General features: G+C 42.7%; 1 protein-coding gene across 1 annotated transcript; it reads left to right on the top strand.

Moving 5' to 3' along the window:
* The first annotated feature begins 10,091 nt into the window (after positions 1-10,091).
* Positions 10,092-28,994, top strand: EFHB (EF-hand domain family member B). Its single transcript, XM_028751198.2, has 13 exons — positions 10,092-10,518; positions 11,562-11,618; positions 12,877-13,020; positions 13,974-14,154; positions 15,202-15,312; positions 15,907-16,036; positions 18,857-18,940; positions 20,082-20,149; positions 21,779-21,933; positions 23,143-23,350; positions 24,211-24,414; positions 26,446-26,627; positions 27,922-28,994. Exons 1-13 carry the CDS (start codon positions 10,435-10,437, stop codon positions 28,081-28,083), a joined length of 1,770 nt encoding a protein of 589 aa, XP_028607031.2. The 5' UTR covers positions 10,092-10,434; the 3' UTR covers positions 28,084-28,994.
* The last annotated feature ends 38,244 nt before the right edge of the window (positions 28,995-67,238 follow it).

Below are 67,238 nucleotides of genomic sequence, written 5' to 3'. Positions count from 1 at the left end.
CCGCCGCCGCTTGCCACGTCACCGCGCCCGCCCTCGTATCACTTCCCGCTCTGCGCTGTCACGCGACCCCCGACAGGCCGTTGCTGCCGGAGGGAGGCGCTCCGGGAGGGCTCGCGCTAGGGATTGTGGGAGGAGGGGCGCCCAGAAACCGGCCTCTCTGGCTTCGGATGACGTCACGACGCGGGGCCTGGCGCTTGTTTCGCCAATCTCGTTTCATCAGTTTCCCTGGAGGCCCAGGTCTGCCAGGCACCGCCTTCCTTGCCCCTTGTCTCCTGGGAGTCGAAATAGGAACGGCTGTTATTCTTTGGTGTTTTGAGCTTTGGTTTTTGGTTTTCCTCATCCCTCCCCGTCTCTTTTCCCTTGTGTGCCTTTTAAAAACAACAACATTGTTTGATAGGGGGACTTGCCTTACTTCCATTGTAAGCAGCTCTAGGGGACTTTTTTTTTTGCTGAAGAGCGTGATACAGATGCGCCAAATAAATTGATAAATAAAATATATAGCATCGTGGGGGAAGGGTTGCTATAGTTTGGATAAGAAACTTAACATGTCAAAGTAATAATAATAATAAAAATAATTTATTATTTATACCCTGCCCATCTGGCTGAGTTTCCCCAGCCACTCTGTGCGGCTTCCAGTCAAGTGTTAAAAACAATACAGCACGCTCCATGTTATTTTTTAATGGGTAAGATTTTGGAGCAGGAGGATTCTGGACCTAAATTTTAGGGGGATCCCAGAAAACAATGGGGGGGGAGTTTAATGGATATATTATTTATTTACTTAGACCTTATTTCCACACGCACGCACACTTGTAGCAAAAGAGGACTGATCATCAGTACAAAATATAAAATGAAATGGTTACCTGTTGAATAAAACAACAATAATTTTAAAAGAAAAAAAATACAGAAAACTTGCAATATGTAATGCATAACCATTGAGGTAATTTTTACTGTACAGATAAATGGTGAATTGCCTTTAAAAAAAACAAACCTTAATGTGAAATATGAAAGCTACAGCTTTACTAAGTTACACCATAAGGCTGCCACCTTTGCTGGCAGATGTGCTTCATTTAAAGGTAGAAACTATGTAGGTATAACTTCTTACCAGCAGTCAAAGGGAGAGCTGCACCTGCTGAATTTTGCTTCCCATGGAATTGGGAGAACTCCAAGATGGTGTCAGGAAATGATGGTGTTCTTAAAGATTGCTGACTAAAAGTGCAGTTAAAGAACATGCTCTTACACATAACTCCCAGATCAGCTGAAAGATTATCTACCCTGTGTACATGAGTAGAAAAGCTTTGCTTCATTGAGGCGGTAATGATATAGCTCCTTGTCATTATCCAGGTCATACAGAACACCTACTACATGTATTGCAAAACTCCAAGCAAAAGAAGATAGGCTTTGCAACATTCCTAACTGAATGTAAGATTGCATAAATTGGCAAACTACTTTTAGAAGTGTTGTGCAGCCCTAATTGCATGAGTAATGCTTTGTGTTTATAAATGAGGAATCTATAACTTGATTGATTGTAGGTATTTTTATTTGTTGTTGTTTAGTCATGTCCGACTCTTCGTGACCCCGTGGACCAGAGCACGCCAGGCATTCCTGTCTTCCACTGCATCCCACAGTTTGGTCAAATTCATGTTGGTATCTTTGAGAACACTGTCCAACCATCTTGTCCTCTGTCGTCCCCTTCTCCTTGTGCCCTCAATCTTTCCCAACATCAGGTTCTTTTCCAAGGAGTCTTCTCTTCTCAGGATGTGGGCAAAGTATTGGAGCCTCAGCTTTAGGATCTGTCCTTCCAGTGAGCACTCAGGGCTGATTTCATTCAGAATAGATAGGTTAGATCTTCTTGCAGTCCATGGGACTCTCAAGAGTTTCCTCCAGTCCCCTTCAATCATATCCAGAGTGGTTTACAAGAAAAAAAGAATTAAAATGTAAATACCCCCTGAAACATAATAAACTAAATTAAAAACTATACAGAAATCACAAAACAACAAAAACAGCAACATTAAAATTGTGCAAGTAATGTGTTGCTATATTGTTTTAACTGTATCTTCTTTCTACCATAAGCGCACGAAACGTATTTAGTACCCTCTTTCTGCACTATCAAGTCCCAGGAAAGGTCAGAGCATCTAGACAGACAACACCTTTCAATGACGTTAATCCTGTATATACTGTACATGGAACTCAGTAATACATTTGTGAACACATGAAGAGGATTACAGTGTACATTGTCAGGCTCAGCCCTGTGAAAAGTTCTAGACATCCCATATTTTAGAACAGAACGGATGCGAGCAGGGGCGGAATGATCAAGCACACACAGTAAACCTTTCACACGAGAGAATTGCTGGACGCAGCTAAAATATTGTGGCCACGATTTCAGTGGATTTGGTCTAACATGAAAAAGTTAGAAAGGAAACTGCTAGAAGGACTACTAAGCTGATATCACATAAATAAAATCATTATCTGAGTGGAAAAGGGCAAGAGAGATTACATGTTTCAATAGAGTTTGAACAAGAGAACAAGTTTAAAACAAACTAGGAAAAGTACTTTCTTGACTAGTGGAAATCTCCAACACAATGTCATAACAGCCATATTGTGTTTAGAAAAAGATTAGATAAATCCATGGAAGATTTAAATATCAAGTCATATTGTATAGCACTCACACAAATTATATGCTTTCTGTATTCCCTATCAGTAAAGACAAAAAAATACAGTTAATAGAATATTGGTACCATGTGGTATCAATGCATACTGATTCTAAACATTGTTGAGTCTGATTATGGAGAGCATGCCCTTACTCTGACTTTTGTAAAGCTAACTTTCCTTTGCTTTTGGAAAGTCCCATCATCTTTCCATACTTGGAAGCAAAACACGTGTAAATAACTCTTGAAAGAAGATGGTTTTAGATTTCCCGGAGAAAAAAAAGAATTGTTCAATATAGTGGAATTTCTATTTCCATCCAAAATGCAGTCTTGCATCCAGTCTAATATCTTGAGTGCAAATTCTCTCTAAAAGCATCATTTCCCAGGAAAAGATATCTGAATTGTGCCTCACAAAATATACCCATAGTATCTCAGATAACAAATGAATTCTTGATTTTAAATGTTCAGCCAGCATGCTGGAGTTCTGTAATGTTTAGTTCAAGTCACGATAATGAACATACAAAACTGGCTTCGGAGGAGATGAAGAAATGAAACAAATGTAGTCAACAAGTTACACAATTAAATACTTCCCGTAAGCAGTTAATATTGCCACAGTGACAGCCTTTCTATAACCGAGGTGAATGCACATGCATTAATTCAGACACATCAAGAAGACAGATGGAAGGAAAAGTTAACAAGCACAAGAGATAATGGCTTGAACAATGGACCAGAAACCGGGAAAGGTTGTGGGAGTAGGGCTCTTAAGGGAAACGGGAGCAACCAGCTTGACGTACAGTGACATTTTAAGCACTTTAATATGAATGGAAACAATACAGAGAAGAAACAAACAGGAAGAATCGGATGTCTTCGTACATAAAGAATGCTATGACCAAATTGGCACCACAGTTACTTGATGGGACAATGATGTCCATAAACTTTGGTACTTCAGGATAATATATTATCATTCTTATTTAATATTTATTTGGTACCAATAGCACTTGCCTCCATCATGAGCAAATTCCAACTGCTGGCATCAGAGAGTATTAGTAGGCAGGAACTGCTGATTACTGGGCAGAGGTGGAAGGACAACACCTGGGAAATTATAGGATGAGGGCAAGAAATGTCACCCGAATAATCTTGACACGATTAGAACATAAGAAGCGTCCTGTTGGATCAGACGAAAGGCTCATCTACAGCATCCTGTTCTCACATTGGCCAACGAGATGCCTATGAGAAGGTTGCAAACAGGTCATGAGTGTAATATATGTAGATTTCCTCCCTTCCCTTCAGAGAACCCAGATGAAGATCCACAAAATATGGGGCCAATGTATCAATATACAGTGGTACCTCAGGTTACATACGCTTCAGGTTACAGACTCTGCTAACCCAGAAATATTACCTCAGGTTAAGAACTGTGCTCCGACAGCGTGGGGGCAGCAGGAGGCCCCATTAGCTAAAGTGGTGCTTCAGGTTAAGAACAGTTTCAGGTTAAGAACGGACCTCTGGAACGAATTAAGTAAACCCGAGGTACCACTGTACTCTGATTATCCTAATAGCACAAATTCCATCATGACACCACTATAACCAGCTGGTGACATCAGTTCCAGAATGACCTTGCAATTGTGTGGATCTCTTGTTCCTAGGGTGTGGACCAAGCCACTCCCACGCCTGAACCCTAGCATTTCTCTTCCTGTGAATGTCAGCCGAAGTGGGAATTTTCCATCCTGGTCCATTGGGCCAAAATCAGAGATTCAAAATTACTCCTTGTGATTCCTAGCAACTGATAAGAATGTGTTGACACCATGTTACTTATTTTATCATGTGATTTTTATCAGGATAATCTTTCGTAAACCGTTTTGAGAGCCTCTCGGAGCTGTAAAATGGGATATTTACAATAAATAAAATAAAATACACCAGACTTGTCCCAATGCCAAGGGCAAGACATTGAGAGAGGTTTAGCACTGAGTGGTAAGTACTGGATGAATAAGAAAGTCAGCTGGCAAAGTATGTGGATCAGATTTGAGAAGTATGGTTCTGCTAAACTTCCAGCTCGAGAGGGGAGAAGGAATCAGTTTGACAAACAGAGAAAGGATATTTTAAGCATAGAGACCACAGAAGGAACTGAGGTGAGAGAAAGTGTGCAAATAAGGATGTTTGAAAGAGAAACAACAAAGGTGAGGATGGAGACACAGGTAAGGAAAAAAGGCAGGCAGCTAACTTTAAATGCAAAGACTAGAAGCTTGAGATTCAGGCAGAGCATGGGAGGGAATCCAGTGTAAAGACAACATGGGTGGAGACTGTTCCACTAACAGAGCATAATGAGTAGAGTTCATTTTTAATGTGCGGTTTTCTATTTTGTGGCTTCCACTATTCAAGGCAACTTGCAGCAGCAGCATGAATTGGAAAACAAGGCATTTTTAAATATAAACTTTGCCTCTCCTCCCTGCAAAAAGCCAGAATAGTACTAGCACAAACTATAAAACACTCAAAAATAATAAGGTCGTTGACCAATGGGTACGGTATTTCTGAGGTGTGCCACAAACAAGGCATCACTACATAAAAGACCCCATCTCTTGGTCATGAACTGTGTTACTTCTGAAGGCAAAGCAGGAAATGGTTTGGGATGCTAAGGAAGGGAACATAGGGAGCTGCCTCACATTGAGTCAAACCATTGGCCTGCCTGGATCACTACTGTCAAGACCGGCTGGCAGTGTCTCTCCAGGGTTTCAGATAGAAGAAGAAGAGTTTGGATTTGATATCCCGCCTTTCACTCCCTTTAAGGAGTCTCAAAGCAGCTAACATTCTCCTTTCCCTTCCTCTCCCACAACAAACACTCTGTGAGGTGAGTGGGGCTGAGAGATTTCAAAGAAGTGTGACTGGCCCAAGGTCACCCAGCAGCTGCATGTGGAGGAGCGGAGACACGAACCCGGTTCCCCAGACTACAAGACTACCGCTCTTAACCACTACACCACACTGGCTCTCAGTACATAGTACATTCCCAACTTTACCTGGAGATGCTGAGAATTGAACCTCGTACCATCTGCATGCAAAGCAGATGTTGTGCCAATGAGCTGCAGCAGGGACAGATGTGGCAAGGACACGGACAGCTCTCTCTGATAAAAGCCTTTTTGGTACCACATCAACTGAGTTGATTGATGGAAGGTGTTGCATTGAACTATCCATCGATAGTACCTCCATCTTCCCATATCTCCAGGTTCCCTATTGAAAGAACTTTTTATGCTTTTAGGGCAATATGTGGAAGATAGGCTGTTGCAGAGTAAGAGCCATGTGCAACTGAACAGTACATGTAATCACATTTTTTGTGTTGCTATGACATGCAAGTTGATGCTTTTTAAATTCCATCCTATAAAAGAAATAAATCAGAAGCACCTTCAAGCATAACTGTCTTGTCCAGTTTATTCTCCACAGCCCCAATCAGAACCTTACTTTCAACACTTTGATTTATTTCTGTTTATTTCCGCTTGACAGGTCTGCAGAAAAGGAGGACATCTAGTGGGAAGAATAAGAGCTAAAATAGCAGGCCTGACCTAGAAATTCCAGACTTGGTTCCAGCCCTCTGAACGAGAGACTGCAGTCACAATTTAGACCAGGGATGGGGAAACTGTGGCCCACCAGGTGTAGTTCCTCTCATCAGACTCAGCCAGCAGGCCCAGTGGTCAGAGCTTTAGTCCAACAACATCTGGAAGGCCACAGATTCCCTGTCCTGCATTTAGATCTAGTACATTTAGTTACCTCAGCAGTGTTCCTGAGCATATTCCTTTTAAAAACTCTCATTATTTCCATGTTTATTTCTCATGTATCTGAAGAAGTGTGCATGCACACGAAAGCTTATACCAGAACAAACTTAGCTGGTCTATAAGGTGCTACTGGACATTATTATTATTATTATTATTATTATTATTATTATTATTATTATTTTATTTTTACTGCGTCAGACAAACACGGCTACCTACCTGAATCTAATCTCATCTGTGTGTGAATGATAGATAGTTTTACCCCTATGGCGAAAAGAAAGGAGTTTTGTATGGGCTGCCTAACCACTATACTTTCAAAGCCCTTTCAAAGCACATACCTTCCCTCAAAGAATTCTGGGTACTGTAGTTTGTTAAGGGTTGCTGGGAACCGTAATTCTATGAGAGGTGAACTACAGGACCCAGAATTCTTTGAGGAAAGAATGTGCCTTAAAGGTATAGTGCGTGCCCAGCCATGGATACACCACTGAATTGTGTAAAAACATGTCCCGCACCTCTGCTACTCTGTGCCCAAACAGAAAAGGATGCATGGAAACACATTGTTCTGAATCTAGAGGGATTTGTTGACATGTTAGCCCCATTATCAATGAGATGAGTCAGCTATTACTATCCTGAAAGGCTTAAGACACAGCATTCAGGAAGCTTGCATTGTCTCTCTCCTCGAAGAACAAGAACAACAGGAAATTCCTGACTCTGCCCCATACAACTAAATGACTAAAGATAGAATGATGCTATTCAAACAGTAACTAAGTTGGTTGCAAGGGCGTTAAAGCATGGGTGGGAAACATTTTTTCTACTGAGGGCCATTTTCTCTCAGGGGTATTCTGCCAAGGGCCACGTGCCAATTGTGTGTCAGGACAGCCAGAGGTGGGCAGGGCTAAAGTCAAAAGTGGACAGAGTTATTTCCTTTTTCTATCAATCTTGTTCTGCCTTTTTCTGCAACCTCCTCTCTCCTTCTTCCCACTTCTCAGGGGAAGGACAGATCATTCTGGTCAGAGGTCTGAACTGATCACTTGCAGGCAGTTTCTGAAATTAGGCTGGTCCTAGGCAGTGGTGGCTGATGCCCATTTGGTGGAAGACCAGGGGCTCAAATTGGAGCCAGCTCCAATGACAGATCCTCCAAGTGTCCCTATTTTCCGGGGACAGTCCCAGATTTACAGAAGCCATCCCAGTTTCTGATTTGATCCCAGAATGTCCCACTTATTATTATGGAATAGGATGTCTCTATCACCTTGCCAACAAAGGTCTGTATAGTAAAAGCTATGGTTTTCCCACTAGTGATGTATGGAAGTGAGAGCTGGACCATAAAGAAGGCTGATCGCCAAAGAATTGATGCTTTTGAATTATGGTGCTGGAGGAGACTCTTGAGAATCCCATGGACTGCAAGAAGAACAAACCGATCCATTCTTAAGGAAATCAGCCCTGAGTGCTCACTGGAAGGACAGATCATGAAGCTGAGGCTCCAATACTTTGGCCACCTCATGAGAAGAGAAGACTCCCTGGAAAAGACCCTGATGTTGGGAAAGATGGAGGGCACAAGGAGAAGGGGACGACAGAGGACTAGATGGTTGGATAGTGTCTTCGAAGCTACAAACATGAGTCTGACCAAACTGTGGGAGGCAGTGGAAGACAGAAGTCCCTGGCGTGCTCTGGTCCATGGAGTCACGAAGAGTCGGACACGACTAAACGACTAAACAACAACAACAAAAATTTTCATCAGAGAAATGTTGGAGGGTATGTCCTCTTCTCCCTGGCCTTTGGCTAAGTAAACAATCTATGGCCTTTTAAATATATTGGGGGCTATTGGTTTGTTTTTGTATTTGTTATGAGGTATTTTGTGCTCTCATTTTGTATTTTTTATGAACTGCCCTATGTTCTTCAAATGAAGGGTGGTAATAATAATAATTAATAATAATAATAATAATAATAATAATAATAATAATAATAATAATAATAATATCGTTGAGTAAACTTCTTTACCAAACGTGTCATGGGCTTTGAAGACACTTGAACTCAGGACGAAAGGGAGAAACGTGCTAAGAGGAAGCAACATGTGGCAAACCCTCACCGTGATCAATTCCTGCCCGGAAACCTATGTCCCCACTGTGGAAGGACGTGTGGATCCAGAACTGGCCTCCACAGTCACTTACTGTTAAAACCGTGTTTATGGAAGACAATCTTACTCAGCTACGAGTGATCGCCAAAGAAGAAAAAAGAAGACGTGACAGTGTGGGAAACAAGTTATGGGAAAATGTAGGAAGCTGCTATAATTCCGAGTCTGACCATTGACCCATCTTGCTCAGTATTTGGATCTGTTGACAATGGCTCTCCAGGGTTTCAGCCAGAACATTCCCATCCTTACCTAGATATTCAAGGGATTGAACCTGAGGCTTTCTGCATGCAAAGCAGCTGTTCTACCACTGAGCTATCGTCCTTCCCAAAGGGGCAGCTTCATATAGGAGAAGGCAATCCCAGCCCTACCTGGAGATTAAATTTGGGAGCATTTGACTGCAAAGCTTGTGCTTTACCTGAACTCCAGCCCTTCTCCAAATGAAAGCCCTGCTTATGGCTTTAACGCATAAGACAAGAGACTTTAAATGCTTCACAAAGCAGATGTTGCTTGGTTAAGTTCTCTTGAGATCCATTTCATAAATGAAGATGGAAAGTGTTTGCATCTTTCTTTCTTCCCCATGTGATCAATCATGAGATTTTTGGCATGAGATCAAGAATGTTACAACACACCCCCCCCCCCCATATAAGCCATAACCTTTGCATGGCTTATTCTATTGAACACTTCAGGTGTTCAATATATATAAATGAACATGAGCTGGAGAGATCTTAGCAATGATAGAGTGTAAGTGTTTAGGAGGAGGTCTGTAATAGATATCAACTATTCTCTGGGTGTGCATATAGGAAAAAAACATGCATCTGGACCAGACATCTCTTGCGATTCCTCTGTTCTGTATACCATCTTTCATATGTCACTTTGAATAGTGAGGGTGCAGAAATAAATTTCATTAATGTAGACCAGCTATCCCTGAACATACCTCCCCTTTAAAAAATGAAGTTAGGGTGATTAAACAGTGGGGACAAAGGTAAGATGACGCTTTCGATACATTTTTATTTCTGCATTGTTGAATAGAACCAGGATTGCTGTACAGAACAACATGATCAAAACAAATAAATTACCTTGAAGGAGAGCCTTTGCTATACTCGCCTTTCAGCGGGTGGCGCTGTGGTCTAAACCACTGAGCATCTTGAGCAGTTTGAATCCCCACGACGGGGTGAGTTCCCGTTGCTCTGTCCCAGCTCCTGCCAACCTAGCAGTTCAAAAGAACATCAGTGCAAGTAGATAAATAGGTACTGCTGTGGCGGGAAGGTAGACGGTGCTTCTGTGTGCTCTGGTTTCCATCATGGTGTCCCCTTGCGCCAGAAGTGGTTTAGTCATGCTGGCTACATGACCCAGAAAGAAGGCTGATCGCCGAAGAATTGTTGCTTTTGAATTATGGTACTGGAGGAGACTCTTGAGAGTCCCATGAACTGCAAGAAGATCAAACCTATGCATTCTTAAGGAAATCAGCCCTGAGTGCTCACTGGAAGGACAGATCGTGAAGCTGAGGCTCCAATACTTTGGCCACCTCATGAGAAGAGAAGACTCCCTGGAAAAGACCCTGATGTTGGGAAAGATGAAGGGCACAAGGAGAAGGGGACGACAGAGGACGAGATGGTTGGACAGTGTTCTCAAAGCTACCAACATCAGTTTGACCAATCTGCGGGAAGACAGGAGTGCCTGGCGTGCTCTGGTCCATGGGGTCACGAAGAGTCGGACACGACTAAACGACTAAACAACAAGAGCGAAGAAGAAGCTGCGTTTCACAACTTTGGCCTGTAGGGGGCGGGAATCTAGAGTGGACCATTCCTTCCCCGTTGCTAGGATACGCGAGAAAACATCCCCTTTCCTGCAGCTCCTGAGCTCTCGGCTTTCTTCCTTCGCCAAGCGGATCCCTCCCGCCAGGATGGGGGGAGGGATCCCAGCCAAGGGAGTCCCCAGGCCAGCGTATCCGGGGAGGTTTTTCGACCGCTTTCCCGAGCTCCCCACAGTGAGTTTTCTCTGCCCTTCGCCTTTGCCCTCCTCCTCCCCTCTCCCTTTCTCTTCTCCCCCGCATCTTTATAAAGATGTTTGACTGACACTTGCTCATCTCTTCCGCTCCTGTTTAACGTCACGCCTCTCCTTAAAACAGCTCCTGAGAGCAGCCTGGAGAAGGATGGCACTTTCAAGGGGGTGGGATCTATAAGATGGCCATAATTTGCAGGTGGATGGTGCATCCGCTGGCATCAAAAGACCAGACGATTGCTAGTTAGAGGGCTGGATCCACTCTTAAAAGGCAGATCCACATCATGCGTACAAAGTACACCCAACACTCGTTTAGAGCGCAGAGCTTCAGTCCAAAGCAGCCTTTCTCAACCTGTGGGTCCCCAGATGTTATTGAACTACAACTCCCATCACCCCTAGCTAGCAAGGCCAGGGTTCAGGGATGATGGGAGTTGTAGTCCAACAACATCTGGGGACACACAGGTGAATCCTGGGAATTGTAGTTTTCCCCCTTGCACAGCGGCAGTTCCCAGCACCCTTAACAAACCAGCCCAAGTTACCAGCCTAAGTCCTATTGTTTTCAACGGCTCGAAGCATGGCTAACAGTGCGCTCCTAACATGTCTACTCAAAAGTAAGTCCAACTGAGTTCCATGGAGTTTACTGTGAGGAAAGTGGGGTTAGGACTGCAGTCTAAGGCTGCATCCAGCCTAGAGTTGATAATATCAAGCAAAATGAACCAGCAGTCTAACCTGGTATATATAAGGCTGTGAACACACTGTACTGTTAAAGCACATTCAAAGCACAATCTTTCCCTCAAAGAACTCTGGGCACTGTAGTTTGTTAAGGGATGCTGGGGATTGTAACTCCATAAACGATGAACCCACAGATCATGAAAATTATTTATTTTTTTGCTATAGAGCGAAAAGATATGCACAAATGTGAAATGAATTTTATTCAGACATATACCTTTACAAACATATCAGTTTTGTGAGTGTTTTTGTTATTATGATCTCTTGTCTATGTTGTTTGTCTTTGCTTGCTTTTTTCAGGCTGGAAAGCTGATGTCCATTGGAGAAACAGCTGGCCATTGTCTCACTGACGTCTTTGTAAGCACCCTATTTGACTATTTATTGTCCTATGTACAGACCACTGTGGGTTATTATTTTCTAACTATTCTCCCTCCAGACCATCATAGACTTACTATTTTACATTAACAGCATATTACACATATTGCACAAGAAAAGCTCAAAGGGACTGTAGTGTCCTGTTTGGGGTGAAAACCAAACCAAACCAAACCAAACCAAACCAAACCAAACCACACCTGCTATTGACTGTAGTGGATCCTGAATGTTACTAGTTTTCTCAGTATTCATTACTTGAACTTGTTTAGGGCTGCAATCTTAAACACATTTACTAGGGAATGAGCCCCACTGAACACGGGGCAATTTCCTTCCTTCCAAGCAAACATTCATAAGTTTCAAAAGCTTCAATGGAGTCAATCACAAATGTACAAATAATTTTTCAAATTTATTTAGAAAACTCTTTGTATACCACTATTCATAGAAACATCAAAGCCATTTAGAACCAACATACACACTGTACAATAAAAGCAATTTTGAAAAATTAAAATCAGATGAGTAACCCTACAAAACATTACAATTGAAAATACACAAAATGTGAAGCTTCCATTATTTGTCTTTTCTTTTCTGAGGTTGTCAAGCACACTGCTGTGACTTTTAAAAAACAGAACACAACAACTTATTTCTGGAAGCTTGAGGGCTGACTATAAAAGGAAACCTGATACTCCCATCTAACTGTGCAGGTGTCTAAAATGGCTTACAAGTAATTGGATTGTGTTGACTACAAAGTACTTTCTGTTGATTCTGCTTTTGCTCATATAAAGCCCACTATGCTTGTTGGTGTTTTTTGTTTTTTAGGAAGTTAAATCCACGTGTCCCAGTTAATACTAAAGACAGAACCAGGTCACCATTAGATTTTGTATTTTCAGTTGTCCCAGTAGCCTGGATGCCTTTTAAAATCTGTCTGGTGTCCTGTGAGGCTAACCTAATTATGTCTGCCTACATTTTCCTGCACAACTTCTTAAGACAATTATGAATTGCAGACTTGGGAGCAACAACTGCTTTTCTTAGCTACCTTCTCAGTTTTCCTCAACACTCAGCCTGATGAAGAATTATCGAGAATCCAGACGTTTGTCCATTAATTTGCGACATTCTGATTGGTCCAAATGAAGGTGTTACTTACTTTTCTGGGGGATTCCCTTGTCCTGCCCCACCCAACGGACCAACTCAGCTATCTACAGTATTTGCAGGAATATTCTTAAACTCTTTTCTTCTTGTCTTATAGCCAATTACTCCACCTGTTGTAAAAAAGTTTCGAAACACCAGCAACCCTTCTCCTGGTGCGGAGAGAATATTCTATGGCCGAGCAAACGATCCTGATATTGCATCACATTTGACACATGGCATAAAGTCCGTCAAGTCAATCTCTGTAAGAATTTTAAAATAATATCCTTTTGACTCATGGATGGGAAACACAATCCTGACTGGCCCTGTGCCAGGGGCATTTGATGGACATAAACTGGGATATGCTTGTTCCCTATAAGATTACTGTTTCTATTTATATAATATATATCTGTTGACCTAAGTCTAAACATGGAACCTTGGGGAGCAGTGGGCACTTTGGGGGTTTTAAGAAAATCCTGTGGGCACCAGTCACAAAATGGCGGCTGTGAGGGTGTGGCGTAACACAAAATGGCTGCCTGTGGGCATACCATAATGGCATCAGTGTAGGAGAGACAGAGTCAGGGGTCAGCTGGACTGGGCCATCTCTTTCCTTCACAGCTACTCCCTTACTCATCACTCACCACTTGTTTCCACATGAATCCAGCTCAGCCTGCCCTCCATCAATGGACAGCATGAGTTTTTTATTCTTTTGCCTCCTGTAAGTAGAACAATTCTGGAAACCAGATATAAATCCATTAGATTGTATCCTCTGTGATCTGTTTTTTGTTTAAAGAATTGAAATGCTAGTATTATTGCTTTCACTAGAAGCATTGCAGCAATAGTATGCCAAAGATGTTTCGATTAGTGACATCACTCGGTGGTTGACTTATACATACTAATACATACAAACGTCTGCTGCTGTGCATTCTGAATGATGCCTTTTTAGAAATAACAATTAAGAATGTATATTTGCAATGCTACGTTACACAAAGGTGGTCTTAAATATGAGGTTTAGCATTGTTTGTTTTTTACATGAAATTAGTAGGATTGTAGCATTTGATAGATTTAGAATGCACAGAAATGAAAGTTGTGTGTCCCTTGTATAGGAAGCACATACTTTTTTGTGCATTTTGCAGCGTGCACCAGAAAGCTAATAAACAAATGTAATATGAGATAGTTCAGAAGTGCAGAACTTGATGTGGTGTGAAATCTCTTCAGGTGGCATCGCTGGCAAATCCACCTCCAAAAACATGCTTTGAGCAAAAACTTCAAGAGAAGAATGAATCTGTTTACGCAAGCGTTCGTGAAGCACCTCTTGGGAGATCCCATGATCAGTCGTTACACTTACCCAAAGGCATGGATGTGACTAATACTCTGTTTGGAGGAAAAGTGATCAGAGGTAGAAAAATTAGTACTAAAGCAAATCATTGATGAATGGCTGGCAATTCCATTGCAAGCTCATAGGGTCTTCTTTTATGCATCTCAAAAGCATACGCTGTTTCATATTTTTTTTCAAATATTATGGGCAACATTCAATGATGTCCTCCCACTTGTGCAATAAGAATATACTTGGGCAATGGGACTTTTGTTTCTTTTTTGCCACCTCCAGCACCTCCCTTCCCACAAAAAAAAACCTGCCCTAGAAGGTCCTTCAACCCAATGAGGACACACAAAGGCCATGCTGTGTTGGATCTCATCCTATTTTTGGAATAAGGCACATAGGAGATTGCCATTCAATCCTGCTACTGTCTTATAACAACTTGCAGGTATAATGTATATTTGGGGACGTGGGTGGCGCTGTGGTCTAAACTAAGGTTACCAGATTTTTTTCAATGAATCTGGGGACACTTTTCGACCTCAATGGATTTTGAAAGGGGACTGATTTGTAAATCCGGGGACAGTCCCTGGGAAACGGGGACATCTGGTAACCTTAGTTTAAGCCACTGACCCTCTTGGGCTTGCCGATCAGAAGGTCAGCGGTTCAAATCCCCACGACGGGGTGAGCTCCCATTGCTCTGTCCCAGCTCCTGCCAACCTAGCAGTTTGAAAGCATGCCAGTGCAAGTAGATAAATAGTTACCACTGTGGCAGGAAGGTAAACGGCATTTCCATGTGCTCTGGCACTCCATGCACCAGTAGCAGTTTAGTCTTGGTCCTCCATGCACCAGTAGCGGTTTAGTCAACGCCGGCTCCCTTGGCCTGAAAATGAGATGAGCGCCACAACCCCATAGTTGCCTTTGACTGGACTTGACTGTCCAGGGGTCCTTTACTTTTACCGTTTTACCTTGACTCTGATTTACCCTATGGTCTCTAAACCCTGCATTGCATCTGTTTCTGGAATAAAGTACGTGAATGATCCTTAAATACATGTAGTCTATTATTTGTCAAGAGTTTTAAGATGTTGTTTAGAGCAGGTTATTTCATTACATGTAACGGTTCACTTTCAGAGGGTCCCAGTGGAGACGTTATAAATCCACCAAAGACATTTGACGAAGTCCAGAGGGAAGCAGAAGAAGGACATGATTTGTATGTTGTAACACACAATGATTATTACGTTGGTGAGTAAGAAGGAAAGGAAAAGTCATACATAGATATTTTTAAAAAATGACCATGGATTATTGCCATTTTGCATACATAAAAAAGAAACTTGACACCAGTAAGAAATTACTTTCCAAAGAGCTGCCAACAAATGCAGTAATCTCATGACACTTTTCATGTAAGCTCTGTATTGGAATGGCAATTGTATTATGTTACTAATATAGCATATTCAACAAATGTCATAGGTTGTATCCTGGCAACAAGTCACTCTCTTTCCACATCACTTTGTTATGATCCTAGACATTTCTCATAATGCCCCGGGGCTTGTAGCCAAAATGCTGAGGTTTGTTTTTATTTTATTATTTATTTATTTCATAAAACAGATACATTGCTTGATTGTTAAAAACAACAACCCCAAAACACCCCAAAGCGGTTTACAAAAAGATAAAACAATAAAACTGAGGAAAAAACTCACAACCATATTTTAAAACATACAAAAGTTAAAATGCTAAGCAGATTAACACCACCTCAACTTTCTAAACATCTGGGTTGGGTTTTTGTTCATTTATGGTGTACATAATAAATAAATATACCCCCTTCCCCCCCCCCCACAGGGGAGTCGGTTAATAGAAAATATAACCCATCTACGTTCAATAGATTCAATCTATATGGAAAGGAAACCCCCCACTTCAACGACGGACGAAATGTCGCTAGAACTTTACGCTGGTTCCCTGATCTGCAGATGTAAGTTGCATTATATCAGTTAATGATGCTTGGCTTGCCTCAGTTACAGCTTCCTGGTGACACACGTTTTGAATAAATAGCAGATTATTCTTTATACCTTTTCTGGCACCAGTTATCCTCAGTGATGTTGCCTCATGAGACATAAAGTGTCACCATGTTGAATGCACAAAGTCGTGCATTTCAAGAACATTTCAAGTTGTGAGGCTCCTACTGCTCTGGGGAGATATTTGGAATCTACTTTTGCCTCATCTCCTTTTCACCCCTTTTATGTTGATGTGTTCTCCAAGAGCTAGAGATGTTGGGAAGCGGTGTGATTCATGTCTGCTGATTGATCCCTCTTGACCACCTGATTCCCTGGCTAGAATTTCCTGGCCGGATGATTTTGCCTGCAGTATTGAAGATCTCTTAGTGCCCTCTGACCTGCTCCCTTGGTGGCACACTGTGTGAGATGCCGCCGGGACCACATAACACCGGTCCTGAGAGATCTGCATTGGCTCCCAGTACGTTTCCGAGCACAACTCAAATTGTTGGTGCTGACCTTTAAAGCCCTAAATGGCCTCGGTCCAGTATACCTGAAGGAGCGTCTCCACCCCCATCGTTCAGCCCGGACACTGAGATCCAACGCCGAGGGCCTTCTGGCGGTTCCCTCATTGCGAGAAGTGAGGTTACAGGGAACCAGACAGAGGGCCTTCTCGGTAGTGGTGCCCACCCTGTGGAACACCCTCCCTTCAGATGTGAAGGAAATAAGCAGCTATCCTATATTTAAAAGACATCTGAAGGCAGCCCTGTTTAGGGAAGTTTTTAATATTTAATGCTGTACTGTTTTTAACACTTGATTGGGTGCCGCCCAGAGTGGCTGGGGAAACTCAGCCAGATGGGCGGGGTATAAATAATAAATTATTATTATATATTATTACTAACTCTCAAGGCTCCAGTTTTGCGAGTGGCAGCTCGCTGCCCGGGCTTCCTCTTTAGCCGTGCGCGCCTCTCCAGCCGCGGGAGGCTGCACAAGGCTAAAGAAGCCAACTTTTTAAAAATCTCTTTATCTCTACCTCTTTTTCTTTTTTCGTCCTTTCTCCACCCCCTTATTTTCCTCTGGATCAGTGTTTTTATCTAGATTAACGTTTTAGTTTGGAGGGGCGGGGATATTATAAAAAAGGAAACTTTGCAGCTTTTATTTTAGTATATAATAAAAACAGATTAAACAAAACACAAGAGAAGGAACTAGCATAGAAGAAGAAGAGAAAAGAAAAGAAAAGAAAAGAAAAGGGAAAGAGGGAGGATACAAAGCCATTTACCAGAAGTAGATCTTAACCCTTGCCTCACCTGGGAGCTTCTCTGGGCAGGAAGTCCCTTGGCTTAAGTGGGGTGAGGGAGGGTACCTACCTAGACAGTGAAGCCACATGTCTCTCCAATGAAAATTGGGAGTGGGCATTGTGTGAAGTGGCTGTGGATCTCCTGCCGCAGAAGTGTAGGACTGTATAGAGTTGGGAGGGCCACCCGAGGGTCATCTAGCCCAGCCCCCTCACAATGTAGGAATCACAGCTAAAGTACGCCAGGCAGATGGTCCCCCAACCGCTGCTTAAAAGCCTCCAGTGGTGGAGACCCCCAACAACTTCCGAGGTCACAGAATTGCAGGGTTGGAAGGGAACCCCAGGAGTCATCTAGACCAGCCCCGGTGGACAGCGGGCACGATCCATCCCGTTGTGCAAGGCTAAAGATGCTGCTCAAGGCTAAAGAGGAAGCGCGCAGCCTGTCCGTTGCTCTTTGGGGCTGGGGGGGGGGGGAATAATATTTTTTCCCTTGATTTCCCCCTCTAAAAACTAGGTGCGTCCTGTGGTCCGGTGCGTCCAATAGAGCGAAAAATACGGGTAATTGAGTTGCAATTTCAGCTCCACAGCGCCATCTTGTGTCACAGTGTTATAACATTTTATAACGCTGTATTTTGACTAAAGTAGCTGAGTTCAAGGAACCTGCATAGATAGAAGCAGGCTTCCTATTGTGGACCAACTCACAGTGGCCCCATCCTCCCAGTGAGCTTGAGGCAAGAAAGGGAACAAACTGGACAAGGCCACATTCTGGGATTTAAAAATTGGCCAGTTGCCCTCCAGCTCATGGAAGATGAGAGGGAGCAGAGCTACGATTCTCAATTCCAGTCTCCCCACTTACGTATTGTATTTCAGGATTTGTTTAGTGCCTGAATAGTGCTAAGGTCTTATGATGATGAATGGAGGATCATAGCATTTGGGCTGGCAGTGAATTATAAAGCCCAATGCATTGAAAATTAAGACATATTTTATGCTAATAAGTTCCCGGATCAGATAATGAGTGGGGCACTATTCTCCAATTTACTAAACACAATGGTTGACCGAGTCTTGCGGTTCCCCGTGATGATGATGGTTTATCAACTCAGGCTTTTAGGCCTGTCCTCTAAGAGTATCCTGCCGATGATATTTTAGATCGCTTCTGTTTATCACTACTGGGTGTGGCATGACTCAAAGGGTAAAGAGCCTGAAAATGAACTTTAAACAATTTTCCTAATGAACTTTAAAACACATACCGTTAACCAAACACAACATTACCTGATCCTTACCTGCCTTTTTAGAATTTAGTTTTATGAAAGCGTTTTAGTTTTCTCAGATTAGAATAGACATTGATATGGTGGAGCCACATGTAATGGATGAGGTCCATTTGATTTACTTTTTAATTATGGTTTTAATGTTATATGTTGTAAACCACTCTGGAATTCTAACTGATGATGATGATGATGATAATCTGTTGCAATTCAACTATTTTGCGGTTATCTTTTTTTTTTTTTAGGAAGAAATCAGCACATTTAGTGTCTAAGATAAGTGATGATTTCAAGGAAAAATTTCAGCCTCAGCTTGGAAAAGTCCTTGATCCGTAAGTGAATTAAGAGGGAGTCTTCACAATGCATCCTCCATGAGAAATTAGTTGGTTGTGTGTAATTGGTGTGTGTGTGTCCCGTTCCTTTTCTGCATCTTCCTTTCTGGGGCCTGTGAGTGACATAATACAGTGACATAATACAGATTACTAGCAGACGCAATCATTTAGAGAGCCTCATGGCCTCCTCATATCATCTTGGCTCACATTTTGAGATGTTCTCTCAGGCCGGAAGGGGCTGAGGTGAGAGTTAACTGGCAGAAAACTCTGTGAAGCTTTACCACAAGGTGAGCAATCCAACAATTTCAGATTTCCTCCATGGCTTCTGTGTGATTAATACAATATGCAAGTTTGTCCTAAGAATGCATTCCACCACTGCTACAGTGTCTGCCTGCCAACTTGAGCAGTGATGGTGGCCTGCCCATGTTGGAGAATGTCAAAGGAAGTTGAGTGTAGGATCATGGAATTGGACACCATAGTATTCTTCAGTTAGTCCCCAAAGAGTTTAATGCCTTACAAGCAACATTAAAAAATAAATAAATCCCAAAAAATTGTTTCTCTTCTCCTGGTGATTGTAGAAATGAAGACATGGGTTTAGCCAAGTTGCTCAAACAAAACCATGATCTGAAAACCATTTTACTGAGTATTGCACCTCCAAATTTTTTCTACATCCGATTCTGCTAAGCTGCCATGTGTGCTTAGCGTGCTTTTAAAACCCCTTTTTCTTTTCTGACAGATACATGAAAAAGACTCTATATGCACATCGATATCTGTTAAATAAGAAAACAGCTTATTTAGGCTGCGGGGTCTCTTTTGCTCTCTAAAGAAATGTAAGCATCGCGATCAAAGACATTTATCGCCTGCTGTGCAAATATTTCTGACAGTTATTACTATGTGCTAAAAGGAAAGAATGTGTAAAAGAAAAGGATTCTCAGTCGTGAGTGGCTTTGATTCATGTAGGAAAGCCCAAGTGAAGACATTTCAGGTGAACTCTTACCAAATGTCTTCATCAGTTTTTCATCTTCGCTTACGGCACAAGAGGTGACCTGACAGACAGATCTATCTTTCATGTCTAAAGCAAAGATTACGCTGGGGTGGAAAAAATCAAGCCTTTATCTAACAGATTCTTTTCATTTTTTAGTATAGCAGACACACTCAACGTTCCTCCGGACCATACATTTGGAGTGCTTGTTTGTCCTGAAGAATATGGCAAGTATATATACGGCCTCCCTGCTTATACACAAGGATTTCTTAGGAAATTGTTTGGAAACTCAGTGTTAAGTTGTGGGTGAACATATCAGACAACACAGCGATTCTTCAAACAGCTCTTGTTTATTCACAGGCCAGGCCAGAACTGAACTGAAGGGTTCAGTCAGCCTGCTTATATAGAGCTCCAGTACAACGTTACTGTAACAACTTTCTGAAACTATCCAATCACTGAACGTCACTTTCGATCCCTTATTTGCATAACTATCTACAGTATCCCCCTGCTGGCCCAGGATGAGAACTTCAGTACATAACACTCAGGTTGTCCCATAGCACTCCTGCAAGATTGCTAATGGGGAGTAGTAGATGGAAAGATATCTCACCAGCAGAACTATTGGTTGCAAGTGCTTACCCGTAAAGCCCTGGGTGCTTCTCGAAGGAACACAAACAACACTTTGGACTTCCTCTCATCTTCAGATCATCATTTGAAGGCTCTTTTTATGGAAGCTCTTCAGAGCTAAGGCAGGGTGCAGTCAGGGAGAAGGCCCTTTGAGTAGCGATATCCCCTGGGAGCAGGCCCTCTCAGAGGTTCAGAAAGGCCTAGGCTACATTCAACATTTGAGGCGCCTAGCCATAAAAATAAAAATGACATGTTAACAAAGGCACCCAAAAAGAAAAAAGAGTGCTTTGTTTATACCAGGGGTCAGCAAACTTTTTCAGCAGGGGGCCGGTCCACTGTCCCTCTGACCTTGTGGGGAGCTGGACTATATTTTTTTTTGGGGGGGGGGAATGAACAAATTCCTATGCCCCACAAATAACCCAGAGATGCATTTTAAATAAAAGGACACATTCTACTCAGGTAAAACATGCTGATTCCCGGACTGTCCACAGGCTGTATTGAGAAGGCAATTGGGCTGGATCTGGCCCCCGGGCCTTAGTTTGCATACCCCTGGTTTATATAATCAGCTGATAATCCGAGAGGACACATTCATCATGGTCTTATCTTCTGCCGTCAGAACAAATATATTTTCATTAATATTGGTGAATATTTCACACTTTAATATGACAAAATCTATTATGTAACACAGAGCATACATCTTCTAACAAATCACATTTCTGATTTGCTTAAGCAATCCACATTCCTTTTATAACATATGAAACACATCGCATGATAAAAACCTGTAATTTCATCAGGACAAGTTATTTGTTGTTTACTGTTGTAACAATTGTTTTCTCAAAATTTATCTTCTGTACCATGAAAAATAAATAAAAGCATTTGTTTTTTAAAGAATTCCAGCTGTAGGATGAGGGAGTGTGTCACATTTGGTCTGAAGTGTGTGAAAATGAGTTGAGCTGGAGACCTAGGCCAAATGCATAGGCCTACCCTGTCCTCTCTGAGTGGCCCTGCCTTGGAAGCTTGCCTTACACCTAGTCTGATGTTCTTTCTGCACAGGGTATAAATGCTTAGAATAATGAAATAAAATATGGCTACCTCTAGCAGTCGGAGCCCTCCCTGCCTCTGTTCCCTACAGGGATATGGTGCAGTTGGGATTGAGAAAAGGATTGCTGAAGTATCACACAACAGCTGAAACGTGGTCAAGCCACAGTTTTCATTGACTCTTTTTTCTATAGGTGTCGGGGACCTTCTTCACCAAAGGCTTCCTAGTGAATTCCTTCGTGGAAAAGACAGAGAAAGGGCTGTCTTTGCTGCAATTCGACAGAATCTGAAGAAAGCCAATTACCACAACTTTGACACGTTATTGCAAGCCTTCCGGCATTATGATAAGGTGAGCCTTGTGCCAAGATGTCAAGCTCATGACAAGCGAATGCTGCGGGAAATGCCTATATTCTTGCTGTTAGCATTGTACTTGGAATAATACAAATACTGCAGCGGTAAATAGTTACCAGCACTTGTACTGCCTTTAATCTGACACTGTACCCTGGCCTTTGAGCCATGAGATGTATATGTTCAGGGCCTACCCTATGTTTTGCGATCACAATTTTTGCAATTTTAAGTTTTTAAATAGTGGAAGTAGCATACCAAAACATATTATATTAGGGGAAATTGCTTTGCAGAAATTAGGAAGAATTGCCTGCAAACATGTCTATTAAAGAGAAATTCACACAAAAACATGGATGGATTTTCATTAATATCTTAAATAAATAAATAAATAAAATAATTGCAAACTGATGTGGAAACATGGAGAACTAAACCTAAGAGTAAGGGATGCGGGTGGCGCTGTGGTCTAAACCACTGAGCCTTGGGCTTGTCGATCAAAAGGTCGGCGGTTCGAATCCCCGCGTTGGGGTGAGCTCCCGTTGCTCGGTCCCTGTTCCTGCCAACCTAGCAGTTCGAAAGCACGACAAAAAGTGCAAGTAGATTAATAGGTACCACTCCGACGGGAAAGTAAACGGCGTTTCCGTGTGCTGCTCTGGTGTCGGTGTTCCATTGCACCAGAAGCGGCTTAGTCATGCTGGTCACATGACCCGGAAAAACTGTCTGCGGAGTGGACAAACGTCGGCTCCCTCGGCCAGTAAAGCGAGATGAGCGCCACAACCCCAGAGTAGTTCGCAACTGGACTTAATTGTCAGGGGTCCCTTTACCTTTAAACCTAAGAGTGAGAAAATGAGAAACTGAATTTTACATATTCACCCATCCCTAAGTACAAGCAGGGACAACCCAAAGCATTTTGCCACCCCGTGCCAAAGATGGTACCCCCACCCCATTTCAAGAACAGAAGTCAACCAGAGTGTGAGCTGCCTTTTGCTTCAGCACTAGCATTGGGATAGCATCTTCCATTGCACCTGAGGCAGTAGGCTCAAGGTCAGGGACCCTTCCCAACAGAAGGGAATGGCTGGAGGGCTCAGGACGACCTGCTAGGAACTTCTGCTGTGGCCTCCTAGAAACTCCCACCCTCCCTCTGAGTGCAAGGGTCGTAGTTCAATTAAAATGGGCTACCTGCATTTTTATTACACACATTGTGCTGTTTAACTAGGATGGTGATCGGAAAATCAGCAGAGATGACTTGAAGAAGGCCTGCTTCCAGCTTAATCTCGACTTGGATCAAGAGCTGCTGGATGCTTTATTTAATTACTGCGATTTGGATCAAGACGGGTTTATAGACTATCTGGAGTTTGCGAACTTCCTTAACTGGAAAGACAAAACATCTATCAAAGAGTATGAAGAAAAAATAATCACGAAAGGTATGTGGGAAATACGGTTTTAAACCAAAGATGTGATTCTGATGTACACATACATATATGCAGTGCTCTTTTTTTCTAAAAAAATGTTTAGGGGTACTCTCATTTTGACTCAAGAAAATCACCATTTTATAGTTCTAACTGGGGAAAATAAATACAGTAAATGGACAAAAGTACAAACATTCACAAAATCTTTAGGGGCATGCATCCCCCCAGAAAAAAAGCAGTGCATATATGCATATATACATACAAACACACACACATATTTGATTCCATGAATATTCCCTAAAGCGGTTCCCAACCTTATTGTTACAGTGTCCCACAAGTCCAAACTTATTTGGTATGGTGACCCATTGTTTTATTCTTAGGTGAATTTTGAACCTTAGTTTTTCAGCCACTGTTGGTTTTGTGCATTTTAACTTCATGCTTGCCTGTTTTGTAACCATTAATTGAGGCATCCAAGCAAAAATGTATCTCGCACGCCTCTTAAAGTGGATTTTTTTGGGAAGTATTTATAGTACTCACAAAGTTATACATAGTTTTTTTATGGGAATGTAAGAATACCAACCATCTTAATGCAAGATATTGCTCTGTGAGTTATAAACACGTATTTTAAAAACATAAGGTTACATAAGCAGTGTTAAATGTAATGAACTACAAATAGTTTGAAAAGTTTTATGCATGATGAAGTCCATTTTCTCAAGTATCAGTATGATGACTGAGTTTGCCTGTTAGCCATGTTGGCTGAGGCCGATGGGAGTTGTAGTCCAACAACATATCTGGAGGGCGCTGCAATGGCGTTGCAGCTTTTCGTGACAGCAACAACTATTTTTGCCATTTCGGTATCATTTTGTTTTTCACAGGCAGAAGACCAGCGGCCTTTGACCTCATTCCACAAGAAGCAGATCAGGATGCTGTGCTGAAGAAGGAAGACATAGTACTAAAGGAACCGGGAAGTGACGAGAAAACACCCAGAACACTTTCGAGACCGACAGACCGTGTGTTTTCTGACTACCGCACAACCTCTTCTCAGTATAATGCAGTTGTAGGAGGCATTCCGTCATCATGTATGCACAATACGTCCTTTTCATTGCCAAGTTATTTAAAATGTTTGCAGATGCCACTGGCAAATGTAATAATTAACCATGTTGTCACTAAGGGTACTCCAGACGGCAGTTGCTTTTGCTCCCAGTTGGGGCATTGTGGTTTGCAACGGGGCGTGTGGAAAGTGCCATATAAACACACATACACACAGAGACCCTTGCACTTCTTCTTCTTCTTCTTCTTCTTCTTCTTCTTCTTCTTCTTCTTCTTCTCCTCCTCCTCCTCCTCCTCCTCCTCCTCCTCCTCCTCCTCCTCCCCCTTCCCCTTCCCCTTCTTCTCTTCTCTTCTTTGGGGATCACTCATAGCCAAGTAAGATTGTCTTCCATAAACACGAGTCCGTAACACGAGTCTTCCCTTAACAGTGAGTCCGTAAGTGACTGTGGAGGCCAGTTCTGGATCCACACATCCTTCCACAGTGGGGAGATAGGTTTCCGGGCAGGAGTTGATGACGGTGAGGGTTTGCCAAGAGTGCCTTCCTCTTAGTGCGTTTCTCCCTTTTGTCCTGAGTTGGAGCGTCTTCAAAGCCCATGACACCTCCGGTAAAGGCTGTTCTCCTTGCACTACCCCCATGTTCAATCCATTAAGCAACTTACATGTCTTGCAAACCCTCCAACCAAGTCTCCCTGTTTTCCAGGGATAGTCCCAGAACTGAAAAAGCCATCCCGACTTCTGATTTGATCCTGGAAAGATCGGGGGGGGGGGGGGAATGATGATGAGCCGGCGCTTGTCCTGAGCGGTGGCGGCGGCAGTGGCTGCTGCGAGGAACCACCCCGTTGTCTCTCTGTGGCTGCTGGCCCCCTTGGGCAGCTTGTAGCAGCTGCTGGAGTGTGGGCAAAAAGGAGAGGTGGTTGCTGCTGAGGCTCAGCCCGCGTAATGTGCCAGCCCTGAGGTGTAGGCAGAGGCCAGGGCCATCCTGAGTGGGAAGAAAGGGGAAGCAGAGCGGAGCGCAAGGAGTCTTGATTTAAAAAAACCAAAACCTTTGTGCGTCCTCATCTAATCTTTCCTCTTCCCACAATTTATTTATTGTTTTGTGTTTTTCTTTTTGTAAATCTACCAAAGAATCAAACCAGGGTTAAGGGGTTTTCCCAGGACGGTGGAGGGTGTGTGTGTCCCGCTGGTGTAGTGGTGGTGGAAATGCTGGGGGAGGAGAGATGAGGGGTTGTGGAGGGTCATTTGTGAGGGAGTGAGAAATGTCCCTATTTTCATGTCAGAGGGCATGATCCTGCATATCATTTCCACTTCTTTATCCTGGCCTTTGACACGAGAGTTACACATTTTCAGGACCCACTCTATTCCTATGACTGCAATTTGTTTAACCTGCTTTAATATTGAATATTTAAATTGCTGTGAGCTGAGAACTTATAGTGAAGGAAAGGTAAGAAATAAAAATAAAAATAGCAAGAATAATAGCCCAGGGTCATTTCCATAAGCCCTATGCAGACTGGAAGTTGAACCTCCCTGCATGTTCGCTGTAAGGGTCAGATGTGCCCAAACTGCATTTTTGTACTTCAGTTCCTCATGATCGAGCACCCTTAGTTCATTTTTGGATACCTGAATCAAATACAAATAACCAGAAATACAAATGCTACTAGTATAAGTTGGATTTTCAGTTTTATTGTAAATGTAGCTCATGATCCAGCCAAAGTTAAGAGCTTTTAAGTCTTGTTTTTAACAAGAGTTTCACTTTCTCCCATAGAAATCAATGAAACTTGCTTCCTTTGGGCTGGAGTTCGCCCACAGTGAGAACATCTCTTTTTCTTGCAACTCTTGTATTCATGTCCCCAGTTTCAGCTTCATGTGATAACATAAAGCCCAGATGTGTACAAAAATTAAGGGAGCACTGAATTTTGAAAAGAAAACTTTGGGTTGGAAACTCAGCTCTTTAACAGAATATGTTCATTTCAGGTATATTGTGTGATCCTGTTCTTTGAGAACAACTTCCTCTAACACATTGCTTTCTTCCCTTTCTCTCTTTGCCACCTTTTTTCCTACAGATTACCCACTCCTCGGTGTCCCAACCATTCGATCCGACATTCCGGCTCCTCGATTTCGCCGCATCAGTGACAACACCAATTATGGTGATCAAGCCACTGTTTATGGGTTGTTATACCCCTCGATCTATAGCAATAAAGGAGTGTATGAGACAGACTTCTTCAAGACAAGATCAAAGGACGAGGTAGAGGACATTTTTTGAGAGTTCATTCACATCAGCTCTACAATTCTATGAGTCTATGAGTGCTATCTAAGCCAGGGGTTCACAGATTTCATCCTCACCAGCTTTCTGGAATACTGAAGCATTCACAAGAGATTACATAATTTGCTTTGTCTGTGTATTATCACATCATGGATTTAGTATTTTAAAAAACAAACAAACAACAAGATCCGACAACATTTTCTTTCTCTAATTTTATTGTATTCATGAATTCCATTATATATGATGCGAAACTTTGTTTCCAGATTAGTATCTCACATTTTACGCCTCCACCTTGTCCTGACACCGAGCTTTGCACTTTTTTCATCGTACTTGTTTCTAATTCCCAGAATGGTGGGCCTAATTATTTTCCTTAATAAATGCACATTGTACAACCACACAGCTAAAGGTAAAGGTAAAGGGACCCCTGACCATTAGGTCCAGTCGTGACTGACTCTGGGGTTGCGATGCTCATCTCGCTTTATTGGCCGAGGGAGCCAGCGTACAGTTTCCGGGTCATGTGGCCAGCATGACTAAGCCGCTTCTGGCAAACCAGAGCAGCGCACGGAAACGCCGTTTACCTTCCCGCCGGAGCGGTACCTATTTATCTACTTGCACTTTGACATGCTTTCGAACTGCTAGGTTGGCAGGAGCCACTGACCACACAGCTACCTGCTGATAAATTTGAAGCTGGGTGAAGAAATTAGCAGGAGAGGTTAAAACTTTAGCAGCACAGGTGCCAACTGAAATAAAATATTTGGAGGGGGCAGGTCAGCCCCACCCTACATAATCAATCACACGGTGCGGCACATGCACACCATTTGAATGGCAAGGTCCATCAACTGGGGAGGGGCCTGGCTCCCTCAAATATTTTATTCAGGGAGCCAAAGAGACCACGGCCCCTAGCAGTTAGCTGCTATATTGAGCAGGGACTGTGATGCTGCCTTGTTAGAAGATCTGTGGTCAAACCTGATTGGATTACTCCAGCCATTCCCAATCTGGTGCCCTCTAGACGAATGACAACCCCCATCTTGCTAGCTGGGGCTGCTGGAAGCCAACCTACAGAAAACATCTGAAGGGCACCAGGTTCAGGAAGACTGGCTGAGTCCACATTTAGTTAAAATCCCCATCTTTAGTGGCCCATTTAGTGCGCTGTCTAAAGCCTCACTAACCTGCAGTAAATAATTATTTATCTCAGTATCAATTCTATGATCTGCACATGTGTTTATTCCTTCTATTTCAACTGGAGATTATAATTATACTGTATATTCTTTTGTAGATTGCACGCATCTTGCGAAACATTGGCGTGAGCCTTTCAGATGAAAGCTTTAATGAAGTATGGAGGCAGGCCAGCCAGAAAGATCACAGAGGAGAAGTTTGTGTAGAATCCATCAGGAATGTGCTGGACGAGATGCAGGCAGCACACATCAAGACCAGATAGCGGTGCTTCTCCAGGTTCTGTCATTCTAAATCTATTTCGTTGGAGGTCCCAGGCAGTATTCTTTCCCTGCATGGAGTGGATTATCCCATTATTATTTGGCTTGCAAAAAAAGAAAGAATTCTGTAAATATCAATGTTTATTTACTGAAAACAATAAAAAAGCCCTTTTTAACAGTGTATTTTAAAAGACAATTAAAAATCCCAAATGCAAAAATGTGTATAAAATAATTTGTTGTCTTCAACAAAATAGCAAATATCGTCGTTTTCTTAAAGCTCATTCCAGAGGGATAGCAAGATAGCCTTTCCTCAAAACTGTGACTGCTGAGCATTGCAGATACACATTTGTGGCTGGGAACTTGGCAGGATAGATAATTAAGTCACCTGAATGATCACTCCTATTCTGGAATTATGAACACTGCTCAGATTCCTATTCCTCATTGCAGTAAGAGGAATAGGCTTATAAAGTAGGGCGGAAATTAGATCCCTGGGTGGTTTGCAGCAGGTGGGCACAAATTTCACATCTGACTTGCAATTGTTTAACAATACCAGGAGCAAAATGACCTGCCTTGTTCACCCACTGCCACCTGGGCTCTGTATTATACTGCTGAAATGAAGAAAGTTTGGAGTAACTAGGCCCTAAAATGAAATTCATGGATTAGGCTTCTAAAAATTGCCTGAAAATATGACTCATGGCTCAGGATTGCACCAAAATGGTGACTTGCTGGTCAGGATTTTTAAAAAACATATTTAAAAAATCACAAGACAAAGTGATCTGCAGGTCAGAATTCACAAAAACACACACAAAAAATATGACCCACTGGTCAGGATTCCGAAAAACACATGAAAACCTAATCCATGGGTCATGTTTCCAAAAAATGACCGAAAATGTGATCTATGGCTCAGGCTTCCAAAAATTGTTTGAAAACATGATGTATGAGTTGGATTTTCCATAGTAACTGAAAATGTGACCCCCTCAGGCATGCCCACGTTTCTTTGGATGTCAAGATTGGACACTCACACTCCTTCCACCCCAAAATATGACCCAATGTGACTTTTCATGGGTGCTATAGAAGGTGCTGATGGGCACACTGGCAGGTGAGTGGGGGGCAAAGGCTTCTGTTCCTGCAGTGACCCCAAAGCCAACAAATCACAACCAGGGGTGGAAAGATGCCGTATTGGTCTGGATATAAGACACCCCCCCCCCAATTCCGACCATGAAAAGTTAAAATGCGGCTTAAATTTGCGACCTTACAAAAATGGGTTTTTACAATATCGCTGCTGAAACAGAACGCGGAATTTTAAGGGAGCGGCATATATTCAGGAATCGTCTCCCCCCCCCCCCCCCTGAATTTTAAGGGAGCAGCGTCTATTCAGGTGCGACTTATATTCTGGCCAATACAGTAGTAAAAAAATAATAATTCAGACTTAAGCAAGGAAGGCATAGATGTGTTAAAACACCAGGAATCTGTGCACCATAAAAAGGCATGAAGTTCATATTTATATGATTGCTCTACAAAGCTTCAGGTGAAACATGTTATGAATATGCAGTGCTGCAATAGCAACCTCTACTATATTGGGTTTGGGAAGTGGACCAGAGAGGAATAAAACCTCCAGGCACAGAGGAAATGCTAAAGGGACTAATAGAACAGGTTCATTAGGCGCATCAACAACCGTTGCAATTGTGTGTAGCTTCAGAAAGCTTCCAATTTTGTACTTTCCCCCTGAGGCTACTTGAACAATTTGGGGACTTTCTGAGACTGTATTCTCCACTTTCGAGTTGGAGATATCTACAGAGGATTCAACTCCAACTCTTTAAGCAACTCATTCTAGGGGGATGCAGGAAGCACCCATTGTGTTGCATTATTGGCCCCATTCCCTCTTGTTACTGAACAGCGAAGGCTATTGATTTCAGTCCTGCTGTTTCAGTGTTGCTTGGGGAGCTGCAGGCATCATCAGGAAAGCTGACCTGAATCCGTTGCTAGGCTATTTCTCACCAAATGGCCAGACTCATTTCTCAAGGCCTATTCACATGCCTGTGCTAGAAAAGCGCTCAGAAAGGCCGGATAGGATGTCCTCTATTCAATACGGTCACGTGCAGCTGTTTCTGCACACAAGAGTCTGGTTCTGAACATGTTGGGTAGAAGAGTTTGGATATGATATCCCACTTTATCAGTAACCGAAGGAGTCTCAAAGCGGCTAACAATCTCCTTTCCCTTCCTCCCCCACAACAAACACTCTGTGAGGTGAGTGGGGCTGAGAGACTTCAAAGAAGTGTGACTGGCCCAAGGTCACCCAGCAGCTGCATGTGGAGGAGTGGAGACGCGAACCCGGTTCCCCAGATTGCAAGTCTATTGCTCTTAACCACTACACCACACTCTCTCTCACTGGGTAGTGCAAGGAAAACTACTCTTAGGTGCATGCTGAAAGCTAACTCTTGCCAGAACTGGACCAAGATATTATGTGGACTTAGGGTTGCCATATTTCAAAAAAAAAGATGGCAAAATACCACATTTTTGAACTATTTTTTAAAGGGAAATTGGCAAAAACAGCACTGCCAACATTGGCATACATTCAGATATTCCTGGACATTTTGGCAATTTTCACCCGGACACTGCTCCCGACTGCAGTATTAAGTTTATGTCCAATAAATTCCGGACATATGACAATCCTATGTTGCCTTTTAAATCAGAGATGGGTAATCTGTGCTCCATCCGGATGTGGTTGGTCTCCCAAATCCTATCACTCCCAGCCAACAGGAGCAATAGTCAGGAATGATGGGAGTTTGGTTCAGCAACATCTGGAAGACCACACAGCCGAGGCGCAAAGGGCTGTCAGTAATTTCCATTGAGAAAATGGGAAAATGCTGTGGAAGCTGTTTGAATTCCAAGGCATGTTCGAAAATGGAAGCAATTACTTCTGGATTTTCGGTGTTCGGGTTCCAAAACGTTCAGCTTCCAAGATGCTCAGAAACCAAGATTCCACTGTATAATGTATCTCTGCTGACTGGTAGCAAAACCAAAGGCGCGTTCAGTTCATAATTCTGTAAACCTCTAGAGTGTATTTTGTATAGTTAAGTTTTTACCTCTGTCTTCAGTACATCACATTTTATTTTATTGCTATGGCTAGTGGCTGATGCAAATAATAGATTCTTCTGATACTGATTCATCATTCTGTTCCCAATGTGGCCAACAAGTTGTCTCTGGGAATCCCATAAGCAGAGCATGAGGCCAATAGCACTCTCCCACTTGTGTTCTCCAGAAAGTGATATTCAGTGGCGCCATTCCACCTCTGATATTGGACGTTGTAGGATAACCTTAGCTAAGTCCACTTCTTCTTGCTTTTATTTTGGCACCTCAGGCAAAAAAAATAAATAATCCTACAAGCACCTCTCCCCTGCCCTGGTTGTAGAACGAAAATGCCATACTGTTTTATTAAATAATTTATAATTTGGGGCCCTCTTTCATGACATCCCAAACCCCACTCTACCTAATAATATGGCTGGCCCTGTCATGACATCCCATCATGCACTGGCTTTCCCCATGACTACTATCGACCGAGGCAGTTGTGTCCCTTTAGGCCAAAATGGGCACCGTTTTGCTTTCGTGTTTATGAAAATGCTTGTTGCGAAAGCTAAGGATGAAGTGATCTCTTTGGATTTTAATCTGTCATTATGACGGATGTGTGAGATGGATCACGTGACCGTAGGACCGTAGTGTTTGCCAGAAAGCTGTGATGTGCACATTTCACACTTGCCTTATGGTTGGCAAAGCACCATCTGCCTATCTCTCTTGATCAACTTACACAGTGGGCACAACAATCTCTTAACAGATGGGGCTGAGTTCTGGAATGCCACCGACTGCCAGGAAACTGGTATCTAGGCTCCTCATGAAGAAAATCTTTAAACTATATATATATATATATATATTAAAAAAACATTTTCTTTGACGAAAAACAGGGTAAACATTTCAGGCTACTGAAGCAATGTTTTGGCTTTCTTGCTGGATTCTACAAAAGAAACAAGCATGGACAATTTGCTCCATTGTCCTTGATGCTTTGCTCTGAATCAGTGATGGGCAACCAATCACCGATGAAGCGATATTTTTGTAGCTTCACAATGGCACATCTGCATGGCTCTAATTTAGAGAATCAGGTATAATCTTCCAATGAAAACACCAGTTGGTATTGATTCTACATATGTGCTGTTGCTGTTTTAAACTTCTGCTTTTATATAAGCAATTATTTTTAGCAGTTTTTAAACATAGGTACCGGTAAGTGTTTTCTAGGGATGCGGGTGGCGCTGTGGGTTAAACCACAGAGCCTAGGGCTTGCCAATCAGAAGGTCGGCGGTTCAAATCCCTGCGACGGGGTGAGCTCCCGTTGCTCGGTCCCTGCTCCTGCCAACCTAGCAGTTTGAAAGCACATCAAAGTGCAAGTAGATAAATAGGTACCACTCCGACGGGAAGGTAAACGGCGTTTCCATGCGCTGCTCTGGTTCGCCAGAAACGGCTTAGTCATGCTGGCCACATGACCTGGAAGCTGTACGCCGGCTCCCTCGGCCAATAAAGCGAGATGAGCGCCGCAACCCCAGAGTCGGCCACGACTGGACCTAACAGTCAGGGGTCCCTTTACCTTTACCTCTAAATGTTTTCTATCTTTTTTTATTACATTGCAAATTGTTTTGGGATTATTATTTAATCCTTATGGGAAGCAATTCGTAAATGAAATAAGTAACAATAAGGTGGTTTACATTGGTAACATTCGGAACCTGAAAACCATCCTGTGGGGAGCGCTAATTCCACCTTCAAATGCCAAAACTCTTTTCCTGAAGGTCAAAGCAAATCTTCTCTGCCAGAGTTGGTTCCCTTGGTTTTTGTTTTAAAGCTGCCTCCAAAGGAATATCATTGCTACTCTTCCCTGTCACATTCTCGCTTCTGTCAGAAACTAAAAAGAAAGTCAAGAACTAAAAGAAAATTCCCTCCAAACAATTCACTTGGAGAAGGAACAGGACTCTAGGCTACACAACTCAAAACAGAAGACCCAGTGGCTGATACTCTACTCCTTGCAAAGCATCCTGAGAGCCGTGGTTTTAGATCACTTGACCTGTGGTAGTTGAATTGTTTGCTGTCAGACAAACAGTGGTGTTATGTACTGAAGTTCTCACCCTGGGCCAGCAGGGGGATACTGTAGATAGTTTTCAATCAGGTCCACATATGCAAATAAGGGATTGAAAATGACGTTCAGTGATTGGATAGTTACAGAAAGTTGTTACAGTTGCGTTGTACTGGAGCTCTATATAAGCAGGCTGGCTGAACCCTTCAGTTCAGTTCTGTTCTGGCCTGTGAATAAACAAGAGCTGTTTGAAGAATCGCTGTGTCGTCTGATATGTTCGCCCACAACTTAACAAGTGGTTAGTAAGAAACTGAAGGGCTGAGCTTCCTACTTGAAATGTGCTTTACAGCATGCAATCGCAGACCTGTTTATTCTGGAACGTGGGGGTCAGCCAGGGAGGCCCCGGCCCCGGTTGCACAATTTTGAGGGGTTTCAACCAGACAGGCACAGAGCCCTGGCAGCTGAGGCGCAGTGGCAGGCAGGTTCGTCTATTGGTCAGGTGGATGGACGCAGTGGGTGAGGAGCCTGTTGGAGGTGGGCTCCATTCATCCGTGCCCCCCGGCCCAGGTGCCCCGTTCACTGCCGGGGTGTGTGTGTCCAACACTTGTCCCATCCTGGTTGCCAGCAAGCCACACTACACTGCTGCTCTGGAGTAAACCTCACTTAGGCCACATCTGCAACATACTTTCAAATTGCTATTATGCCACTCTTAACGTCACGAATTCCCTCAAGGAATAATGGGAACTGCAGTTTGTTAAATGAACCGAGAGGTGTTAGGAGAACCCTGAGTGGATCTATATGCAGGGGAAAAAACAAGTCAGAAATTAAATCATTATAACGAAAGAAAGAAAAACGCTATGGAAAACTGCATAGATTTATTTTTTGCTCTCTAGCGCCATCTGGTATTGTATGTTTATAACACATTCAAGACACTATTAATGGAGCTGAGTCCCTATTCCCTTGCGGAGCTTCAACACCCATAGTTTTATAGAAAGAGGGAAACCAGTCTGAGAACTGCAGCAGTGCCCCACCGAGCTCCATCCACCCTCAGGCAGCCACTGACTGCCCACCTCTCTACTTACAATCTTTTCAGGGAGGGACACTGGCTGTCAGGCTCCTTCTCCTCAGTCTCTGTGTTGCCTTTGCAGAAATGAACAGAAAGGACAACTGGAACAAAGCCGGAATTTGTTGGCTGTGCCTAATATTGGATCTGGCTCTGTTGGTCCTTTGCTCTGGCTCCACCTTCTGCCCTACTGGTCCCAATGAGCACCAGCTTTCACTGTGTGTGTGTATTTTTTAAAAATATATTATTCATCATGTCTTTCAATGGTACAAGTAGGGTGTGCTTTAATTCCTTATAATATTTTGCTGTAAATCCATCTGGCCTTGGTGCCTTCCCACTATTCAATTGCTTTATTGCTTCTTTCATTTCTTCTTCCTCTATTCTTTCATTTATCCGTTCCTTCTTCTCTGTCGGAATTTGTTGCACTCCTTTCTGTTTCAAGAATTCCTCTATCTTTTTTTACATCTTCCTTTCCAGTTTTTTTTTATACAATTGTTTATAAAAGTTAACAAATCCTTTTCTAATTTCTTTCGGATTTTCTACTTCTTTTCCATCCAACATTATTCTATTTATTGTACTTTGAGCTTTCCTTTTTTTGATTTGCCACGCCAACCACACTGTGTGTCTGGGGGATTGCAGCCACAGATTGTTATTGGTACTTTCCTGTTCTTTCAGGCAGTCATAGTAAACACCGTTTGCGTATTTCTTTAAATTTGAAGCGGGTGCTGTGTGTGTGTGTGTGTGTGTGGAACGGGACACACCCACCTCAAGCAAATAATGGACAATGGTATATGATGCCTCCCCTTCTCTGCCACACCTCTGAATATTTTCATAGCGGAAGTTATTGCACCGGAAAGTTAAATTCTGCTTAATTGTATACCTCAAACCAAGGAAGCACTCAAGGCCTAGCTTGAGCTTCTGGGGTCATCCAAATAACTTCCGTGGGCTGGGAACCTCCTGCTGATATCAGCGAGATTAGAAGCTTTGGCGCTCTTGAGATTTCGAGAGGTTCTCCCTCCTTGAGTGACGTGCAAAAGATGTTCGATTTGGCAGGCACAATGGCAGTATTGTAAGCAGGCTGTCATCCTGCCGCCACTTTGCCATTTGGCTTTCTCCTTACCGCCTGTCAGCTTTTTCCAACACAACAATCTCTCTGTTGCCTAAGGGGCGTCATTTGTTGTATTCAGAGTCACGGAGACGCATCTGTGTATTCCTTCAGGTATTCCACCGTCACAGACAATCACTTTAGGACAGGTATACCTTAGGATCATCATTATCCAAATGCCAGTTATCAAAAGCTAAGTAAAAAGCTTCTTACATGATTTTTACAAAACAGAAAAATAAAAAAACCAGGAGCCAGCTCGTGTTAATTTCAAAGTGGCTGATGTTGGTTGCTTTATCTGAAGCACAGAGTAGCCACTCAAGTGATTTGGGGGGGGGGGGGACAGGCGGTCTGTCTGGATTATACGCTTGGATTCCTTCCAAGCCTGTGATCCTGTATCCAGTGAGGTTTAGAATTCAGTAGAAGCAGCTCTGGAACCTGCCAAACTAGTCCTGTCAAGGTAATGGCTTTAGTTGGCCAGTTAATAATAATTTAGAATAATTTATTACTATTTATACCCCACCCATCAGGCTGGGTTTTCCCAGCCACTCTGGGCGGCTCCCAATAGTATATTAAAAACATGATAAAACTTCCCTAAACAGATGTCTTCTAAAAGTCAGATAGTTGATTATTTCCTTGACATCTGATGGGAGGGCGTTCCACAGGGCGGGCGCCACTACTGAGAAGGCCCTCTGCCTGATTCCCCGTAACCTCACTTCTTGCAGTGAGGGAACCACCAGAAGGCCCTTGGCTCTGGATCTCAGTGTCCGGGCTGAACGATGGGGTGGAGATGCTCCTTCAGATATACTGGACCAAGGCCGTTTAGGTCTTTAAAGGTCAGCACCAACACTTTGAATTGTGCTCAGAAATGTACCGGGAGCCAATGTAGGTCTTTCAGGACCGGTGTTATACGGTCTCGGTGGCCACTCCCAGTTAAGTTCTCACCAGCGTCTCAAAGAACCAGCTAAGTGGGTTAAGCATTTCCCTGCAGTCCCCTCACTTGGCTGGAGGCCGCGTGATCCTAGACAGAAGAACAAAAGCTAGAGAATTGTTGTTGTGTGTAAGATGGGAAAGCAGCATTTTGGAAGCTGAAGGATGGAAATGTGCATGGTTTTTTTCTGCTCCATGCTGGAGCCTGACTAACAGAGAAGCAAGATGGGGTGTTAATGCTGTGAGCTCCTCCACGCTGTGCGCAGGTTGTATATATGTGTAAATAAAACCTTGTATCCTGAAGACACCACAGTTTCTAGTGACCTTCGTACCAAGCAGGCTGAACCCTGGAAAAACACTTGAAACCCTTGGAGTCTCTCAATGGCATGTAGCACTGTTTATATCCTTCCCTTCTTTGTCTCAAGACAGTTTTCATAAAAATGCAAAATAACCGCAGTTCAGTAATAGAAGGGAGAATACAATCCTGCTTCAAGTTGTCAGGAATTGAACTGTTAAGAAACAATAACTAGTAATTGGGTAAACTCCTGAGGTTAGGCTAAGAATTGTCTAAGGCTCATGGGTAGGCAAACGAAGGCCCGGGGGCCGGATCCGGCCCAATCGCCTTCTAAATCCGGCCCATGGACGGTCCGGGAATCAGCGTGTTTTTACATGAGTAGAATGTGTCCTTTTATTTAAAATGCATCTCTGGGTTATTTGTGGGGCATAGGAATTCGTTCGGCCCCCCCACAAGGTCTGAGAGACAGTGGACTGGCCCCCTGCTGAAAAAGTTTGCTGACGCCTAAGCAAATGGGAAATACAGTGGTACCTCAGGTTACATACGCTTCAGGTTACAGACGCTTCAGGTTACAGACTCCGCTAACCCAGAAATAGTACATCGGGTTAAGAACTTTGCTTCAGGATGAGAACAGAAATTGTGCGGCAGCGGCGGCAGGCCCCATTAGCTAAAGTGGTACCTCAGGTTAAGAACAGTTTCAGGTTAAGAACGGACCTCCAGAACGAATTAAGTATTTAACCCGAGGTACTACTGTAGTTCCAGTCATTCCAGGTGCAACAAACCTGACCATGCTCTCTCCCACCAATGGCATGACTGGGTCTAATCCCCTGGACATTCCCTGGTGAGTCTGAAATTTGCCTGCCAATCCCCTCCTTCTTTTCTCCCAACTGCCTGCTAAACCTCCTTGCTGCTTCTCCGCCCAGGAATTTCACATTATAGGCACATAATGCATTTGTCAAATGCAAATATTTGCCCAGCCCTAGGTCTTTGGGGTGTGTGTGTGGTTTACAGCTTATCAGGAGAAAAAACTTTATTTACAATGTGTACTCTTCCACTAATCTAAAAAAACCAGAGGCAAGCATGACTGCTTGTTTGACAAGGGAATTAGAATGATACCTTTTGTCTCAGAATTCACTTGGAATTGTCCAGAAACGCAACTCTCCGTTCTAATGCTTCTCCAGGGCAATCTTTACATTGAGTTCAGTTCCAGTCCAAATATTGTACTGGGTTGCTTTTATATACTGTATATATCTTTTTCGATCTGTTTCCAGTGAGAAAGACTTTTTGCAGTTTTTATCTGCGTCCATGCATATTTTTTTCTGTTTCATAGCAGCAGATGAAAGCTCTCTGCCTTTATCAGAACAGTAGAGGGCAGTCTAGCATTTCTACATTTGGCACAAAAAAGCAGTTAAATCTCTACCATACAAGGTACAAGGCACAGAAGCAACATCCAGCACAGGAAGACTTCTAAACAGAAATAGTACCTTGACCGAAGGAGGGAGTTTACTTAACATGGCTGTTTACTAAAAAGATGACAAATGTATATTTTGGTATACATATATTTCAGGCCTGTAATTCAGTGTGTCCCAGGTTGAGGGCTTTTCTGTTGTGGCAACTGCCTCATTAGGGGACATCCAGCAGTAGCTGAGAGACAGGACTGATGGACCTGCCTTTTCCTAACTTCACTTGGTAATAAAGTGTTAATTCTTCATGCCTGATGTTCCTTGCATGACAGCGTCATGACACCACAAGGTGGTGCCCCCATGGTACCCTGCCGGCCCTACTGCCTCCACCGAAACCACCGAGCCTCTTGGGCTTACCGATCAGAAGGTCGGCGGTTCGAATCCCTGTGACGGAGTGAGGTCCCGTTGCTCAGTCCCAGCTCCTGCCAATCTAGCAGTTCAAAAGCACGCCAGTGCAAGTAGATAAATAGGTACAGCCGCGGTGGGAAGGTAAATAGTGTTTCCATACGCTCTGGTTTCCATCATGGTGTTCCGTTGTGCCAGAAGCGGTTTAGTCATGCTGGCCACATGACCCGGAAAGCTGTCTGTGGACAAACACTGGCTCCCTCGGCCTGAAAAGCGAGTTGAGCGCCTCAACCCCATAGCGGTATTGCAATCCTAGTGCAATATGCCAAGCGCTGCATCAGGTGTAGAAATACCTGCGGACAAACACCCATTGCCAGTACTGCCTCCATCTGTTTTCAAATGAACACTCTGTGGGGTAATGCAGAACCAATATGCTACGAGCTTTTATTTTCAGAATGAAACCAGTTTTTCATGAAGCACTTTTCACGGGCAAAAAATATGCAATACAGTGGTACCTCGGGTTAAGAACTTAATTCGTTCTGGAGATCCGTTCTTAACCGGAAACTGTTCTTAACCTGAGGTCCCACTTTAGCTAATGGGGCCTCCCACTGCCGCTGCCGCATGATTTCTGTTCTCATACTGAAGCAAAGTTCTTAATCCAAGGTACTATTTCTGGGTTAGTGGAGTCTGTAACCTGAAGCATCTGTAACCCGAGGTACCACTGTACACTAAAGATTGTGTGTTGACTACACAGGGGGAAAAACAACCCCAAGTATCCAGGTTCCATGGATTCTAGATTAAGTGTTGTTGTACACAGCCTTGAATTTCCGGTGGTGATTTCCTTACACCCAAGGAGACCATGGCAAGGTAGTGGTAATCCTGTGGCCCTGGTGCCAAATAAGCAGGTAGTGGCAAGAGAAATGTGATGGTGAATCTATGGCTTGTGGCCTACCCTACTGGGTTGGTGCTAGAAAGGGACATCTGCACCCTTGAACTCAATGGGCCTTACTTCTGAGTGGACAAGTATAGAAATGCACTGTTAGTAGCACAAAGTTAAACCGAGATTAAAAAGAAGAATGTCTCATATTAAGCCAAACAGCTTTCTGCCCCATCTCCCCTGTTTTCCTTGTAATTGTGCAATGCACCAGAGCTCAATGTCCGTATCTGACATCTTTTCAGTGTAATGTACCAACCAAGAGTTTACTTCTTAACTTCTCCTGTGAGAAGGCCATTTAATTCTTTCTGAATGGAGGTGGTAAAATGCTTATTTGCAGGCACAATGGGTGTGCTTTGGAGAATATGTGTCTATAACCCTTTGGAAAGTGAAGTGGGAAAAGGAAGACGTGACGGATGGATTTTTCTGACATGATTTTCTGTGCTGCAAAGATTCTCCTCAAATATCACAAGTTTAGATGGGCAATCACAAGTTTAGGCAGGCAGTTCCTAACTTACTAAAATTTAATAGCAATTCTGCCTATTGAAACTAGAACGATGTGGTTTTGTATTCTGAAATCTAGAAGGTAACCTGATTCTGAGTAATGATATTTTAGGTTAGTTGTTCTCCTCTCCCCCTCTTTTGATCATTGCACATATTTCTCTGGGAAACTCATGGTCAGGCATGTGCAGAAGGTAGACCTGAATTTACTGAGGAGATGTCTGGTGAATTGCAGCCAATCAGCAAGCGTTTCTGACTTCTAACAGTTATTCTAACAATAACAGCAGCTGAGAAGCTACCTCCAATTTGTGTATGTGTGTGTGAGAGAGAGAGACGGAAAGAGAGAGAGGTGGAATCTAGACACATATAAAAAACACTGTGAAAATGCTTTTAAAAAAGCGTTTTGAAAAATATATTGAATTTGCCATAGCTCACCATCGCCATCTTGTGTCACATTGGTGTAATGCACTTTACAACACACTTAAAGTGTTTTATTTGGAACTGTATAGCTGAGAGAGAGAGTGAGTTTGGGAAAAGCCTGAAGCAGATTTGTATGTGAAAGGACTTGTGACTTGGCTTCTGTCACTGATCACAAATTCCTGGGCTGAGCATGCAGTCAGAGACAACTTGTTCTTTAATTCTTAGCATTCCAGCTGAGTTATTATAGTAATCTGTTTGATGGCTCTCCCGTAAAATACAAGGCGGTCCTTACTAGAGATAGGGGAGAATTTTGAGTTGCCTTTCATTTGAAGGTGAACATACCTAATTCACATTTTTCTGAAACAATAAGAGAACTGAAAGATAGATATCCTTCAAAACTTGCACTTAATCCAAATCTTGCAACACAGTGTTCCAGCCAAATAATGCATGCAGAAATGCAGGCACTATAGTAAAATGTGCATAAGATTCATATATAAGCGAAAATACAAAAATACATTATTTTAGGGAAAACTGCTTTGCAAAACTGTATATTTGGGTAAATTGCATAACAATATGTCTATATTAGGATAAATTTGCACGAAAATGCTGATCAATTTTCATGAGCTTTTTTTATATATTTTTTAAAAAGACTGGAAACTGATGTACAAATGTGGAGAACTGAACATTAGATCGGGGAAAGAATAAGGAACTGAGATAAATCACAATTGGCATATTCACCCATCCTCAGTCCCCAGAAGTGGGAAGTCTACTGCACTCCCTGCCCTTCGGTGTCTCAGAACCTTTAAAACATCTCCAATGAGAACACCAATCATCAGTGAAAGACAGACTGTTCTTTCCCCACAAATGCAACTGCATAACTATTTGTGGGGTGGAGTAGCATTTTAGGACATCGTGTTCATAACCTCCAACATTTCTCCGATGAAAATAGGGACGTTCCATTCCATAGTGATAATTTCACTATTTATACCCCACACATCTTACTGGGTTGTCCCAGTCACTCTAGGCAGCTTCCAACATATATAATAACATAATAAAACACTGAACATTTTTTTAAAACTTCCCTATACAGGATTGCCTTTAGGTGGCTTGGGGGGGGGGGTCAGGTAACTCCATACCCTCCAATATTTTTCCAGTGAAAATAGGTACACCCTACCATATTCTCCAGCTTTTCTCTGATGAAAATAGGGACATCCTAAGGAAAGGTGGGACATTCTGGGATCAAATCAGAAACCGGGATGGCTTATCTGATTTTCCTGGAAAATAGGGGCACTTGGAGGGTCTGTAGGTTTTCAGTTTGTCTTCACCTTTCCTCCTCACAATGCTCAAGGCAGCTTCCCTGAAGAAAAGCCCCAGTGTTGGTATCTTCCAAAGCCTTCTGAAGACAAGAGGGTTGCCTCAAAAGCAACATTCACCCATCTGAGGTGTTTTGCTTTGGTCCAACGGTTCGGTTCTACTCTTGCGTTTTGTTCTGGCAAGCCGCGGTAAATTCCGGAAAGGAATCTCCACAGCTGCAAGAACTATAGCCAGTGGCGCTGCAGAGGAATATGATGGTGGTGACACAGATGATGCTGACAGACTGACACTGTGGATTAATTCATGCAAAATGGGCTGATGCATCAAGACCTTTGTGGAAAGCCACCAAAAAAATGCTCTCGGATGCTTTCAAATACACAAAGGTAGGCTGGCAGGCATTTCTTTTTACACAGATGCAGGGATCTATAGTTACTTGTTTACTGATACTAACGAAATCTCTCTTGGAGGAGAACGAAGTATCTTTGTGGAGAACCAGGTAACTCTTGGTGGAGAACCTCAAGCCCAGGGGCTCAAAGTCTTTCTATTGGGCCCTCAGGACTTTCTCTAGGCCACAGCCTTTCCCCATACCCCTAACATTTTTTGAAGAAAATAGGGATGCCCTATTCCATAATAACGATAACAATAACGATTATTTTATTTATACCCCACCCATCTGACTGGGTTGCCCCAGCTACTCTGGATGGCTTCCAACAGATATAAGAACATAATAAAATTTTAAACATAAAAAACCACTTCCCTATACAGGGCTGCCTTCAGATGTCTTCTAAATGTCATATAGTCACGTATCTCTCCAAGTTACTTATTTCTCCAGTCAAAATAGGGACATCCTAAGGAAAAGCAGGGATCAAATGAGAGACTGAGACAGCTTCTGTAAATCCGGGACTGTCCCTGGAAAGTAGGGACACTTGGAGGGTCTGTTTCCCCAACCATCCCTTCATTTTTTATTTTATTTTATTATAATAATATTTATTAAAGTTTTACAATAATACAAAAGAAAGAAAAAAGAAAAAAGAAAACATAAGATACAAAAAACAGAAAAAATAGAATAACAATTTAAAAAAAATCAGTATTTTCATATCTTAACTTTCATTCACTTGTTTCCCGGACCTCCTCACACCTCCCTTTTTTGCATCCCAAATCAATTAATTAATTCAGCAAATCCTTTCCTTCTTTGTTCTTATCCTAATCCTTTTTCTTAGTATATTTTTACTTCAAATTCCCATCTATTAACAATCCATTTTTACATAAACCTTAATAACATTACTGCTAAAACCACTTAACTTCATTCCAACATCATTCTAACATTCATTAATTTTGCAATATTTCTGTAAATAGTCTTTAAATTTCTTCCAATCTTCTTCCACCGACTCTTCTCCCTGGTCTCGGATTCTGCCAGTCATCTCCGCCAGTTCCATATAGTCCATCACCTTCATCTGCCATTCTTCCAGGGTGGGTAGATCTTGTGTCTTCCAATACTTTGCGATAAGTATTCTTGCTGCTGTTGTGGCATACATAAAGAAAGTTCTATCCTTCTTTGGCACCAATTGGCCGACAATGCCCAGGAGAAAGACCTCTGGTTTCTTCAGGATGGTATATTTAAATACCTTTTTCATTTCATTATATATCATCTCCCAGAAAGCCTTAATCCTTGGGCACGTCCACCAAAGGTGAAAGAATGTACCTTCAGTTTCCTTACATTTCCAACACTTATTATCGCCCAACCATCCCTTCATTGCCCAGACCACACCTTCTCAGTGGTCTTGCTTCATTTGTCTTACCCTGACCCACAACTAGGATAAATTGTTGCTCCATCCCAAAGGGATTAATAGTTTGTGTTATTGTGTCATTGGTTAGAACTGCTGGTGAAAATCGGTCATTCTAATTTATTGCTCAAAACCGTAGGTCATTTATTTATTTATTTTATCATTTCCTTCATTAAATTTATACACCTTGTGATTGTAAAAAAGTAAATAAAAAATCACCTCAATGTAGTTTTCAAAAGGATAAGACAATAAAATCAAGAAAAAATTACAAGAGTTAAAATACTAAAACAGATTATAAATACTGCAACTTCCTAAGCACCTGTGTAGGCTTGTCTGAACAAGAATGCTTTTCGCCAGTGCCCCCTCCCACCCTGATGCCCTCCAGATGTTTCGGATTCCTAGACACCTGGAAGGTTGGAGGAAGGCTGTGAGCAACAAAATACAGGGGATAGACATCATATAGCAACAGGTTTCATTTGCCTAAGTGTCAGTGCCACATGCTGAAAAAGCATTTCTCATTTTTGCTAATCACAACCCCAATAGACAGTTTTACTCCCAACCTCAGTAGACAGACTGCTATTTCTGGAGTCCTCCGTTCCTTACATACCTGCACCTACAAGACTTCTGTGAGATTTATCACGTGATGCTGTTCTAAAATTATCTCCCTCTTCTTCTGCATCAGTGTATCCTTTCCTGTCAGCCTTAAAATTGCAGCCACCTATTGTGCTCCCAGATCTACATGTGTGCCCTCCTGTCTAATTAAAATGCTGGTCTTAAACCCATCTTCATCTCTCATTGCCCCTATGTCACTTCCATTTCTTAATCCCTTCAGTAGTTTTCTCCACATTCTGCATCGAGCCTGAACTGACCCTGAAGGTTCTCACACTGTCAACATTGCCATTAAACATTGTGCTCTACTCTTGAGCACTTATTTTCTCCCTAATTTTTAAAAATCTAGCCCAACTGCTGCTGTTGCTTCCTTGTCTCCTTTCCTTTCTACCTTTTACGCATTTCAAATAAACCCTCTATTCTCAAATCTCATAAAAAAGGCACTTTCCCCATGAAATCTGGACAAGAAAATTTGGAACGTGAGAAAATCAAACAGTTTTATTAAAAATTTATTATTTTAATTGAACAAGACAATCTGGCAGTTTCAATTCATAGTGTGCTTCTGTCTTATTCACTACAACCCATATTCTCCTGTGGTTGCCAATGATGGAATTAGCGGGGGGAGGGGGATTTGGCAAAATGTCCAGATTTTTAAAACTTTCCTCAAGAAAGCTCAACAACTTTCCTAAAAATATGGCAGTCCTAATATATTATATTGTTACTCATTTATTTCCCATAGTTTTCTGGATCTTTTACCAGGCCACTTAAATGTGGTAAGGAAGGATGACAGTGATATTGGGGGAGGGGGGGAGAATCTGTGAAGGTCCATTTTCTTGGGTGGGTCAGATGGCTTGGTTTCAGAGTATGACTACTTTGGGAGGGGTACCACTGAATTTTTTTTATATTAGAAATGCCTATATTTTTAGATAGGACCTCTCAGTCTTCAACTGGAAGTATTGCACCTCAAATAGGTGGGGTCTTGCCCTGACCTTAGTTTGTTCTTTTGACCCAACTTCCTTTTCTTTGTCCAATTATAAGTTGGCTCCATGTACAACAACTTTGATGCCACTTTACTATTAAGTTATGACATGTTCTTTCCCATTCATCCTGTATCTGCCCATTAATCACATTATTTTTATATCAAATCACGACGCAGTAACAATCAAGACACTTTTATTTTTGTCCTTCACACTGCTGGCTGCTTGTATCTTGAGAGTCACTTTACTTTCATCCAATGAAACAGGTGCTCGGATGTTCTAGCTTCAATTGTTAATTTAAATCTATTTTGAACAATCAATCTTATTTCCTTTATATTGTACTTTCAGGAACCTTCTGTTTAATCTGGTTGTGAGGGGCTAATCTATGGGTACAGAAGGTTTCACTAACAACTTGAAATGGAGGCCTTTCCCGCTAGACACATACAGTCCTAGACAGATCAGCCGGCTGGCAAACGATTGTTCTCAGGCACCTTTGAGGTGCTTACCTAAGAGTATACCTGAACTTGAAACTGCGATGCAACTGATCAGCCAGCTAGAAAAAGAGATATCCCAGCTAGCACATCTGTTCCTAAAGAAGGATCTCTCCAAAATGTGTCGGGCCTGAGATGAATCTTTCTTTTCTTTGAGCCCCTTGAGTCCTCTGATGCTTTCTCCAGATTTGTGGTTGTTTCCCAAGAACAGAGAAGTGGAATGTATGTTCACAGTGTCAGTCAATTGATTGGTGCTAAAATAACATTTTCCAAGAAGGTTGCTATAACCGCTGATCAACACTGATTGGCAGTTGCAGCAACTGCCTTTGAACTTCGAAAGTTGTCAAGCACCTGGTGTCATGATGCCAGGTGATTGACAGCTGTGCGGTCCTGCCCACCTGTCGAAGATGGCTTGCAGGGGGTGGGAGATTTAGGGATCTAGGCCTGCTGGCCTGATCTATTTCTTCATCCCTAGCCTAGAAAGATAACCAAAGAGTGTTTCAGCTGATCAGAAAGGCTTCCAACACTGGAACAGACCTGGATTTAACGAGCTCCTTTTGCTTGCTTTGGTGGTAAGAATCTGGTCACTATAATCACATTATTTGAGTGTTCATACATTTTCTTCTGGTAATGGTGATAAGATGAATACTCACTGTGCAAACCTGAAATTACTCTCAAGAGAGCCTGGTTAACATGGATAAAAGTTTTATGGTGGAAATACTTGTAAATACAAAACAGCTTTGGGAACCTCGGAAGCACTTGAGTCGAGTTGCAATTAAAGCGCTACAGATCAGGAATACTAAGCAGATATCTTGGATTGTAATGCACTGCTCACTTTTTCTTATCAATAGATTGTCGGAGGCTCAGAGGAAATTTAAGAACTCTGTGTGAGGGGTGTTTTTTTGCCATTTCCAGCTATGCAGAAAATTAAGCAAGTATGTTTGGACTTCTGCAACCTCTCCCCAGCCCCTTCTTCACTGGGTGCCTCAAGATGTTTGTATCAATAGGCAACGAAAGGAAAATATAAAAATTAACAGTGTCCTTTTAAGACTGTCCAGTACCTAGAAGCAGTGGCGTAGCGGGAGGGGAGGACCCACAGTGACAGTAGCCCCGGATGCAAATTTGTTAAGGGCTCAAAATGTCAACACCTGGTGCTGCCTCAATACAGCTGCACACTTCCGTCGCTTGGCTTGAAAACAACTTCTTCATGCGAACCAGGAAGTGGCCTTTCCAGACAAGGGGACAACTCTTCGTATCCCGGTGGTTGTGATCTCCTGGGTGATGCGGACGCTGTTAGGCAGTTGAATATGCATGTGTACCCTGTCCATCACGTGGTCCTGGGCACCGGCAACTCATGCTACGCCACTGCCTAGAAACCAGGGGGGAAAGAAACTGTGGCATGTGGTGTTTCCCCTTTATGCACTTACTTCTTGCTAACTATTCATCCTCTCCCAGCTCATTGCAAAACATAAACATTTCCCCCAAATGCATATTAAAGTAGTTATGCAGATGTGGATAGATTATCTATCCATCCTCCCCAAATCTGTATGATTTGCATTTATGTTCTCAGCTCAGAATGCATGTATCCCTGTGATGCTAGATATTGATGTTTCTGGCTCTGATTGCACAGATAGATATTGAGGCTTGCCAGCAATTAATTTCCAAGGTATTAACTCATCTCTCATTTTTCGACTTCTGTACAGTGTTATGCATTTTGGGAAACACATATTTGTTAGACAGTTTTTGAGATGAAGTATAGGTGACATGCAAGCCTAATTATGATACTGCGCCATCAGTTCTTCATGCTGTAGAGCTGCTATGAAAAGCTGGATTGTCTGAAGCATGAGCAGGTATCATAAATATAAGGAATTTGTCGTGCAAAATGAAGAAATACCAGCAGCGTTCATCTGATTTAATGCCATTTGAGACGAAACACGATTGAACAGGCAATCGTGCTAGGAAGTAAACCATTTCTGGCCTAGTATAACTGTTTAGTGGAGGAACAGATCAGAGGCAAGAAGTTCTCCCTCTGGTCTGATCCTAAACTCATGTGCAGGAGATCAAAAAGTGCAGCTGATTGGCTCAAGGAGCAGGGCCTGGGCCTGGCCGGATTGATGGAGGCTCTGACAGACTGCTGCCTGGCCACTGCCAAGTTGCATTTCATCCTTCCCTGCTCCCACAACATCAACTAAGTAAGGCTCTCGAATCATCAAGAACTGTAGATTTCGGACCATATCATGCCAGCGAGTAAACTTACAGCCTTCGTATTGGCACACACCAATGAACTGTCTGTCCTTGTGGGCTTGCCTCTTTAAGACCCATTGTGGTTTGGAAACATGATCAGTTGTTGGTTTGTTGACTGGCCAACCAAACACGGCAAGCAGAAGGCTGGGTGAAGGTAGAGCACAACTCAGCTGGAGCTTGGATGAAAAGTAGCTCCCAGCTGCCATATAGAAGAACCAGCTTGATGGACATCCTGGCAAGACAGCTGGGAAACAGCAGACAGAGAGAAAGCACACTGAGAGGGAAAGGCTTTGATTCCAAATATAATCAGCATGGAATCGAGACACAGCTGAAAACAAGCATCTTTATTTATGTCCTTTAAGGGGATGCTAGATTGGACGGTCCTTGCACTTGGTAGCCAAGAGGGAAACACCAGGGCTCAAAAGTTGTTGTTGATATTTTTTTTAAAAAAATAGATAATGCACTTAGCCCATAATTTTATTTGTTTCTCTGGGCTGTTTTATAAGGATGTGTTCCATTTACTCCAGCAGAACGATGGTGATTGTGCTGCCAGGAGCTGCACTGGAAGGAATTTTTAAATTTTGTTTCACCTCACAGAGTGTTTGTTGTGGGGAAGGAAGGGAAAGGAGATTGTTAGCCGCTTTGAGACTCCTTAAGGGGAGTGAAAGGTGGGATATCAAATCCAAACTCCTCCTCCTCCTTTCCTTCTTCATCATCTTCATTATCATCATCACCATCACAGCATTTATGGTATGTTTTATGCACGCAATAGAGCAGCCATGATGGATGGCTATTCTATGTCTTCCTGTGGCTGTTGCTTGGACCTGAGTGTGTAATTTTGCTGCTTTCAGTAAAGGTTCATGGAGAACTTGGCATTCTTGGCAGAAAAACAGAGCGGCAGAAAAGCACAAAACCAAGTGGGAGAATAAAATGTTTTCGCAAACCAATGCTGGAAATGTCTCAAAGGTCCTTGTGTGAGGAACCACATACAACAGGCTCCCAGTTGCTTATTTCCCCTCCCCTCTGAGATGGAGTATGGTAATTCATAGTCCACATAAATGAACAATAAGATTGAAGGATTTTTTAAATTGAGAGGTCCTGTTGTTGGTCGACATCAGAGGCATACTCGGTCATCCTCGTCCCCCCCCCCAAGGTTGTTCTACATTCTTTATTTGGGGAGGGGGGTGTTGCAGCATGGTTGCAATTTTCCTTTCCTGCTGCTTTCTGCCTTGCTCAGTGTGCTTTGCTTACACCAAGGACCTGGTCTGCAGCCCTAAATTTTTTAACTATGAATTTTCCTTGCTCTAATATAGCTCAGTGGGTAGAGCATCAGACTCTAAATCCCAGGGTCCTGGGTTTGGGCCCCATGTTGGGCAAAATATTCCTGCATTGCAGGGAGTTGAACTTGATTACCCTCATGGTGCCTTCCAACTGTACAAATTCTATGATTGTAATATGCTAGGAACCTAGAATTATGTCACAACTGGATGGGCTGCAGGGAGATAGGAGTTATGTGATGTACCTTGATTGCTTTGTCATTGTTTGCTACTTGTAAACCCATATGCAAATCATATCCAACTGCAAATCATTTAATCACATTTTACCTTATTTTGTATTAATTCCTATATTTATTCAATTTTCTGTTTTCTGTATGTACATTTCTACACCATTCACAATTCTATATTTTATGCCATTTCCATGTTGCATTTCCGTTGAGCTTTGTGAATCAATAAATAATTGGTTTCAGTTACATCCTGTCTGTGTACACATAGGACTCAGACATCAGAGCCCTGAGTAGATGGTGGGTGGGCTGCAAGGAATTTTGAGCACATAAGGGGACCGAAGCAGGAACTGATGGGCCTATGGAGAAATTTCATGGGCTTACAACAGAGGAAGCTGCCTAGTACTGAGTCAAACCATTGGTCCATCTAACTTAGTTGGACCTGAGACCTTCTGCATGCAAAGCGGATGCTCTACCAGAGGGCTGCAACCCTTCCCTAAATTAACACAAGAGTGAGGGGCATTGTAAAGATCTTAAGTGAAGAGGGACCTCTTCATGTGATCAGGAACCCAGGCGTACTGGCTGCCAGAGTGTTTGAGTTGCCCGGAAGGGAATTTCTGCCAGTCGTGGATTGTTAAGTAGAATTGTTTCATGTACATTGAAATGGGAGATTTATAGTATCCCTTTATTGTATATCATGAAGCATGGCTGGAAATTGTTAGAGAAGTTAGAGAAGAGCTGACCAGGTGTGTCATGGGGCTGTATCTCTGTGGCTCAGTCACAGGGTGATCTGCTATGAGTCACATGAAACAGATAGTATTTCAGGTCTCTGCACATGCTAATCTGGTATGCATCTATGTTGGGTGTGGTGCCTCTTTGTTCTAAGCCACTGAAGAGAATGGATGCGTGAATATCTGTCTCCAGCAAAACAGCTCGGGCTAAAAGAGGCTGCAATGGATAAGAGATGGAGCTTTGATTTTAGCTCAGAATGCAAGATATTTGAAAGTTAAGTTATTAAGCTTTTTTGTTAGGACCAGTGTAAAAGTTATGCAAGTGAATGTAATTTTTTATTGTTTTGAGTTGTTTTGAAGTTAAATTCTGTGAGTACAGCTTTTGAACCATAGTTTTGGACTGGAGAATTTTTTATTTCAACAGAAGAGTCACTTTTAGTTCATCCAGCGGCTCCCACATGCTCAATAGTACTAATCTCAATATGGCTTCTGCTGTCGCTGCAGCATTGCCTCGTGGCAACCCAAACAGGGCAGAGAAGACCAAGAAGGAACTGGTGAAAGCGGAAGCATCAATAAATGAACTGGCCAATTATTAAGCTCCAGGTGTTGTCTAGCCATAGATGTATACTGCTGAGTATAGGATTTAATGTCTGATTAAGGAAAAGCTCCGGAGGCACTATAAACCGAGCCTTCCTTTAGGGTATTTCATTACTCACCATCAAGCTTTCTTTTAATTACTTTAATTTCCTGTTCTGTGGGTTTCGAAGGGAATCTACATAGGCCAACTCCATATATTGATTAATGGAAGCATACCTTGTGTTTCTCATTACTGGGCCTTGAGTGTTTGTGGCCTTGTAGCTGCATGAGCCTTCTGAGAATAATCAAGTTTTATTATAAAGCTCCAGCATCTGGATCAACATAACCCAATGTCAGTCGAAGCTACCTGGGCAATAATACTCCTAATTCTTTAATATAATGAAAAAGCCTTGATTTTTGTACACACACACACACACACACACACACTGATTAGTTTGCAATGGACACACTGTGCTTTCTAAGGCTAATAGTGCTTCACATTATTTAATAAGGCTGGTAGGGCTTCAAATCAATTCACATTTTCAGGACAGGTTATAGAAATCAATTTGTCTCAGAGCTCTTAATGTGTGCCTCTGCCATGAAGTCTGCTATATTGGTGCGGGATGGGGGGGGCGGGGGACAGAAAGAAGAATTGCTCAACCCCACTACTGAAGGAAGAATAGAGCATATGCTTAAATTAAAGCAGAAGAAACGCACCAAGAATAGCAGAAGAACTGTTTTCCTAACAAAGGTTGCCAAAAAATGCTGCCCAGGGGAAGTGTGGCATTTCCAAGACACACACACACACACACACACACACACAGCACCCGTTCATCTCAAAACACAATGGAGTGTGCCCCCTGGGGATGAAGCCAAACTGCTGCATTTGTAGCACCGAAGTGACCTTGCCAGGGTGCAAGCCTGGGCACTGCGCATGGAGGCCCTGGGATGCCCAGACAACAACCTCGCTAATGCGGTCCAAAGGAAAGCAGAGCAATACGTTTGGCACCAGCTTGGCTGCAGGAGTTGCTGGAAGGTGCCACCCAACCGTCTTAGGGATTTGTGTGTCAGGTTTACTCCTTAGCCTTTTTCTTCTCCCATAGATATCCCGCAAGGATCAGAGTTTCCACTCTCCTAGGTGGGCTACCTTCCCAGGTTGGTGAGCCCCATCTGCCCCTCATTTCCATCGTCAGTGCATGCAGAAACCACCTTCTTGACCATTGGACTCACTATTGGTCTCAATCTGCCAAAGTCTGTCTTCACACTGAGGGCTTGTGACCCATTGGCTACCTTCACCTAGTTAGGTGGCCAGCTGAAACAGTTTCTCAGGGTGTGGCCGCTGTTGCATGCAGACAGCTAGGAGCCACGGGTGAGAGCTGAGTGGAGGACGGGGAGCAAAGGTGGACAAACTACCCCAGAAGGAGCATGATGTGTCCCCCACCAGAGGTACTTCCCCTAACACCCCATTATACCCCGTATATATGGGGTTACTTGCCTGAATAAAGATCTCTCCCATTCTTCCAAGTAAGAGTCTCTGTATGTGCATGGGTGTAGCCAAGGGGTCAAGGAGCGGCAGCTGCTCCCCCAATCAATAACAATCAATGACAATCAACATATCTAACTGAGGTTCTGCACACACACACACACACACACACACCAACTTAACCCGAGGTACCACTGTAAAGGCCCCATAAGACTCTTCATTTCATTTCTTTTTTCAAGGAACATTTTCTGCTTGCTCTGATTGAGAATATTTTAAGAAAATGATCACCACTTGTTAGGAACCCTGAGATATGATACAATTTCAGGAAGTATCAAAGCCATCATAATCATTGCATACGATGATTTCTGTACACCCCACTGGGTTACAACCCTGAGGGCTCTATATGATTTTCAGATTGTTTCATTAGCAGATACATGTTGACCGTGCAACCAGATCTTTAAGGGGAGGGCACAAAACAATCACGATTTTAAATGACCAACATATTGGGAATGTCAGCAGTGGAAAGAGGTTTCATGTTTTCAGACTCATTACTCTCTTTCAAATGTTTTCATGATGTTTTTTATATTGGCTTGCCACTGCTGCTCACACAATGTTTTAAAAAGAGAGAGCGTGTACACAGTGTGGAGGAGTTTAATGAATGTTTTGAAATGCACACTGAATAGCAGATGTCTGTCATCTGAGTTAGAAAGCCCCCTAAATTAGAGGCACAGTACCACTGTAATTAAGAATAAAAATCCTGCCTGGAGCCTTATAATCTTGAAAATGCAGATGCCCAAAGGAAAATGAGGAGGGCACTGGGATTGGGAAGGAAGGAGGGAAAGGAGAACAGTTCTGATCCAGAGATTAACAGTGCAACGTTATACAAGTCTAGTCAGAAGTACGCCTCGTTGAGTTCAGCAGGACTTATTTCCAGGAAACTGTGCACAGGATTGTGGTCTAAGGCTACAATCATATATCTACCTACCTGCCCATTCTTGTTTGGGCTGATGGGGGTTGTGGTTCAGTAAAATCTGATTTTGCCGAACTACAGCTCCCATCAGCTCCAACAAGCATGGCCAATGGCCAAGGTGAGTTGTAGTTCATCAGCATCTAGAGGGCCAGAGCTTTCCCACACCAGGATCAGAGGAGATCAGAGTCAGATCCTTGAGGTCTAGCTCAGGGGGACAATCTAGATGTCATGGACTTGGAGTGGTGCAGAAGAGTGGTGGGAGGCACCAGCTGGGGAACCCCCCCAAGGGAACCCCCAGGGAAGAAAGCTCAGAAACAGGGGATTGGTGGTGGGACAACAATGAGTGGTCAGAGGGAGAAGACTGGGAGGAGGAGGTGTCAGAAGCTGGAGGGGCAACAGGGTTTAGTGAGCAGGAAGAGACAGGGGCAGAGAGCAGTACGGACTTGGGGGCAGAAGAAGAGGTTGGAGAGGAGAGGGACCAAGAGGCAGAGTTGAGTTGGACTGCTGAAAAATCCAGGGTCTCCCCCTCCTGCTGAGACCACCTCCCCGCTGGTCTCCCAGAACATGCAGAGAAATGAAAACAGCGGAGCAGAGACTGCTTGGGAAAAACCCTGGGCTGGATCTACACTGATCTTTTAAACGTTATTAGAACGATATTAGATATAACACTTTATAGCATTTAACATGCATTTTCTCTTTGCCGGTGGGTCGCTGCTCTGCAATGCCCTCTGTTGTCACATTTTAATAGCATATTTTTAACGTGATAAACCACGAGTGTTGATCTGCCCCTGAAGAGGAGGGGACTTAGGCAGCCATGGGAAGGATCTTCAGTCCTCTCAATTGCCTCGTTGGTGCAAGACCTACTGGGAAGAGTTGTTGGGATGACTAGGCCTGCGCTGTTATGGTTGCTTTGAATAAAATATTAACTTCACTGACACAGTATTTCTATCGCTGACCTACACTTGACTCCAGCTCCTGAGTCCTAAGTTGTGGTCCTTTTAGTCCTTTTTAAGATTATTGTTTTATTCGGTTGTTTATATTTCTTAATAAGGATTGTGTATCATTTCTATGGACTCTTAGCACTTGGTCTTTTGTTTGTTTGTTTATGCTCATTAGTATGACTTTATGCATCCCTTCCTCCAGGATTCCAGATGGCATTCTCTCTCTTTTCATTTTAAGTGAAAGCATCACGTCGAAGGCATTTATTTTTAAATCTGAAGGTTTTCACAGCACTGTACTGTCACGATCTACCAGCGCAGAGCTGCAAACCTTCAGCACTTGCCCACAGCACTTTGATAGAGGAAAAAGAACTATTGAAAATGGATTGAAACAGATCAGGAGAACTTCAATGGGACATTTATCATCTTTGCAATTGTAAAAAGGAATTTCTTCCAAATGTTCCCTTCAAAACTCAGCAAGTTTAGAGCCAATATCCCACAGCACAATTGATGAAACTTCCATCTTCTGTGATTTGAATGTCAACTGAAACAATCAGGATGTCCTTAAAAAAAAATCAAGTCTATAGCATATGTTCCAAAAATGTCTGACGCTGACTGCTGAAATTAGGTTCACTTTGTTGAAGCAAAATGCAGGAATAAAATCCTTTCCCAACCTTGCTTTATCTTCTCAAATCTGAGGATTCCTTTGAGTGCCATGGAATGCCTGTAGTGTTTGAGAGAGCTCAGCTTCTGGGCTGAGGAGGCATCAGCAAAGGGGATCAGCATGAGATCTGGGGTGCAGCCCAGCTGCCCAAGGATGCCCAGTGCCGGTGCCCATCCTGGTAATTGAGATTGTGAGCTATAAACTAAAAACTCCTTCAAATCTCACTTCAGGTATTGGTCTCACTAGGTGATCTTAAGAATAAACCATAGTTTTGGTCTCCACACTCCCCTTGTGCGCAATATAGGCTCTGGTCTAAGAATACTGCTCACAAAAGCTATTGGACACAATACAGTGTTTCCCAAATTTGGGTCTCCAGCTGTTGTTGGACTACAACTCCCATCATTCTTAGCTAGCAGGACCAGTGGTCAGGGATGGTGGGAGTTGTAGTCCAACAACAGCTGGAGACCCAAGTTTGGGAAACACTGAGAAGTGTGTAGAGTACTTGATATACATTGTATTGTATTGTATTGTATTGTATTGTATTGTATTGTATTGTATTGTATTGTAAATAATAATAATAATAATAATAATAATAATAATAATAATAATACCATGCCCATCTGGCTGGGTTTCCGCAGGCATTCTGGGTGGCTTACAGAATATATAAAACATAAAAAATCATTAAATCATTAAATCATTAAAAACTTCCCAATACAGGGCTGCCTTCAGATGTCTTCTAAAGGTTGTGTAGTTGTGTAGTTATTTCTTTTCTTGACGTCTGAAAGGAGGGTGTTGCACGGGGAGGGTGCCACTACCAAGATGGCCCTCTGCCTGGTTTCCTGTAACTTCACTTCTTGCAGCTGAGGAAACCAGCAGAAGACCCTTGGAGGAGGACCTCAGTGTCCAGGCTAAGCGATGGGAGTGGAGATACTCCTTCAGGTACAGCGGCTGCAGCTCTGGCAGCTTCGCTGGGCAGCAGCAGTGGGTGGCGGGCTCCGCTCTGCGCCGGGAGGAAGCCGCCCAGCAAAGACGGCTTAGCATCACTGGGCAGCTTCGCTGGGAAGCTTCCTCCCGGTGCGGAGCCTGCCGCCCACTGCTGCTGCCCAGCAAAGCTGCCGCGTATAAGACTGGGCTGCCAATTTGGGGGGTCGTCTCTTATACGCCCAGTCGCCTAATATGCCAGAATCTACGGTACCAATATTGTTATCAAGCCCTCTCCTGGAATACTTCTGGACCAATTTACACACAAAAATTAGGAAACGTGGACATTCCCTTTGCTGCATTTTGGATTATACTTCACATTCAGTAGCAGGGGTGGGGTGTCTGTGTATAAAACATCATATTTGTCTAATGGACAGAAGTTTCACATTGCGAGAACTTGATGTTTATTCCTATAATGGAAAGTTCTGCCAGGTCTGCAGTAATTTCTTTGAACGTTATTTTATGCACATTAGCCTTATTGGAGTGTTTGCTTGAAATGAGATGGCCTCATCTAAAGTGATCACTGAACCAATATTCGGTGAGAATTTTAAAAACCATATTACCCAAACTATGCCGATCTAATGGTCACAGGTAAGCTTGTCTGATCTGCAACATACAGCAGTGTTGTGAGCAAAATAATACTCTGAGCTGAAGAACTACAGATGTTCTCCAAATGTTTATTTATTTACTGAAACATTTATAGTTGCGCTTGTATAAAAATACAGTAAGGCAGTCCACAGCCTACAATATTACAACAAGATGAATGAAAGCATCAGTAAAAAAAAAGCCAATCAATGAATGAATACTGGTTGGTAAAAAGAAATGGACATTGCAAAGGCCCATTTGAATAACAGTTTTTAGAAGGCATCTGAAAGAAGGCAGGGATGATTCTTGCTAAATAAAACAACAGAAATATATATATAAGGGCTGGGCTGAAGGCAAAGGACAGACACAGAATTTTGGATGAGAAATCTCAAGGGAACAAATGAATGATTAAGGCTGGGAGGGCATGTAACCAAAGTCCGTTACAGCAGGAAGCCAATTAGCAATCACACTGCACAATTGGTTCCTCTTTACAGCTTGTATAATGTGTATCAGCCAATGGAAGCACATGCTGGCACAGCCAATCAGGAAGACATGCTCATTATAAAAGAAGATGGTTTTGGAGGGGTAAAGTATACATTGACAAATGCATACTGCAAAGAACTAGATTAACACAGGCATTATACCTGCTTTCCTAGTTAAGTTTTTGGTTACTCAAAAGAGGAGCCTTCCAGCTTTGCATTGATGTTGTTAAGAAAAAGTATTAATCAACTATAAATAAAATAGCCTCACTTTACTCTTCCTATCTTGTTTTTGACATAGCCTGCACTGTGGTAAAAAACTCACATTCACAAACACTAATCTCAGATTTTCAAAGATGATCAAAGCCACCGTGACCCTTTCTATTGACAAGACATGTATCTTTACATGTTCACCTCTGATCTCGATATAAGTGGCCATACTCTTGACAGCTCTTCCCTCATTAGATGGTTTTCACAATCCAGAAGTTGTCAGAGTAAGTAGGGCAGCATTTTCTTCAACCATTTCGGATTCGAATGCAATTTTAAAAAAAGAGAAGAAAAAACCCTGTACAGTTATTTTCGTACTCTGTCACAGTGAGATAAATAAGAACCTCTCTGCCTCTCAAGGAAAGCTTGCAGAGAATAATCTGATATGGAAATCTAGGAGGGGGAGGGAATTGAGAGTGGGCACAAAAGTATACAATTATTTCCCAAGAAATTGTGCATGTCAATAGAACTGAATCATGTGACCTAAATAAATTATACAAAGCAAGCAAATCTGGGAGGAGCAACTTTGCATACAACACTTGACACATTCTGCCAAGTTTCAACATTATATTACATACACTAAGGTTGCCCTCATAATACCCACTTACCCAGGAGTCTGCCTACCAGAGTAGACATGTATAGGCATGTACTATAAGTAGCATACTCAAATATCTATTTATTATTTTAAAACTTTCTCACCCTTTCTCCAGAAGAAGGGGAACTAACAACATTTATATATATATATATATTATCACATCAAAACTATACCCACCATGACCATAAAAGGTAAAGGTACCCCTGCCCGTATGGGTCAGTCTTGACAGACTCTAGGGTTGTGCACCCATCTCACTCAAGAGGCCGGGGGCCAGCGCTGTTCGGAGACACTTCCGGGTCACGTGGCCAGCGTTTACCTTCCCACTAGAAAGCGGTCCCTATTTATCTACTTGCACCCGGGGGTGCTTTCGAACTGCTAGGTTGGCAGGCGCTGGGACCGAGCAGCGGGAGCACACCCCGCCGCGGAGATTCGAACCGCCGACATTTCGATCAGCAAGCCCTAGGCGCTGAGGCTTTTACCCACAGCGCCACCCATGTCCCATACCATGACCATACCCAGTGGTAAAACCAGAACCCATGTCCAGCAGGAAAGGGAGATGATCTGGAATATGAAACTGCAAACATTAGCTTGGCTACGGATAAGATGTAAGCTCGCTGGGTGGCCTTGCGGGGAGGGCAAGCTCCCCGTCAAATTATACAATGAGAATAGCAATGTACTTTGCAGAGTTGTCATGATGGAGCTGTGAGGACAAAAATCAACATTAGCTTTGAAAAGAGTTTCCAAATCACTGCAAAACTTTTGTGCGCAAGGTTACATAATTTTCTGCTCGAGGCTTTTTCCCTTTCAGTGCATTCGAAACCAAGTTAGCATTATCAGCCTTGCTTGTGCTTTCTCTCGGCTCCATCTGTAATCATGCATGAAACTAATAAGCACGAAGGTACCACTCCTGTGTTTTTTTGAGCGCATTGATGGGTTCTTTTCTGGATAGTTTCTCTCTCAAACATCCAAAATGACTCCTAATAGCATAGCACAGTGGTGGCGAACCTATGGCATGCGTGCCATCGCCCCAGCAGAGCTGTAGCTTCCGTGCCAGGGGTGGGGGACGATGAGGAAGAGAGGAGGGCTCGTGCACGCCATCCAAAGCCTGCAGCACCAGCAGTCTGTTTTTCCTACTCGGGAGTAAGCCGCCTTGACTTCAGCAGGGCTTAACTCCCAGGTCAGGAAGCATATAAGATGGCAACCTAAGAAAGGGCTGCTGGGTTCATGGGTTCGCTGGGCTTTCCCACGGAAGCCAACAGAGAAATCCATTCCGTGGAGGCTGCAATTAAACGGCAGCCGAAGAAACGGCAAAATATGATAGTAATAATATATTATTTATACCCCACCCATCTGGCTGCCATCCTGAGAGTGTCAAGAAAAGCAGAATAAAGGTGCACCTCCCTGTTGTTCTATTCATTACGTATTTGTGAAGAAATTCCTCTCCATCTTCCCACTTTGGAAAATGCCAAAGGTGGCTAATATCAGAATAAATGAATGAATGAAATACAGTGGTACCTCAGGTTAAGAACTTCATTCTGGAGGTCCGTTCTTAACCCGAGGTACCACTTTAGCTAATGGGGCCTCCTGCTGCCGCCGCGCGATTTGTGTTCTTATCCTGAAGCAAAGTTCTTAACCCAAGGTACTATTTCTGGGTTAGCGGAGTCTGTAACCTGAAACGTCTGTAACCTGAAGCGTCTGTAACCCGAGGTACCACTGTAAAGCAACTTTAAAAAAAACCTTAATATTGAAAACAGGCAGGGTGGACTATGAACATAAATCAGGGATATTTACCTGCTGGGATAAAAATGCCTCACAGAATATGACAGAAATATTTCAAGGACGAAGCTAGATGAATCTCCTGGGGGCAAGGAATCCCCAAACCTGGCATCACCCTCATTTGACTTCATGAAGCATATGCTAGATAAAAGGATACATAAGGAGCCATCAGAGCCCTGCTGGGTGAGACCCAAAGGCAAATTAAGTCCCGTGCCCTCTTCCTACAGAGGTCAACCAGATGGCAATGGGAAGCCTGCCGATAGATGTAAGGGCAGTTGCCTCTGATCTTGAAGGTACCATCTGGTCATCAGGGCTTAGAAGACCAGTCAACTACAGCCATCAGTCAACTACAGTTTAGACAATGATGGGTTGTCCTTTTCTTCTACTTGCACGAGCTAATTTTTTAAAGGAATGTCTGTGTGCGATGAATTCTGTCTCAGTTCATGAGTTCAAACTAGATTAAAAACCGCCAATTCCATTATGGCTATGTAGGTCTAACAGGCACCTGGAAAGTAACAATAACAATATTCACTTTTATTTAAAAAAGGTAGAGAGTTTTCCAGAGCAATCCTAACTGTACCATAGGAAGACTGCTCTAATCCAGAACGCGGCAGCTAGACTGGTGACTGGGAGCGGCCACAGAGACCACATAACACCGGTCTTGAAAGACCTACATTGGCTCCCAGTACGTTTCCGAGCACAATTCAAAGTGTTGGTGCTGACCTTTAAAGCCCTAAATGGCCTTGGTCCAGTATATCTGAAGGAGCGTCTCCACCCCCATCGTTCTACCCGGACACTGAGGTCCAGCACCAAGGGCCTTCTGGCAGTTCCCTCACTGCGAGAAGCAAAGTTACAGGGAACCAGCCAAAGGGCCTTCTCGGTAGTGGCACCTTCCCTGTGGAACACCCTCCCACCAGATGTCAAAGAGAACAACAACTACCAGGCTTTTATTTTTTATTTTTTTATAATAAATTTTTATTAGTTTTCCATAAATAAAGAATAAACAAAACAAAAACATAGACATAAACAAACAAAAACATGACTTCCCCATACCACCCCTTTTCTGCATTCTTGTTTCAAGATTTTTCAGCAACCCTCTGATCATAACTTAAATATATTTCATGTATTTAACTTCAGTTAGTTATTAATACAACTGTAGTTCTTTATCTCTTATAACTCTGAGCCCCTAATTTTCCAAATTACAACAGTTTTTAAGATAAACTTTAAATTTGTTCCAATCTTCATCCACCGCCTCTTTCCCCCGGTCTCGAATTCTGCCAGTCATCTCTGCCAGTCCCATATAGTCGATCACCTTCGTCTGCCATTCTTCCAACGTGGGTAAATCTTGCGTCTTCCAATACTTTGCTAAAAGAATTCTTGCTGCTGTGGTGGCGTACATAAAAAATGTCCTATCCTTCTTTGGCACCATTTGGCCCACCATACCCAAGAGAAAGGCCTCTGGTTTTTTAACAAACGTTCTCTTCAGAACTTTTTTTATTTCATTATAGATCATTTCCCAGAAAGCCTTAATCTTCGGGCAGGTCCACCAAAGGTGATAGAAGGTTCCCTCCGTTTCACTGCACTTCCAACACTTGTTATTGGGCAAATGATAGATCGACTACCAGGCTTTTAGAAGACATCTGAAGGCAGCCCTGTTTCAGGAAGCTTTTAATGTTTGATGTATTATAGTATTTTAATATTCTTTTGGAAGCCGCCCAGAGTGGCTGGGGAAGCCCAGCCAGATGGGTGGGGTATAAATAATAAATTATTATTATAAATTATTATTATAACATATAAGTTATACCCCATTCTATTTTTCTAGAAAAAGAGGTGCCAGAACTTACCACGCACCCCTCCCTTGTTCTCTTATAGTGGAAATGGTGCCCACCTGAGCCAAAACTGAGTTCCGGCAAGTTCTGGCTGGAAACAAACCCTGGGCCAGGTATGAAAAATTAAATCATCATCGTCATCACCATCATCACCAAATAGGACATCCCTATTGTCATTGGGGACATGTTGGAGGGTATGCTTTTCATCTTAATTAGTCACCAAAATTAGTATATTTAAAACACAACTTAGCCCTGCCGTTGCCTCTGTGAAGCAGGTTTGTAAAAATGCCTGAGCAAAGCAGAGTTCTCTAGCTTAATCAGTTACAGAGTTCGTTGAGGTACAGTGAGAGAGAAATGCCTGCTGTGCTTTAGTCAGACATATTTACATCCCTACTCTGAGGCCTTCAACAGAGGTTAATGGGTCAGTCTTTGAAATTGTAGATGACAGGCCAAAATGCAAGCAAAGCTAGATGAATGAATTGAGGAGAGATTCAGTGATAAATCCAGTGAGAGTCAATGATATGGTTCTAGAAGAGAAGCCACATTTAAAATCTGTATTTCTCAAAAATGATATGCAGCTTCAGTTTTTGAATACTAGACTGTCTCTCCTCCTCCTTCGCTCCCCAAAGAGCCCAGAGTGACATTGGGGGGTCCCTGCTGCCTGCCCCTCTTCAAGTGTTGCCAACAAGTGTCCCTATTTTACAGGGACAGTCCTGGATTTACAGAAACCATCCTGATTTCTGATTTGATCCCAGAATGTGCTGCTTTTCCTTAGGACGTCCCTATTTTCATTGGAGAAATGTTGGAGGGTATGGAGTTATCTGACTCCCAAGCCAAGCTTCTATCCAGCCTTTATAAGACATCTGAAGGCACCCCTGTATAGGGATGTTTTTAAACGTTTAATGTTTTATTAAGTTTTATGTATTTTGGACGCAGGTGGCGCTGTGGGTTAAACCACAGTGCCTAGGACTTGCCGATCAGAATCCCCATGACGGGTTGAGCTCCCGTTGCTCGGTCCTTGCTCCTGCCCACCTAGCAGTTTGAAAGCACATCAAAGTGCAAGTAGATAAATAGGTACCGCTCCGGCGGGAAGGTAAACGGTGTTTCCATGCGCTGCTCTGGTTCGCCAGAAGTGGCTTAGTCATGCTGCCCACATGACCCGGAAGCTGTATGCCGGCTCCCTCGGCCAATAAAGCGAGATGAGCGCTGCAACCCCAGAGTCGGTCATGACTGGACCTGATGGTCAGGGGCCCCTTTACCTTTACCTATGTATTTTGGAAGCCACCCAGAGTGGCTGGGTCAACCCAGTCAGATGGGTAGGGTATAAATAGTACAACAACAACAACAACAACAACAACAACAACAACAACAACAACAACAACAACTGAATAGGGCGTCCCTGTTTTCATTGGAGAAATGTGGGAAGGAATGTGAATGTGTCCTTGAATTCTGATAATGCTTCTTACCTGGAGGGAGAATAAAAAGGGATATGTGACTGTTTGTAGAAACCAGCCTACTGTACAAAGGTAAACATTATATTAATTGCTCTGCCCACTTTTGCTGATGGACCACCCACCACCACCATGCGGCCCCTGAAAGCTTGGGCAGAAGAGAATGTGGCCCTCAGGCTAAAAAAGAAGAAAACATTTCCCTCTCTTGACAGAGAATATTTAGGATTTCTCTCTTCACAATAAGCAGTGTTCACCCTTCAAAAGAACATTGCCCAAATCCTACCCTCTGGAAATGGTTACAAGGAAAGGCACCAGATTTAGCTCCATGGAGTGGGGAAGAATTTACCTCAACCTTCAAGCTGACTAAAGAAGAGCGTATCTCAGCCTTCCTGCTTGGCTTGCATCTCTTCTGAGGCAGAACAAGCAACACAGAAAGTTATTTAGTTCCCTCTTGTCGCTGCTGTGATTTATGAGACTATCACAAGCCCATTTTATTAAAGCAAGGCTAAAACCTCTCCGGGAACAATTCTATTACCAGGCATATTTCTGAACATGAACAACTTCATTTGTGGGGGGCGGGGGGCAAGGTGCGCTATAGTGGCCACTAAAACAATCTCACTCATTACAGAAGTGATAAAACCTGAAAGTGATGGAGATGTTCTCATTTTTATGAGAGGAAATTATATCAAGCTGAAGGTATATTTGGCTATTACCTCTGTCTCCAACTCATCACATTCCCATTTGAGCCACCTATAATGAGGCAAAGGAACCATTAAAACAAGTACCTGGCAATAAATCTTAAGACTTTTCTCTGGCTGTGTACAGAGGCTTTAAATAAGAACTTCAGCATGGGAATCTATAAATACACCAAAATGCAGCAGTGGGGGAAATTCAGCCATGGTCAGTTGCGATTATGAGCAATATCACATTTACCACAGAAAGGGCTCCAGAGATTTCTTGTCCTAGTATTAATGTACATGCATGAAAGACAGTAATGCAGTTCGTATCTGGTTTTAAAATTGTTTGATAGCCATGCTGTCAAACTTGTATCTGGCTTTAAAATTGTTTGATAGCCATGTGCGATTCAATTTCCTCAAACCTTTCTGTGATATTCATTTCCTGTAAACAGAAGTGCTCTGTCTATAGCACATTTTTAACACTTCCACCTACCATCTTTTTTGCCATAGAGTGTACAGATTTGGAAATGGCTCTAGATTTAGAAGAAGGCAATATATATACACACTAGGGATGGAGAAGGTGTCAGTTTGAAATGGATGAATATTTAGAATCTAGTGGTTCTGATCTGATTGAACTTTACTTGCATAAAGTGTATATTTTAAAAAGATAGGGGCACAGGTGGTGCTGTGGTCTCAACCACTGAGCCTCTTGGGCCTGCCAATCAGAAAGTCGGTAGTTCAAATCCCCACAACAGAGTGAGCTCCCACTGCTCTGTCCCAGCTCCTGCCAACCTAGCAGTTTGAAAGCATGCCAGTGCAAGTAGATAAATAGGTACCACTGTGGCGGGAAGGTAAACGGTGTTTCCATGCACTCTGGTTTTCGTCATGGTGTTCTGTTGCGCCAGAAGCGGTTTAGTTGTGCTGGCCACATGACCCAGAAAGCTGTCTGTGGACAAACACTGGTTCCCTTGGCCAGAAGTGAGATGAGTGCCTTTGACTGGACCTAACCGTCCAGGGGTCCTTTACCTTACCTGTACCTTTATATTTTAAATGAAACTTTTCCTATTTCTTTGGCATCATACCCTCTGCAAAACAAAGATACCACAAAACTAAAACAGTGAGTTCATGCTTAACAATGCATTTTAGGAACATAGATGCAAAATAAGCACATTTACACAAAAAACTATCTTCATTAGTTACTCTGAAAGCGGGATTTGAATCACTTTTGCACATTTCATTTTAACTCTATCCAGATCATAACTCTTCTCTATAAAATAAGGATGCTTTTTACTTTTAAGGACACAACACTCTGTTTGACCCTGAGTTCCACGCAGGAATAGAATGTTATGGAGAGAGGCTCTGAATTCCTCATAGCTATTAGATTCCCAGGTCAAACTGTCCTTCTTAAAAATGTCCTGTATTCTTATTAATAATAGTCTTAATACAGAATGCTTTCCAGAAAGTATTATTGCAGTTTTCAGAATCTAAGTGCTTCTGAGCTTCAGTGGTTGAAGCATTTCTCTTAGAATTAAAAAGCTGCTCAGCTGGTATGAACCATCACATTCTTGTTTTAAATCCTAGCTTTAATTTCATTCCATTGGCTCCAGAATTGCACAGAAAGAATTCCCCACTCATGGGTGAACCTCTATCAGGTCAATAAGGAGCAGAATGAGAACAGCTGGACCTGAGGAGGAGGAGGAGGAGGAGGAGAAGAAGAAGAAGAAGAAGAAGAAGAAGAAGAAGAAGAAGAAGAAGAAGAAGAAGAAGAAGAGTAGTAGTAGTAGTAGTAGTAGTAGTAGTAGTAGTAGTTTGGATTTGATAACCCGCTTTATCTCTACCCGAAGGAGTCTCAAAGCGGCTAACAAGCTCCTTTCCCTTCCTCCCCCACAACAAACACTCTGTGAGGTGTGTGGGGATGAGAGACTTCAGAGAAGTGTGACTGGCCCAAGGTCACCCAGCAGCTGCATCTGGAGGAGCAGGGAAGCGAACCCAGTTCACCAGATTACGAGACTACTGCTCTTAACCACTACACCACACTGGCTCCTTGAGAGAATACTTCAGTCCAGAAACCAACCTTATTCTCCTGACTGGGGTGGAAAGGGAACGAGCAGAACTGAACCCATGATTTAAATAGGAACTAGGTGAAAATGACCCCTTTATTGTTTAGTATTATACCAAGTTCCATGCATAACATCTGAAATAGGAACATTTTAACTTACATCAATATATTATCCTGCAAGATTCCTTTGGTTCTTGTTTAAAGTTTGTTTCACTTTTGGGTCTGTTTCATGTCTATACTGTATTTACCATGTTGCTATATAGAAGTGAAGTTTAGGAAGTGGTCATTTGTAAGGTATATGATGGGAGTGTGGATTAATAGGATGGACACACACACACACACAAAAACCATACATGTTCTACCAAGGCATGGTCAGTGGCTGTGGTCTCACTTTCCCTGTATTTATGGTGTGTGAACAGCCCCATTGTATCCTGAATCTATAGAAGCACATGACTAGTTCCATGCACCTAAGGGGTATTTGGATGTGGGATTTTTAAAAACTGCTGTATCAGTTTCCTGTGTGTTAAACCTCCTCCAGAAGTGAGAGGTCTTTCAACGGCAGCTTGTGAGCTGGCACTGTCAGTATAAAGGTCTCTGTTCAAAGGAAGGGGGTATTGCAGATATTAATATTGTGCAGCTAGGATGCAGAATAATGGACTCCTTTTGGAATGAAGATTGTCCAGACTCATAAATATGATTCAAAGCTTTACTAACCAGAACTCCTTCAAAACAGGTACAAAAGCAGCCAATGATACATCCAAACAGTTCTCTCAGACATACACTTGCCCAAGCAAAGCTTCAGCATCTTCTTAGGAAAATAATATAATTCCAAACAGACCTAGAATCAAAGGTCTCTCTCTTTCTCTTCTTACAGCCTCCATCAGCCTGGAGCTGTTTTCTCATTTGCACGTCTTTCTCCCACTGTGCCTGGAAACAAAAGACCAAAGACAACTCCCTTCACAATGGGTGGTGCTATGTATCTCGCATGATCTAAGGTTAAACACTCACATGAAAGAGCAGAGAACATCAACAGTTGATTATTGGCCGAGCTAGAAGCTCATAGAGCTCTCTTTAGCTTTAGTATACCTTGATGGAATTGTTCAATGTTAAACCCTTATCAATACACATACACATACAAGCATTTCAGTGTGCAATTAATCAATTATACTTAACAGGGAGTGGTGGACCTAATCTCTTGGGCATGCCTAAAGTAAATGTGGAGAATGAAACTTAATATTTTAGAAGCTGGCAGTTCCCTTGTCCTAACTAGGAGGTGGGTGGGAGTTGGAGTCCTTACCAACCCTCAATGACGAAGGTGGTTCTGTTGGACTACAAACCACCTGAAAGATGCAATAGAAGCAGCAAATAAGGTCTTCTTTGCTGTTATTATTGCTGTTTGTTGACGTTGAGCTCTAACCCATGTTCAGTCTGATTTGGAATGAATTTTTCGTCACCGACGTTCTAGCCGTCTCAGCAATTGTTTCATCACCCTCAGCCCCGGGGCAAATCCACGGGACCATCCAAGCTCCATGCAATCAGAGAAAGTACTTCAGAGCCAGACCCATGTTAACTCCACATTCCAGCAGACCACCAGGGAATCAGCTGTTTATTAGTGTTTATTCCCAGGTAATCAAGCTCAGAATATTGTGTAGTGCTTATTCTCAGGTAAGTATACACAGCACTGTAGTCAGAATAATTGAAAAAAACCAGCCCATATCTGTATTAAATCCTAGTTAATATATGTGGAATAATTTTCTCTTCTTGGAATCTCTTAGCAAAATCTGGAGTGTCCCATCGATGGTTACAATGACATATTATTAAGATATCTTGATTGATTCTTTTGTTTCTCTCTCTTAGTAGTCTCCTTTCTAAGAGTGAATCATATGCAACGCTTGAGTGATTTAAATTGAGAACATTTTCTTCTACAAAAAAACCCAAACAACTTTTCCACCCCTTGGAAGTTTGATATAATAGCGAGACAAGATTTCGCTTCACTTTGTTAGGATAGGGCTT

Source organism: Podarcis muralis, chromosome 12 (genome assembly GCF_964188315.1).
Source record: "Podarcis muralis chromosome 12, rPodMur119.hap1.1, whole genome shotgun sequence".
Classification (NCBI taxonomy): domain Eukaryota; kingdom Metazoa; phylum Chordata; class Lepidosauria; order Squamata; family Lacertidae; genus Podarcis; species Podarcis muralis.
The sequence above is the reverse complement of the archived record's forward strand: the minus strand, read 5'-3'. Positions and strand labels throughout refer to the sequence as shown.

What these genes read in the sequence shown, in the direction of transcription:
- EFHB (XM_028751198.2), top strand. Translation starts at nt 10,435, where the DNA reads ATGGGGGGAGGGATCCCAGCCAAGGGAGTCCCCAGGCCAGCGTATCCG. An exon ending in TGGTTCCCTGATCTGCAGAT is followed by an intron (nt 16,037 to 18,856) that starts GTAAGTTGCATT and finishes TTTTTTTTTTAG; the next exon opens with GAAGAAATCAGCACATTTAG. An exon ending in AGGAGGCATTCCGTCATCAT is followed by an intron (nt 24,415 to 26,445) that starts GTATGCACAATA and finishes TTTTTCCTACAG; the next exon opens with ATTACCCACTCCTCGGTGTC.